At 40.6% G+C, this 72089-nt stretch overlaps 1 protein-coding gene across 1 annotated transcript; it reads right to left on the reverse strand.

The window, feature by feature from the left end:
• Window positions 1-26442: 26442 nt before the first annotated feature.
• On the reverse strand, window positions 26443-59881 carry LOC120861129 (protein mono-ADP-ribosyltransferase PARP8-like). Its single transcript, XM_040236768.1, is given in 4 exon segments — window positions 26443-27430; window positions 27433-28924; window positions 58366-58537; window positions 59697-59881. Coding segments are annotated over 4 exon segments (2829 nt in total). The 3' UTR covers window positions 26443-26450.
• Window positions 59882-72089: the final 12208 nt, after the last annotated feature.

Here is a 72089-nt window from a genome sequence, read left to right on the forward strand (position 1 = left end):
ATCATGAGGGTAAACTATCATATATTTACAACCCCTCTGCACCCATGCAATCATTCTGTTTTTCACTTTCATACAGTACTCAATAAGTTATGTGAGATAGTCAACATTTTATAATAAAACAGACTTTGTGTTAGATAATTTTGTCCAAATATAGGCTAACAAAAGTGTTCTGTGTTTAAGGTAGGTGAGGCTAAGCTACAATGTGCAGTAGGTTATGTGTATTTACACTTCAATTTAGGATATTTCCAGCTTACAGGGGGTTTATCAAGATGTAAAACCCATGGTAAGTGGAGGAAGATCAGTCATTCTATTCCTCCATCTTCAGCAAGGGAGAGTGAAATGCCCCAAGGCAACCAAAGTTTTTCTAACCACACTGTGCAGAATGGACTACCCAAGCTGCCTCTCACTATTGCTGCAATGATAAGTAATAATTTATAATTATTTTGGATCCCCAAACAATGTCTCTGTCAAATGAAAAAGGTGTGGTTTCTTCTTCTTGTTATTTTTTTCCCCTAACAGACTGAATTATATGTAAAGATTATACATTGTGACTTCTAAAAGTATTGAGTTTTGAGAATTAAATTGTAAAAATTCTTCACAACGTATAATCTTTATATAAAATTTAGTCTGCTGGGGGGGGGGGGAAACAAGAAGAAACCACACCTTTTTCATTTGACAGAGACATTGTTTGGGGATCAAAAATAATTATAGAGAAAAAAAGGACTCCCACAAAGGAACAGGAGTTAAGAAGCCCGTACAGCAGTTCAGGTTCGTATTGTGATTAACAAGGAGTTTACTGCCACCAAGTGGTTTGCTAAGTCCACTAACTTCTGTAACTGGTGTTTCTTAAATTCTCTCCAAATATCAATGCTTTTACAAAGTATCGACTTTCAGTTTAAATGAAAAAATCATGAAACCTCAGACAGGGAAAACTGAAAACTTCTCCAAAATTGACAAACAAGCAAGTCTTTAATTGCCAAAATAAACTATGAAAATCTTTATCTGTATCCTGTGAATGGGATCTAATTTCTAGTAAATGTTGCTCTTGTTACAGAAATTGGGATCTGGTTGCTCACCAGTCAAAAGTCAATGAAGAGGCCAGGCTGATGAAGAAGAATGTTTGCTTTCTTTTGGATGCCAACAACCAGAGTGAGGGGAGGATGGACACCTATCCAAAGGCTGACCCCCACCCACTGAAAATCAGGGGGCAAGACTTTTTATACATAAAGGGGGCTACATGCACAGACAGATCAGTCCGCTCTGACAGCCATCTTGAAATTGGTCATCAGTAGTCTGACCAGCATCATCTTGACTGTTTGAGGTATGATTAATCTTCGGTACCAACTTCAGACTCAGTTTGTTGCCATTTCTTTGAGTCCACTTCTAGAAATAGTGACAGCTTATGTCATGACTACAGTCTGGTCATCACATAGTTAACAACTCTACCTGGGGTTTCATTATCTATAAGACAGCTCACAGGATATGGCTCAGAATATTGTCATAGCCCTTGAGAGGTACCTAAAGATTCTTGGTGAGGCTTCATGAGTTTAGTTCAGTTCAGTTGCTGAGTCCTGTCCAGCTCTTTGCAACCCATGAACTGCAGCATGCCAGGCTTCCTGTCCATTACCAATTCCCGGAGCTTGATCAAACTCATGTCCATAGAGTTGGTGATGCCATCCAACCACCTCATCCTCTGCCATCCCCTTCTCCTCCTGCCTTCAATATTTCCCACCATCAGGGTCTTTTCCAGTGAGTCAGTTCTTCACATCAGGTGACCAAAGTGGTGGAGCTTCAGCTTCAGCATCAGTCCTTCCAATGAATATTCAGGACTGATTTTCTTTAAGATTGACCGGTTTGATCTCCTTGCAGCCCAAAGAACTCGCAAGAGTCTTCTCCAGCACCACAGTTCAAAAGCATCAATTCTTCAGCGCTCAGTCTTTATTATGGTCTGACTCTCACAACCATACATGACCACTGGAAAAACAATAGGTTTGACTAGACAGACCTTTGTTGGCTAAGTAATGTCTCTGCTTTTTATTATGCTATCTAGGTTGGACATAGCTTTTCTTCCAAGGAGGAAAGATTTCTTAATTTCATGGCTGCAGTCACCATCTGCAGTGATTTTGGAGCCCAAGAAAATAGTCTGTCACTGTTTCTACTGTTTCCCCATCTATTTGCCATGAAGTGATGGGACCAGATGCCATGAACTTCATTTTTTGAATGCTGAGTTTTAAACCAGCTTTTTCACTCTCCTCTTTCAGTTTCATTAAGACACTCTACAGTTCTTCTTAGCTTTCTGCCATAAGGCTGCATATCTGAGACTATTGATATATCTCAGGCAATCTTGATTCCAGCTTGTGCTTCATCCAGCCCAGCATTTCTCATGATGTACTCTGTATGCAAGCTAAATTATCAGGGTGACAATATGCTATGACCAGTGCATTCTCTTGGCAAAATGCTGTTAGCCTGCTTTATTTTGTACTCCAAAACCAAATTTGCCTGTTACTCCAGGTATCTCTTGACTTCCTACTTTTGCATTCCGGTCCCCTGTAATGAAAAGGACATACTTTTAGGGTGTTAGTTCTAGAAGGTCTTGTAGGTCTTCATAGAACTGTTCAATTTCAGTTTCTTCAGCATTACTGATTGGGGCATAGATTTGGTTTACTGTGACATTGAAAGATTTGCCTTGGAAACAAACAGAGATCATTCTGCTGTTTTTGAGATTGCCCCCAAGTACTGCATTTTGGACTCTTTTGTTGACTATGAGGACTACTCCATTTCTTGTAAGGGATTCTTGCCCACAGTAGTAGTCTGTGGGCATCTGAATTAAATTTGACCATTCCAGTCTATTTTAGTTCACTGATTCCTAAAATGATGTTCACTCTTGCTATCTCCTGTTTAACCACTTTTAATTTAATTTGATTCATGGACCTAACATTCCAGGCTCCTATGCAATATTGTCTTTTACTTCCATCACCAGTCACATCCACAAGGGGGCATTGTTTTTGCTTTGGCTCTGTCTCTTCATTCTTTCTGGAGTTATTTCTCCACTCTTCTCCAGTAGCATATTGGGCACCTACTTGCCTGGGGAGTTCATCTTTCAGTGTCCTATCTTTTTGCCTTTTCATACTGTTTGTGGGGTTCTCAAGGCAAGAATACTGGTTTGCCATTCCCTTCTCCAGTGGACCACGTTTGTGTCAGATGGTCCATGTGATCAGTTTTATTAGTTTTCTCTGATAGTGGTTTTCATTCTGCCTGCCCTCTGATGGAGAAGGATAAGAGGCTTATGGAAGCTTCCTGATGGGAGAGACTGACTGAGGGGGAAACTGGGTCTTGTTCTGATGGGCGGGGCCATGCTCAGTAAATCTTTAATCCAGTTTTCTATTGATGAACAGGGCTGTTCCCTCCCTGTTGTTTGACCTAAGACCAAACTATAGTGGAGGTAATGAAGATAAGGGCAACCTCCTTCAAAAGGTCCCATGCATGCATTGCCCCATGCAGTGCCCCTGATGCTGAAGCAGGCCACCGCCAACCCACGCCTCCACTGGAGACTTTTGGATACTCACAGGCAAGTCTGGGTCAGTCTCTTGTGGGGTCACTGCTCCTTTCTCCTAGGTCCTGGTGCACAGAAGGTTTTATTTGTGCCCTCCAAGGTTTGTTTCCCCAGTCCTGTGCAAGTTCTGTAATCAAATCCTACTGGCCTCCAAACTCAAATTCCCTGCGGGTTCTCAGTCCCTTTGTCAGATCCCCAGGTTGGGAAACGATTTGTGGGTCCTACAACTTTCCTAAAACAGTGCAATAATTTCCTTGGTACCACTTTTTCTGCAGTTTGTAGGTCATCTGCTCAGCAGCTCTATGGTGGGGTTAATGATGACCTCCCCCAAAAGGGCTTATGTCACAGGTCTGCTGCACCCAGAGCCCCTGTCCCTGTGGCAGGCCACTGCTGACTGGCACCTCCATAGGAGACTCAAACACAGATCTGGCTCAGTCTTTGTGTGGTCTCTGGGTCCTGGTGCACACAAGGTATTGTTTGAGCCCGCTGAGCATTTCTGGTGTGTGGGGGGCATGATTCTAAATGCAATTTTGCCCCTCCTACCATCTTGCTGGGGCTTCTCCTTTGTCCTTGGCATGGGGTATCTTCTTTTGGTGGGATTCAACAATTTCTTATCAATGCCTGTTCAGCAGCGAGTTGTAATTTTGGAGTTCTCGCAGGAGATTATGAGTGCATGTCCTTCTACTCCACTATCTTGTCAGTCTCTTTTTCTGTCAAGAGAACCCTATGGTCATAGCAAATACCTTCTTCCAAGAACACAAGAGAAGACTACACATGGACATCACCGTGATGGTCAATACAAAAATCAGATTGATTATATTCTTAGCAACCAAAGATGGAGAACCTCTATACAGTCAGCAAAAACAAGACCGGGAGCTGATTGTGGCTCAGATAATGAAGTCCTTATTGCCAAATTCAGACTTAAATTGAAGAACGTAGGGAAAACCACTAGACCATTCAGGTATGACTTAAATCAAACCCTTACAATTATACAGTGGAAGTGAGAAATAGATTCAAGGAATTAGATTTGATAAGCAGAGCACCTGAAGAACTATGGACAGAGATTCGTGACATTACACAGGAGGCAGGGATCAAGGCCATCCCCAAAAAAAGAAATGCAAAAAAAGCAAGACGGTTGTCTGAGGAGGCCTTACAAATAGCTGAGAAAGGAAGAGAAGTGAAAGGCAAAGGAGAAAAGGAAAGATATACCCATTTGAATGCAGAGTTCCAAAGAATAGCCAGGAGAGATAAGAAAACCTTCCTCAGTGGTCAATACAAAGAAATAGAGAAAAAGAATAGAACGGGAAAGACTAGGGACCTCTTCAAGAAAATTAGAGATACCAAGGGAACATTTCATGCAAAGATGGGCACAAGAAAGGACAGAAATGGCATGGATCTAACAGAATCAGAAGATATTAAGAAGAGGTGGCAAGAATACACAGAAGAATATACAAAAAAGATCTTCATGACCCAGATCACCAAAATGATGTGATAACTCATGTAGAGCCAGACATCCTGGAATGGAAAGTTAAGTGCGCCTTAAGAAGCATCACTATGAACAAAACTAGTGGGGGTGATGGAATCCCAGTAGAGCTATTTCTAATCCTAACAGATGATGCTGTGAAAGTGCTGCACTCAATATGCCAGCAAATTGGAAAACTCTGCAGTGGCCACTGGACTGCAAAGGTCAGTTTTCATTCCAATTCCAAAGAAAGGCAATGCCAAAGAATGTTCAAACTACCACACAATTGCATTCATCTCACATGCTAGCAAAGTAATGCTCAAAATTCTCCAAGTCAGGCTTCAACAGTATGTGAACCGTGAATTTCCAGATGTTCAAGCTGGATTTAGAAAAGGCACAGGAACTAGAGAACAAATTGCCAACACCTGTTGGATCATAGAAAAAGCAAGAGAGTTCCAGAAAAACATCTAATTCTGCTTTATTGCCAAAGACTTTGTGTGGATCACAACAAACTGTGGAAAACTGTTCAAGAGATGGAAATGCCAGACCACCTTTCCTACCTCCTGAGAAATCTGTAGGCGGGTCAAGAAGCAACAGTTAGAACTGGACATGGAACAACAGACTTGTTCCAAATTGCAAAAGGAGTACATCAAGGCTGTATATTGTCACCCTGCTTATTTAACTTCTATGCAGAGCACATCATGCAAAATGCTGGGATGGATGAAGCAATCAAGATTGCTGGGAGAAATATCAATAACCTCAGATATGAAGATGACACCACCCTTATGGCAGAAAGTGAAGAGGAACTGAAGAACATCTTGATGAAAGTGAAAGAGGAGAGTGAAAAAGCTGTCTTAAAACTCAACATTCAAAAAAGAAGATCATGGCAGCCATCACTTTATGGCAAATAGATGGGGAAACAATGGAAACAGTAACAGACTTTATTTTCTTGGGCTTCAAAATCACTGCAGATAGTGACTGCAGCCATGAAATTAAAAGATGCTTGCTCCTTGGGAGAAAAGCTATGACCAACCTAGATAGCATATTAAGAAGCAGAGACATTACTTTGACCACAAATGTTGATCTAGCCAAAGCTATGGTTTTTCCAGTAGTCAGGTATGGATGTTAGAGTTGGAGTATAAAGAAAACTGAGCACTGAATAACTGATGCTTTTGAACTGTGGTGTTGGAGAAGACTCGAGAGTCCCTTGGACTGCAAGGAGATCCAACCGGTCCATCCTAAAGGAGATCAGTCCTGAATATTCATTGGAAGGACCAATGCTGAAGCTGAAACTCCAGTACTCTGGCCACCTGATGTGAAGAACTGACTCACTGGAAATGACTCTGATTCTGGGAAAGATTGAAGGCAGGAGAAGGTAATGACAGAGGATGAGGTTGTTTGATGACATCACCGACTCAATGGAAATGAGTTTGAGCAAGCTCCGGAAGTTGGTGATGGACAGAGAAGCCTGGCGTGCTGCAGTCCATGGGGTTGCAAAGAGTCGGACATGACTGAACAACTGAATTGAACTGAAAACATTTCAGAACATTCTTCAGGGTATAATAAGGCTGAATCCTTGAAAACTAATTATTCCCCAGAGACTCTCAAGCAAAATAGAATTATTGTCAAGTGTGGAGATAAGTCCTTTGCCTAAAGTCTTTTCATCTTTTAATACTCCCATATAAAAGTAAATTACTCAGCCAGGTATTTTTCCCAGGAGTATGTCATCACCTCAAGGGATTTTCAGAACTACTTTTAGAACTAGTTTCCCATAAAGGAGCAGAGTTCCCAGCCTATAATTTTGATGTTGATGGAAGGCCCTAAGTATTTAAATTATCCACCTCTCTTAAGTTCCAGTCACTACAAGACTTGCTATTGTCTTAAGAAGCTCTGTCTGAAATCAAAATGAAAAATTTTGAAAAAAAAATTTCTCTTCAAATTTTGAATAGCATCCAGGTTAAATTATGGAGACAACAACAGTGTGTCCCGAGAGACTTAATTTTCAGCATTTGTTTCCTGGGAGGAGTTCCAAGTTAACTCTATTGAGTTATAAAACCTCAGAGAGGGAGTCTGATAACCACGAAAGAGTAGCAAAATGACCATGATTTTTACAAGTCTTTCTTTAAAAAATATGTTTCCATTAAGGATTGCTTCAGGATATAATTTATGGAAACATAAATATGTATAAATAAAATGGACTTCATTGTATACTTAAATACAATAGACTTCATCAGTGAAAGATGATTGTTGTCTGAAAAAATATGTCATTTGACCTAATGAATGACTCAACAAGAAAGCATTAAGAGAAGTGCAGATGCAATTTAACTATAAACACGCAACTTTAAAACCAGGAATTGCCTGAATCATAGTAAGCCAGAAGTAGCGTGGACAGCTGTGTCCCATGGGAAATCACTAAGCCCTGCACCTCACTCAGTGCCTGGCAAACAACAGACAACAATAAATATTTGCAAAACAGAATCATTAAATGTAAAATCTGTGTGGAAAATTTTTTTTTTCATGTCTGTGGTAGGAAACTACCTTCCAGGTGAAATCGCCTCCTAATAAGCTGCTCTGGCACTAAAGAAGTAAGACTAATAGAGTCAAAATTAGTTTTCCTCTGCAGAATTTAATCCTGCAGAGACTGGAGCCAAAGGGTTCTATAGGAGGAGCTGCTCCCAGCAGGTTTTATGATTCATGCAGCAGTTCTGCTGAGATCTCAGTGTACGAACAGACTGCGTGGGGTCTTGTTAAAATACAAGATCTGCAGCAACCCCACCACTGGGCATATACCCTGAAAAAACCATAATTGAGAAAGCACATGTACTACAATGTTCACTGCAGCAATATTTACAATAGCCAGGACATGGAAGCAGCTTAGATGTCTATCGACATTTGAACGGATAAAGAAGTTGTGATACATTTATACAACGAAGTATTACTCAACCATAAAAAGGAATGAATTTGAATCAGTTATAGTAAGGTGGATGAACCTAGAGCCTGTTATACAGAGTGAAGTAAGTCAGAAAGACAAATATTATATGTTAAGTCATATATATGGAATCTAGAAGAATGGTACTGATGAACCTATTTGCAGGGCAGCAATAGAGACGCAACAATAGAGAACAGATTTGTGGAGACAGCGGGGGAAGAAAAGGGTGGGACACATTCAAAGAGTAGCATTGAAACATATACATTAGCATATGTAAAATGTGTAGCCACTGGAGACACAGGGAGCTCAACCCGGTGCTCTGTGACAATCTCGAGGGATGGGATAAAGTAGAGGTAGGAAGGAGGCTCAAGGAGGAGGGGACATATGTAAACCCATAGCTGATTCATGTTGTTGTATGGCAGAAACTGACAAAACATTGTAAATCAATTATCCTCTAATTAAAAATTAAAATAAAAACCAGCAACAGCAACAACAAAAATAAATAAATAAATAAGCAAATAAAAGGCAAGGTCTGAGTCAGCAGGTCTGGAAGAGGCCCGAGACTCAGCCTTTCTATCAAGCACCTAGTTGTTGCTTTTACCAAACACAGATTCATATGCCTGACACACAGTAAAACCAAACAAACTGAAACGTTGCAGCCTGAAGCAGAAAATGGTGTATTGCAGGGCCGAGGCAGGAGGACAGGTAACCTGTGCTAACCCAAATCCAAACTCCCTGAAGGGTTTCACCAAAGCATTTTTAAAGGCAAGGTAAGAGAGGGGCATCCCAGAGTATGCAATCAGCTCATGAATAATTCTCTGACTGGTTGATGGTGAGGTAATGGGGCTGTGTAACAGGGATTCACATTATCCCTAGGTGCCAGTCAGTCTGGGGGCCATGTGCTCAGGGTTATCGAGTAGTTCATTTCTCCCATTTGGTGGTGGTTTTAGCATCTGTAAAACAACTCAGGAAATGTGCATGAGAAACTATTATGTAAATACATCAGAGACGATCAAGCAGAAAATTTGGGGGAGGGATCTGTCCAGGGAAGGTCCCATAGAGTCTGTTCCGTTACAGTGCTAAGATGGGGTCTATGGGCCACACTGATGTAGCAAAGTCATAGAAGAAAATGGGATTCCTGAATAGCCAGGCAGAGTAAGCAGATATGGGGTGATGGAAGGCACTGAACCTGGAGCCAGAAGACTGGTTATATGACCCCAGAAGAATCATTTAACGTCTTTGTATCCAAATTGTCTCATGGGAAGAGGTCATCATCAAACTAATAGGGTGATAATCCTCACCTCACTGGAGAAGGCAATGGCACCCCACTCCAGTACTCTTGCCTGGCAAATCCCACGGACGGAGGAGCGTGGGAGGCTGCGGTCCGTGGGGTTGCTAAGAATCGGACACGACTGAACGACTTCACTTTCAATTTTCACTTTCCTGCATTGGAGAAGGAAATGGCAACCCACTCCAGTGTTCTTGCCTGGAGAATCCCAGGGATGGGGGAGCCTGGTGGGCTGCCATCTCTAGGGTCACACAGAGTCGGATACGACTGAAGTGACTTAGCAGCAGCAGCAGCCTCACCTCACTGGATCCTTATGAGAACTGGTGGATATCTTACTGTAAACATACAGGGGAATGCTCTATACACAGCCTGTGCTCAGTAACTGCTTACTAAGTGGATGGTAAACACAGGTTATTCGTGTTGTTCTGAGGGTTCTGCTCCTCACCCGCCCCATGTGCCCAGGACCGTCCTGGCAGCAAGCAGGAACACAGGTGGCACTTGGTCAGCTCAGGTAATAGCAGAGCAACGAGGGCCTGGAAAGACATGACAGCCTAGTTGATGGCTTCCTGTGGCACCAGTAGGAGAGCATCTTCACTGAGAGAGCAGCAACTTTGAGGCCTTGGGTAACTTCCAGGCTCCTCTGAACCAAAAGTGGGAGACAGAGGCAGCTTGTTACAATAAAAAGATGGTATTAGAAGAGCTGATCTTCCACATTCTTCAACATAAATTGCACATAAAATCACCTGCCTTTGATATATGACTTATTCAGATTCTAAATATAAGTGATGTCACAGAGTATTTGTCTTTCTCTATCTGGTTTATTTCACTTCATGTAATGCCCTCAAGATCCACCCATGTTGTCACAAACAGCAGAGTAACCTTTCTTATGGCTGAATAATATCCCATTGTTTGCATGTGTGTATGTACATATATTGCATGCACGCTCAGTTGCTCAGTCATGTCTGACTCTTTGCGACCCCATGGCTGTAGCCATCCTGTGAGCTTCCTCCATTCACGGAATTTTCCCAGGCAAGAATACTGGAGTAGGTGGCCATTTCCTTCCTCCAGGGGGTCTTCCAATCCAGGAATCAAACCCGAACCTCCTGTGGGTCCTGTATTAGCAGATGGATTCTTTACCTGCTGACCCACCTGGGAAGCCTGTGCATATATTACATATATATAATATAAATGCATATTATACCTATTGTGTCACTTTTTTTATCCATCCATCTATTGGCAGACACTTATGTTGTTTCCATATTTTGGTTATTATGAATAATGCTGCAATAAACATGGGAATACAGGTGTCTGTTCAAGATGCTGATTTCATTTCTTTTGGATGTATATCCAGAAGCAGGATTGCTGCATTATATGGTAGCTCTAGCAGAAAGACATTTGAATGAGTTTTTCCATGGCTGTGATGAGTGGATGTAATGCATGTTTCAATAAAGAGTTGAAATAATTTTGGCTGTGTCATATGGTGTATATTGCCAGTCTTCACCATCCATTCGTATATTGAAGTTAAAACAGGTTTTCTCAGGAAAATATTGTCTCTACTCAGACATATCTCTTAGCTTAGCTGGTTCTGCCTCCTTAATTGTCACAAGTTGACCCTCCCCTTCCCCTCTCAGCTGGTTGTCAACTGTGAACTCTTGTTAATTTGCAGTCAAGCACAGGACCCCTGTACATACTCACAAGTTCTGTGAGCTGAAATGTCTCCTGATTCATTCTCACACAAGTTGTCTTAAGTGATAAAGAGTATGAAGACTATGTTATCCAGCATTCCTGCACATGTTCTAGCATTCCTTCTCATGACAGATCACTAGCAAGCTACACAGAGGCACCTCTCTGCTTTGCACCTTCATAGAACTGCTTAATGGATTCTGCTTTGTTTGGACTGTTACACATTCAAGCTTGTCTCCCAGCTAAGCAACTGTTTCTTTAAGAAAAGAGGAAGGTTTTCTTTGTATATCCAGTCCTGCCAGGGCTTAATGCAGCATTATATAAATCAGGTGTTCAATACCATATCTCAATAATTCACTTTGTTTTTCAGTTCCCTGTGGTGTGTTATAAAACAGCAGTTGACTGTGAATTGGGCAGACCCTTGTTCCAAATTTCACCCTCCAGCAACCAGCAGTGCAGGCTTGGGCTCTGTCCTCTTCTGTGTCTGTTTCAAAATCTGAAAAATGAGCATTATGCTAACATTTTAGTTGGATATTTTTAAGTTTCACCAACATCAACTGGAAAAGGTCAGTTTTCATTCCAGTCCCAAAGAAGGGCAGTGCCAGAGAATGTTGAAACTACTGTACAGTTGTACTCATTTCACAAGGTTATGTTCAAAATCTTTCACGTTAGGCTTCAACAGTACATGAACTGAGAACTTGCAAATGTACAAGCTAGATTTAGAAAAGGCAGGAACCAGAGATAAAATTGCCAACAAATTGCCATCTGTTGGATCATAGAGAAAGCAAGGGAATTCCAGAAAAACATTCACTTCTGCTTTATTGACTACGCTAAAGCCTTTGACTGTATGGATCACAACAAATTGTGGGAAATTCTTAAAGAGATGGGAATACCAGACCACCATATCTGTCTCCTGGGAAACCTGTATGAGATCAGAAGCAACAGTTAGAACTGGACGAAAAATAACAAAATATTCAAAATTGGGAAACGAGTATGACAAGGCTGTATATTTCACCCTGCTTAGTTAACTTCTATGCAGAGTACTTCATGCAAAATGCCAGCTGGATGAACCACAAGCTGGAATCAAGATTGCTCAAGAGAAATATGAACAACCTCAGATATGTAGATGATACCACTCTGATGGCAGAAAGTAAAGAACTAAAGAGTCTCTTGATGAGGGTGAAAGAGGAAAAAGAAAAAGCTGGCTTAAAATTCAACATTTAAAAACTAAGATCATGGCATCCAGTCCCATAACTTCATGGCAGGTAGAAGGGGGAAAAGTGGAAACAGTGACAGATTTTATTTCCTTCAGGTCCAAAATCACTAAGGACAGTGATTGCAGCCATGATATTTAAAGGCACTTGATCCTTGGAGGAAAGTTATGACAAACCTAGACAGCATATTAAAAAAAAAGCACAGACATCACTTTTCTGACAAGGGTCCCAATAGTCAAAGCTACGCTTTTTACAGTAGTAATATATGGATGTGAGAGTTGTTCCATAAACAAGGCTGAGCACCAAAGAACTGATGCTCTCAAATGGCAGTGCTGGAGAAGACTCTTGAGAGTCCCTTGGACTACAGGGAGATCAAACCAGTAAATCCTAAAGGAGATCAACTCTGATCATTGGAAGGACTATTGCTAAAGCTGAATCTCCAATACTTTGGCCACCTGATGTAAACAGCCAACTCATTGGAAAAGACTTTAATGCTGGGAAAGATTGATGGCAAAAGGAGAAGAGGGCAGTTAGATAGCATCACTGACTCAATGGACATGAATTTGAGCAAACTCCAGGAGACAGTGAAGGACAGGGAAGACCGGAGTGCTGCAGTCCACGGAGTCACAAAGAGCTGGGCACAACTTAGCAACTGAACATCAACTAACCACCAGTCAATATTTTAATAACTTAAATCTCTATTGTTCTTAGTATAATTAGTATTATAATTTCTCTACAAATAACAAAGTTAATATTAATTTTTGGAAAAAAGCTTACCTTCTTAATAATTCCCTGAAATTCTAATTGTATTTGTTTTATGGAGGACAGGGCTGAATGTTAGCCTTGAAAATGTTTAGTAATTTAAAATTAATAAGCTCTAAGGTGGCACTAGTGGTAAAGAACCTGCCTGCCAACACAGAAGACATTAGAGACATGGGTTAGATCCCTGGGTTGGCAAGATCCCCTGGAGGAGGAAATGGCAACTCACTCCAGTATTCTTGCCAGGAAAATCTTATGGACAGAGGAGCCTGATGGACTACAGTCCATTGGGTTGCAAAGAGTCCAACATGACTGCAGCAACTTAGTAGTATGCAAGTTCATGAAAAGTTATCATTTGAAAACTACTGAGATGGCTAGTAATTTTGAAGTTGGTTTTGGTCTAGTTCTGCTGTGCTTCTACACTCATTCTTCCTCTTGACAACTTCTTACTGTCGGTGGAACTTTAAAATGGATGAAAATGAATTTTTATCTCATTTATGTTTCAGTTCAGTTCAGTTCAGTTTAGTTCAGTCGCTCAGTCGTGTCCGATTCTGCGACCCCATGAATCGCAGCACGCCAAGCCTCCCTGTCCATCACCAAATCCCGGAGTTCACTCAGATTCATGTCCCTCGAGTCAGTGATGCCATCCAGCCATCTCATCCTCGGTCATACCCTTCTCCTCCTGCCCCCAATCCTTCCCAGCATCAGTCTTTTCCAATGAGTCAACTCTTCGCATGAGGTGGCCAAAGTACTGGAGTTTCAGCTTTAGCATCATTCCCTCCAAAGAAATCTCAGGGCTGATCTCCTTCAGAATGGACTGGTTGGATCTCCTTGCAGTCCAAGGGACTCTCAAGAGTCTTCTCCAACACCACACTTCAAAAGCATCAATTCTTTGGCACTCAGCTTTCTTCACAGTCCAACTCTCACATCCATACATGACCACTGGAAAAACCATAGCCTTGACTAGACAGACTTTTGTTGGCAAAATAATGTCTCTGCTTTTCAATATGCTATCTAGGTTGGTCATAACTTTTCTTCCAAAGAGTAAGCATCTTTTAATGGCTGCAGTCACCATCTGCAGTGATTTGACAAGGTTTTCCATTTCACTAGTTGATATTGTGAGCAATTATAAGAAATGCAGTATATTAATAAAACTAAATCTTTTCCTGAATTGAAAAGTCACACATGCTTTGCCAGTCTTTGATATCTTAAATATGATTCTAAAATGCTATGACATCGGTGAATATAGTTGAAAGATTGAAAAGTTTTGATTTTGCCTCCACAGACTATTTATTTTCATATCAAAGACACAGAACAGCCCTCCCTCTCTCCAACTTTCATTATTTCACCATCATGTGTTGACTTCTGTAGAATTCTCTAGATGCTTATGCCAGGCACCACGAAACTATTAAACAAAAAATTAATATGACCCATTCTTTGGCAGCAAGAAAATTCATTTCATAGTGACATCACTGCATTCAGCATCCCAGCTTCTCAGGTCCCAGCAGTACATTAAAGCTTTGTTTTCAAACGTTGGTCCCTCTGTGAGACCTTACTTTCTATTTCCACCTGAGAGTCAGTTTTTGGGTTTTATTTTAATTTGTTGATTTGGCTATGACAGATTTTAGTTGTTGCACATCGGATCTTCAATCTTCCTTGCAGCACACGGGATCTTTAGTTGTGGCACATGAATTCTTAGACGTAGCATGTGGGATCTAGTTCCCTGACCAAGGGTTGAACCTGGGCCCCCTGCATTGGGAGAACAGAGACTTAGCCACTGGATTATCAGGGAAGTCCCAAGAATCATTTATGCATCTGAGCAGAGTTGTCATGGCATTTCTTGTGTGATCTCTTGTAAGCTAAATACCCCATTTACCTCTTCTTCATTTATCCTAATTTCCTTACATTTCTCTTTCTGCTGTTTCTATTACCTCTGAATTGTCTGCTTCCTCCTTTAAAATAAGGCACCCCAAATTAAACTATTTTTTCAGATGCAGTAAATTCAGGGTAAAATTAAAATATGTTCTTCCATTGTTCTGGATGCCATATTATTTTCTTACCTCAAAATGGCTTGTTTGTTTGTTTTCCCTCCATACGACTTTGGCTCATGGTGGGGATAATGTCAACTGAAACCTCTGGGAATTTGTTTTCACATGAACTTTTGTCAAGTAAAGTCTCACTCATTCTCAATTGTTCAGCCAATTTCTTAAACCTGAATTGAAGGCTTCATATTTATCTGTACTTTATTTCATCTTCCTGACATTAGTCTGAAATTTTAGACTTTGGAGGACTTTCTTTTTCTCTCTTTTTTTTTCCCTAACATTCATTGTATAAACAATATCATCTAGCTATTTTAATTGGGCAAATTTGCTGTGAATATTTTCTGATTATTCATTAAATCATTGATAAAAAATGCTGAAGAGATCAAAGTCAGATAGCTTAGTTGATCTTTCCAAGCTGATCTCTGTCTTAATCAAGATTCTTGGAGTAACTTTTCAGCTGGCTATAAATTTACTCAAGTAATTATCCTCCAGCTCACATTTCTTAGTCTTGTCCATAAGGCTGTCAAAAAGATTTTGTCAAATACTGTGCTGAAAGCATTCCTCTGATCGAAGCTAATGAACTCAAATTATCAAAGTAATTCTAGAATGCCTTGTTCTTATTGCTTCTACTGACTGCCATATCTTGTCCTCAGTGACAACAAAAGCATGGCTGTCATAAACCATCCTAGTATTTTTCTGTGACTGATATTATAGTAACCTGTCTGTTATTTCTAGGTCCAATTTTTTAATTTTTTAAATTAGAAAAAAAATTAGCCATTAATTATAACACTTTAAGGATTATGCCATACTGCAACAATATAATATAATATCTAATATTTGTATACCACATTTCAAATATTTTATCACACTTGGATACTTAAAAAGTCCATGTTAGTAAGGACTGAGGATACGTGGAGTAACATATCCCCAAATGTGGAGAGGATATATAATACACAATTGAGAGTGAATTTTGAAGCAAGAAGTAAAAAGATTGATGGATACAAAATATGAAAATGGAACTCAGACAGCTTTCTGGCCAAAGCAGAGAATTTGAGATAGGGATATTCGTAAAACCAATGTTAAGAAGTTAAACAGAGATTATATGGGAAAAGGTAATAAGATCAACACTGGAGTCCAATTATGATATTGTAAATAGTAGGGAGCAAAAAGTAGGTTTGTGAGGAGAGGAACTACATAAGGTAGCGTGCGTGTGTGTGTATGTGTGCGTGCGTGCGTGTGCATGCATGTACGTTCATGCTTGTGCGTGCACGCACACACACACACACACACAAATTTAGTCATGTCCAACTCTTTGAGATCCCATGAGGGGCTGTTAAATACATATTGGCTACAGAGGCTGAGAGTTTGGATTTGGGTAGAAGGTGGTAATTAACAAAATCTGTTTTTGAAGAAGATTCTATGGCCCTTGGTTATAATTTGAGATATGAGAAGTAAAAGGAGAGAATTACAAAATTCAAAACTCCAGAGCTGAACACCTAGAGAACTCGAGAAGACACACTGGTAGCCATTGGGAAAAGACTTTAGGAAGAAAAGAAATAAGATCAATTTTCAACATTGATTATTTTTTCCAATAGCAAGAGGGGTAAAAAACATAATTGCAAGCTTGGAAAAAGAGAAAACAAAATAAAGATTCACAATTGATCTGCCGTCTGAACACACAGTTATTATCATTTTCATATATTTCCTGCCAGAACTTTGTAAGGGGTTCAGTTCACATGTGTTATATTATATTACATTATATATAATATTACTCACATTTCATTGTGGCTAAAAGGAAGTAAGCCCTTCTAATAGATTCTTAGTATTTATCAGGTTGATGTATCATAACTCACTTAATCCCTTTTTATTGTTTATTCAGATTCCTTTCAATTTGGAGAAGGAGGAACAATGAACATACTTTCCAAAAATATGTCTTGAACTATTTCTTATTGTGGATTCCTAGAAGTAGAATTCCTGGGTTATATATATACATGACTCTTAAGGCATGCTATTAATTTTCTTAAAGAGGAAATTTCATTTCAACAAGCAGAGTTCAATACTTAAGCCTTGAATTCTAGTGAGACATATATATATCGTAAAAGCATACAGATAATTGGGAGTGAGAGAAACTGAGGCTGGGAATATCGATTTAGGACTTTTTCATATATAGATAATAAATAAAATTAAACAGAAATTCTCCAGGGGAGTGAATAAAAATGGAGAATAATTGGAAATGAACTTTAAAGGAATATTTTTAACTTATTTTATAGATGAGATGCACAGAACTAAACAGCTTGCTCAAGGTCATATAATAACAAGTAATGAGGTTCGTGGGGTGCAGGAAGGGAAGAGAAAGGGAGGCCATAAAAGAGACTAATGAAAGTACATTGCCTTAGAAATTAAAGACTAAAACTCCCAAACAGAAAGCATCACTGCTTCAAAAAGCAACTAAGAAATTTTAAAAACCAAGAAACATAGATAAAGTTTTGAATTTAGAAAGGGAGTGGTCCCCAACTGACAGATTCTTCTCTGATCCTCCATCAGCACTGAGAACAGGCAGTCACCCTGCTTCACAGACAAACTTTTAAACATACATAAGCCCACAAACATTATGAGCTGCCTAGTGCTGCCCCAGATAATACTCACCAGCAGTAAAACAAAAAGAAATCAACATTTTTTTATGATTCTAAACATCTATAAATTACTCACCTCAAGTTTGTGAACTATTTTTTTAAAAAAAACTAAGCTAATTAACTTAATAGTACATCCAATCAATTATTTTCCTTTCTTGAGTTTTATTGTATGACTTCACCCAGCACAAGAATAAAGTGAAAACTGGACCAATAAAATCTAAGTCAGCAGTACAGACCTAAAGTATCCAGTGTCAATTTCTCTTCTCCTACAAGTACAACCCCTTGGGCATTTTCAGACAATCCTGCTGCTCTCTGAGTGGGCAAGTCAAAACAAAGTGTGTTTGGCCTTAAGGATTCCAGGAACAGAAAGACGGTCAGTGTTCCTGGAAGTATAGAAAATGAAAGCATACATGTCTGAGATGAATGTGGGTCTGGAAAAATAGGAAGCTGCAATTACTTACCACATGGTTTATTTTTCTTTTTATTCTTCCCATCCCACCCATTCCATTTCCACGGTCTCCTGACAGGGGTATACCTCTGTGTCTGTGGCTCCTCACTTATGTCACACTTTTTTAAACTTTCTTTTACAATTCTCAGCATTTCCTCTTTAAAGTGATATTTCTTTCTTGCTTAAATTATCACTGTATTATGTTGATTACACTCTTCTGGTTTCTGAGAAAACCTCAGATAAGGAAAAACACATTTGCTGGGTAGATGGGTGGGGAGAATGCCAGTCTAAATTATTCATTCCAACTGTATGTAAAAGATGAACTAGTAAGCAAATACTGAAAAGTGTTTCTCATAAAATGTCCATGTTGGTGACAGATGAGTGGGAGGACTGTTTTGTAGAGAGCATAAAAGAAGATGTAACTCCTGCTGTATTGTTTTAATTAGTATGACTTGAATGGCATGTTTGTTAAAAAAAAAATAGCATAAACCTAAACTCCCTGATCCTCAACTTCCTACTGGTGTAGTACCTTAGAAAGTCAGTTGGCTGTGGGGCTGATGACTCAGGACTCACTTAGAGTGGAAGGATCTCCAGAAGTGGTTCAGCCACATGGCAGTGATGTGGGCACACGTGTTAAGTTTCCAGGGGTGACACGTGACAAGTTTCCGGGGTGATGGCCCACAAACACATCTCCCCTTCATTAGCTTGGAATCTCACACCCAAGGGCTTCTGTGCTATGCTATAGGTTTATGTTATTATACACCATCCATTAAGTAAATGCCCATTTCTCCTCCAAGCTCTTGCTACTCAAATCATAAGGGAAGTTTTCCAACTGTACCAGTTATACCAAGAAAGAAAATAGTTTTCAAGAGTCCTTTACCTTCTTCAGAAGATTTACTTTTCTTTTTTTTTTTTCCCCTCGAGATAAAAAGCATGCCAGAGTGGGTGACTACAACATAAGAAGAGCATGTGTCGCATGTTCTGCTCCCTCCCCGTGGCTCGCTTTCACCTTTGTGCCACCACAATAGTTTCTCGTCCCTGGAGAGGAGCCACAGCAGAATGCTGCCCCTTGACTTGCTATCCACAAGTCTGACTTGTGTGAAGTGGTGACAGATCGGTGACTCTGGTGAATAGCAGATGGTAAGCCTGTCAACACTGTTGTTGAGGTCACGTGTGTTTTTAATTCAAGATATCCTGGGAATACTTTCTTTTCCTCCTGAACTCAGAATGCCAGGAGAATACAAATGATCAGGCTTGATTCAGAAACTTCTAATTTGATGAATTAAATGGGAGATGAACTGCTTGAAATTGACTACTTAAAAATTACTTTAAAATGCTTAAAAACTGGACTACTTAGACTACTAAAAGTAATGCACTGCCTTCCCAGAGAGTGCAAAAAATAGACTCTAAGATGCACATGAAGCATTTCCCTTCTACAATGACTCCCCTTCATAGTTTACGTGTAAAGCTTTCATCACTCCCTGAAATTTAGAATCACGAGAGAAAGAGAAAGCAAGCAGGCTACTGAAAACACTTTGTTGAACCAGAACTTTGAAGCTAAAGAGATTCTTTCCTCTTATTGCAAATGATTACCTGGGATCTCTTGTTACCTTTCAGGACTTCAAAATTGAAATCCAGCTCAGAAATCCAGAAAACAAGCAAAACATTTTAGGTGAAAATATGATGCTTTGCCTATTTTAATCAGCAAAAAAGTGGGAGTAAAGAAAATTAAAGCCTGTAATTGTCATTGGAAACTGTTGTTTACTGTTATATATGCAAGTTATAATGTGAAAAAATTTATTTTAATGTAGCTTTTCAGGAACCAGAGTTTGACCTAATGATGCTCTTGAAATCCAAGGTTTCCACAGAATTTTTAAAGCACATCTTATAGGATCGTGTGTTGCTAGAGTTAGTGATACCAGGTATATAAGATGAGGTAACATCATCATCACAGCATTTGAGGAGAATTTCAAACACATTTTATTCACAAGATAAAGGTGTTATTCTGCAAAATTGTTAATTTAATTATCACTCTGCATTCCATTTTCATCTTTCTGGTTGAATACTCAATAGTAGCAGGTTAGCATAAAGTTATGAAAAATGTCGATACTCAGATCATCTTAAAGAAACTATTGCTTTGGGCTTTATGCTGGGTCACCTGCTATTATCTGCCCTTCAGAGCTATACTATGAAGTCGTTTCATGGTGGTTGAGCCTCAGTAGTTTTAGTTAATTCAATTAATTCAGCTATCACACAGAGGTAAAAAAAAATGTGATGATATGATCTTAGTTGTGAAAAATAAGTAGTTTGAAACTGAAAAACTTATACGTTAAGTGTTCTTATGTTTAACCACTGTATATGGGTGGGGCATGGCCCAGAGTGAGAAGCTGCACCCCATCCCCACAGAGCATAATTTTCTTTGAAGAAAAACTAATGTTGATCTTTCTAGGAACCTGTCTCCACCCTGACCTGGGTTGCAGTGTGTGGTGGAAGTGCAAGTCATATTGGTGGTGCTCTGGACACACATGGAGCCCTGGCTTAGTGGCCCTGGTCTGTTGCCAGCACCTGGCCCTGTCCTGCCACAGGTTAGCTGTGTGTGTGAGAGACTGCCTTGCACTTGGTTAAACCAGGATTATTTTAAATGCTTCACTTTAATGCACTCAAAACTTTCTCACAAAAGTGAATTAATGAGCAGAGAGAAACCCTGAGGCTGTGGTTAAAAATGACTGTGAAAGTTAATAGGCTGCTGTTGATCCCAGCAGGACTGTGACCATAAACAAATTAGCAGCAGGAAACATGTACTCTGATGTGTGAGGGTCTACACAAATGAATTGAATGAGGAGGGAAAGAGATTTAGTGCTGACTAACATTTATTCAGCCTGCTCAAAAGCCCTACACCATGGGAGAGATACTGAAAGAGAACTTGGCGCCTTGGGAAAGGAGAAGATGAGTTTGCTTTGCTGTTTGTTTAATGTAAAGCTGTCTGAGCAAGGACTCACACAATGTAACGCCTGCAGGCAGGAGCTTTAAGTCAAATGAAGGGCTTATGCCTCATTCAGTGGAGAGTCAGCTTCTCTGAGTGTGTCTGTTTTAAAGGGATGGGAGTTTTGAGATGTCAGATCTTCCACTTTTTCAAAAGAAATCAAAAGGTTCGAATTTTATGTAAAATTTCTCAGTCTTTGCAACTCATGTTAAAATATCCATTCACTTTGTGGGCCAAATTAAGCTTACTCTTTTGTGTGTGGTGTGCACTCACTTGCCTAGGCAGTGTGGGGCATGATTCTATCTTCAACAGACAGAACATCAATACCTGTTATACGAACTACATACTGATCATACCCAGAGCCCATAAAGGTGCCAGAGACCAGCAGGGGGCCACCAGGAAACAGTGCCCAGGGGAGGAGGCACCAATCCGGGCCCTGAAGGTGAGATTGAGTGGTGGGTCAGAAGGGATGTGGGTCCTGCCCAGAGCAGGGAAGCATAGGCTGGTTATTGTGAGTTGTTGGTTCACATGCCACCTGCCTCAAGCTGCAGAAATGTCCCAGTAACAAATGGGCAAGAGCCCCTTACACACACAACACCTTCCAGAGGAATTGTGCAGGCAGTTAAAAGGGAATTTGAAACTTTGAAACTCTGAAAAAGTAGCTTTAGGCACTGCTGAGCCTTAAAACGCCTAGTGGAGCTGCTACTGTTTCAAAAGCAGGTGCCCATCTGTGTTCAGGAGCCACTGGGTTATAAAGAAAAACCTCACATATCTTTAAGGGTAGTCTCTGCAGTCGAATACATTGAGCCCTTTCCTATTATTTTTTTTAATTTATTGAAGTATAGTTGATGTACCATGTTGTGTTAGTTTCAGGTATACAGGCTCCACAGAAAGAGAGAGGCAGTGGAACTTCCCTCAGCAAAGCCGAGGGGTCCCGAGGAGAGGTGAGCCTGCTGTCCGCCAACCCAGCCCCTCGGCGAGCGAGACAATCAGACGCGACAGGGGTTCCGTCTAAGCAGTTCCGCTTTATTGTTGTAAGCTCTTGGTTTATAAAGGCAAGCAGGGAGGGGTTTGCGAGGGACTTTCCATAGTTGCACCAATCACATTAAAGGTCAAATCATCACGTGCCATCATTATAACAGGAGTCTATGGCGATCACGCGCTATCTACATGCACAGAAATCAAGACAGCCAATCAAGAGTTTTGACAGACAACTTAGGCTGCGCCCTCATCTCTTCCACCAGGCGCCATCTTAGCTCTAAACCACAAAGCTAGCCCTTCTTTTTTAAGGTTTCCCATTTAGGGCCCCACATGTATGGGGCTTCACTGGTGGCTCAGTGGTAAAGAACCCACCTGCCAATACAAGAGACAGGGTTAGATCCTTTGGTCTGGAAAATCTCCTGGAGAAGGATAACCAACCCACTCCAGCATTCTTGCCTGGGAAATCCCATAGACAGAGGAGCCTGGTAGGTTACAATACAGTCCATGGGATTGCAAACAGTAGGACACAACTGAGTGGCTAAGCAACAGCAATATGTGTGTGTGTGTATGTGTGTGTGTGTGTGTGTGTGTATACACATAGTTACACATATTCTTTCTCAGATTATTTTCCATTATAGGTTATTACAAGATATTGAACATAGTTTCCTGTGTTTTAAATAGGTCCTGTTGTTCATCTATTTTATATAGAGAGTGTTTATCTGTCAATCCTAACTCATAATTTACTCCTCTTCCAAGAAATCTGAGATATCAAGGGAATATTTCATGCAAGGATGGACACAATAAAGGACAGAACAGTAAGGACCTAACAGAAGCAGAAGAGATTAAGAAAAGGTGACAAGAATACATGAAAGAACTATGAAAAAGATCTTAATGACCTGGATAACCATGATGGCATGTTCACTCACCTAGAGTCAGACATCTTAGAGTGGGAAGTCAAGTGGACCTTAAGAAGCATTACTACAAACAGAGCTAGTAGAGGTGATGGAAGTCCAACTGAGCTATTTCAAATCCTAAAATATGATGCTGCTAAAGTGTGGTACTCAATATGTCAGCAAATTTGGAAAATTCAGCAGTGGCCACGAAAAGGGTCAGTTTTCATTCCAATCCCAAAAAAGGGCAATGCCAAAGAATGTTCGAACTACCATTCAATGGCATTCGTTTCACATGCGAGTAAGATTATGCTCAAAATCATTAAGGTAGGCTTCAGCAGTATGTGAATCAAGAACTTCCAGATGTACAAGCTGGATTTAGAAAAGGCAAAGGAAGCAGAGATTAAATTGCCAATATCTGCTGGATCATAGAGAAAGCAAGGGAATTGCACAAAACATCTATTTCTGCTTCATTGTCTATGCTAAAGCCTTTGACTGTGTGGATCACTACAAACTGTGGAAAATTCTTAAAGAGATGGGAATATCAGACCAACTTACCTGTCTCCTGAGAAACCTGTATGCAGATCAAGAAGCAAAAGAACCAGACATGAAAAAATGGACCAGTTCAAAACTGGGAAATGAGTATGACAAGACTGTATATTGTCACCCTGCTTATTTAACTTATATGCAAAGTACATCATGGGAAATTTTGGGCGGTCTGAATCAGAAGCTGGGATCAAGATTGCTGGGAAAAATATCAACAACCTCTGATATGCAGATGATACCATTCTAATAGTAGAAAGCAAAAAGAAACTAAAGAGCCTCTTGATGAAACTGAAAGAGGAGAGTGAAAAAAACTTGAAACTTTAAAAGCTTAAAACTCAACATTCAAAAAACAAAGATCATGGCATCTGGTCTCATCACTTCATGGCAAATAGGAGGAGGGAAAATGGAAATAGTGACAGAATTTATTTTCTTGGGCTCCAAAATCACTGGGGATGACGACTTCAGCCATGAAATTAAAAGATGTTTGCTTCTTGGAAAGAAAGCTATGAAAAATCTAGACAGTGTATTAAAAAGCAGAGACATCATTTTGCTAACAAAGGTACATATAGTTAAAGCTGTGTTCTTTCCAGTAGCCATGTGCAGGTGTGAGAGTTGGATCATAAAGAAGGCTGAGCACTGAGGAACTGATATTTTTGAATTGTGCGCTGGAAAATACTCTTGAGAATCCCTTGGCCAGCAAGGATGTCAAATCAGTCAATCCTAAGGGAAATCAACTCTGAATATTCTTTGGAAGGACTGATGCTGAGGCTAAAGTTCCAATACTTTGTCCACCTGTTGTGAAGAGCTGACTCATTGGAAAAGACCCTGATGCTGGGAAAGATTGAAGGCAAAAGGAGAAGGGGGCTACAAAGGATGAGATGGTTAGATTGCATCACTGACTCAAAGAATATGAAATTGAGCAAACTCCTAGAAATAGTGAAGGACAGGAGAGCCTGGCATGCTGCAGTCTATGGGGCTGCAAGGAGTCAGACACGACTTGGTGACTAAACAACAACAATAATCGTAAAGGTGCACTCACTGAGGTCCAAATCTTTCAGAGACCCAGGAGTCTTGTGCACTAAACTGCAGCTTGTTGGCCTCATTCTCTGAGCACATTACTCTGAGGGCTACTTTAGGACATATGGACCAGGTCCTCTCCAAGATTTCAGTTGTGTATTTGCAAGGCCAGGTAAATCTTCGTGACACAAAGCATGTAATGGACTTGCATTTTATGCTATGCTAAGTCGCTTCAGTCATGTCCGACTCTCTGCAACCGCATGGACAGCAGCCCACCAGGCTCCTCTGTCCACAGGTTTCTCCAGGCAAGAATACTGGAGTGGGTTCCATTTCCTTCTCCAGTACATTTTATAGAGTTTAAGAAAAAAATATGGCAGCCTTTGGGGAGAGAGTCCCAATAAACTCACAGTGGGGGAGCAAAATTTGCCACCCCAAAATGTCTCTGGCATGTGGATTGTTTTTTTTTTTTAGTTGGAGGATAATTGTTTACTATGTTGCATTGGTTTCTGTCCTACAACAATGTGAATCCACCTTACCTATACATATATCCCCTCCCTCTGGAGCCTCACTCCCAACCCCTCCATCCCACCCCTCTCAGTTGTCACAAAGTACCAAGCTGAGTTCCCTGTGTTATATAGCATCTTCCCACTAGCTATCTGTTTTACACATGGTAATGTATATATTTCAATGCAACTCCTTCAATTTGTCCCAACCTCTCCTTCCCTCACTGTGCCCATAAGTCCATTCTCTACCTCTGTGTCTCTATTCCTGCCCTGAAAATAGGTTCATCAGTAACATGTTTCTAGATTCCATGTATATATGTTAACATACAAAATTTGTTTTTTCTTTCTGACTTACTTCACTCTGTATAACAGGCTCTAGGTTCATCCACCTCAGTTTAATTGACTCAAAATCATTCATTTTTATAACTGAGTGACATTCCACTGTATATATCTACCACAACTTCTTTATCCTTTCATCTGTTGATGGCCACCTAGGTTGCTTCCATGTCCTGATATTGTAAACAGTGCTACAATGAATATTGGTGTACATGTGTCTGTTATTTTTTTTTAACATGTGCCCTTTGTTTTTTGTTTTTTTAATTCAAGGTCTTTCTTTTAAACATATGATCATTCGAACACAGATTTAGTCCACCAGGGGTGTCTACATACCCCAGATTGCAACATTAAAACATTATAAAGAGTTTAACTGAAGGAAAAATTCTTTAAACAAATAGAAAATTTGCTTGCAAATATTTTCAGTGAATGACTGGTGATGAATTTGGCTCATATCTTGCTTTATGTCCAGAGAGAATATGATTTTCTTACTGAATATTATTTTCTTTCCATTGAATGAGAACAGAACTGTGGAGCTATGCCATCTTTGTTGTTCAAATACATATATGTGTAGATACACACATATATGCACAATCAGACATTTGATGCATGAATCTATAGATACGTATATTACATACTTTTAGGCAAAGCACTACATCTAAAGACCTAATTGTTTCTATATAAGGAAAAATAACAGATTAGGAAACATCCCTCCCCAAAACATTTGAACTTTCATACTGCTAATTATATAGCACATCAGAATGGGCAAACATTATACTTATTGCAAAGTCTCTTATATATTTAGACGCCATTATAAAATGCTTTCAATTCTCTTCTGGTACCCTAAGATGTCGGTATATAATATTAAATTTCCAATTAGAGAGTTTAATATAAAAATATCAGCACAAAACTGTTTTTTCAATCTGTTTATTGTGTGAGGAACCCAAACTTCAGTTTAAGTGCTGTTGTAATTTTATTACTAGATTCCATAACCCTACAATTGATAAATTATATACCATTTTAGGTATTTAATGATATACTTAGAAATACTAAGAAAAAAATCAGTATTCAAAGGATTAATTTTGTTTATAATTAACAATAAATTATTCTATCATTTTCTTCAGTTCAAAATCCAGCTTTGAACCCAAGAAAGGCTCTCAAATCATGTTAATTAAATGGTGGTCCTTTAACCAGTAGCAGTTTGATTACCAGTTACTCGAAGGATCTCTTTGTGAATGCCTCCTTCTTGTGTGTTAATATTTGCATCTCCCACTTGGCCATCTTCATAGACAAAAAAGAATCTTGTGCAGACATGATCAGTATTTGGGACAACCCATATCTCTCCATGTTTGTGCAGGTCAGGTGAGGTGATCACTTCACATAAAGCTATGCATTTTAAGTTACAGCTTTGCAGGAACTGGGATTGCTGTCCTTTCTTCTGTGACTGTGATGCATTGCTGTTTTTACTGCTTGAAGCTGGCTCATCCTTGGCTGACACCTTCTGCTTCTTGTCCATCCCTGAGTAACCAAATGATATGCTTGACATTGGACTAAGATAGATTCCACTTCCATACATTGCACCGTGGAGCTGCAGTCGTGTATTAGAAGCAACAACCAGACCATTCCTCAAGATGGAGTGCCAGTTTTCAATGTGTGAGCCATGAAATGCAAAGGTGCTTCCAAAGAGTTTTTTAGCAGCTCTAAAATTGGATTCTTTGGCTGGTGGACTGCTGAGAAGAAGGAACTGATAGGGTATATGCATGAACTTCAGTTGCCTGTTAACTGGCAGTTTCACAATATGTGACCTATTACTTGAAATAACCCATTGCAGTAAGGGATGAGCAAGGGGGTCTTGTTTATCCAGCTGCTTCTTGATTTCCAGATATGGTGCTTGTGTCATTTCTCTAATAGAAGTTATGCTATCCAATGCTTTCATTACTCGATCATAGTTCTTCTTCCTGGGGTTGAAGGCCAGCATATGAGGATCGTTAGGATCTACCACAGAAGGATATGGCTTGAAAATGACAACTTTTCTAGGAGATTCCAATGCAGACCTACCCATGGATACTAGTAGATCTACCACCTGAGCTCCAGTTGCTATTTCATCACCAGCTTCATTCATTACTCCCAGGGTTTGAAAAGCAAATACACACAGCTCTCGTTCACCGTAGACCTAAGTATGGGGCCATTCTGAAACACATGTGGTTCATCACAAACCACACAGTACTCATTCAACACAGGGATCCGCTGTTCAGCAAACTCCGTTGTCTGCACTAGGAAGCCACGGTCTCCTATTGGAATGCATTTGGCACCATTTGGAGCAGGCTGGGAAGATGAAGATGATGATGGTGTTAAGATACCAATGAGTCTTGAGGTAAGAGAGAGCCTCCTGCCCTCTGCATTGGGTTCCTTGAAAAGCTCCGTTTTGGATTACTTGGGGGCACTGGCGTAAGCCTTGCTGAGCAACTTGTGATTCTTGAGTCCGTATAATTCTTCCATTCTGAGGTTACTGGAGTAAGACCTGCTTAACAGTTTGTGAGGCTTCAGGCTGGCATTGTGCTCACAGCGCGGGTCTCCAGAACAAGAGCGGGTCAAGAGTTTGTGCAACTTGAGAGCAAGGCAGTCCTCCTGCTTGACGGCTGCAGGGCAGGGACGATTCAAGAGTTTGTGCAACTTAATGGTTGTCATTGCCTGCTCAGCCCGGGGGTCGGTGGATAGCGAGCAACTGAAGGTCCTGTGTGGTTTCGGGGCGCACACGTCCTCCGTCTTGACGGTGCTGGAACAAGTCCTCCGCAGTAGCTTGTGCGTCTTGGAGATTCCGTCCTGCTCCGATTTCAGTTTAGATTTGCTTTTTCCACAACCAGGGGAAGGATAACTTGGCGACCTGTGCAAGGTTGAAAATAAATGCAGGGGAGACTTGACTTTCTTATCTGACAGCTTCTTATTGTGCAGGCAATTGGATTTTTCTTTGCTCTGCTTCCACTGCTGTGTAACAAACATCTGCACAATTTTTTTCAGCTGATGTCCCAGACCAAATCTCCCTTTTGTGGAAATCTGAAAGACATCAACAGTGGGCACCGGGCCATTCAAATATTGTGTAAGAGAACAGTGTAATCAGACAATTATAGGCTCTGTTCGAATCACTTCCCATGCCACAGCAATCTCCTCATCAAGAAAGCTAACATCAATATGCAGATCAATATCTACATCATCAATGGCTGCATGTGGCCCATATATCTCTCTCACTGCTGACAGGTCAGCTTCAAGCTGAGGGTGTTTGTGCAGCTCCCGGTCATAGTTAACCTGTCCTCCATAATAAAATTCTTCCGAATCATTATCTCCTTCAGAGTCTTCCTCCACTGTGCTATTCTGTCTCGACTCCTCACCATTTTCCTTCTGTAATTTGGATTTTATGGATAAGCAACAGTTAATGTCATTTGTCTTTCTTAATTCTGTTGCTAGTCGATGAAAAATTACAGGAATTGGCTCTGTAGTAACTAATACATCTTCATCATTTTCTGAACTTGACACGTATGTATTATCTGGGTAATCTTCAGATACATGTACTGAATAGGATACACTTTTGGGGCCGCCAACGTAGGTGAAAGTAAAGGTGGAGTCTGAGTATCTGAAATCTGAAACGAACAGTCTTGTTAAAAGCTACCCCCCGGAGTGGAATTTTAACCCTGGTCCTCACTCGGACCCCTTATTTATTTGATAGAGCCAAGGGGAGGTCTGGCTGGGCGGGAAGCGAAAGCTGGAGAACCCCGAGTTCCCCTCTCCCAGCGGTGCCGGAGGGGATGCTGTGCACCCCGAGCCGGGTGCCGCGTGCTAACATGTGTCCTTTGAATTATGGTATGTGCTCAGTAGTGGGATTGCTGTGATATATGGTAGTTTTATTCCTAGCTTTTTAAAGAATCTCTATACTGCTCTCTATAGTGGCTGTATCAATTTATGTTCCCACCAACAATGCAAGAGGGTTCCCTTGTCTCCACATCCTCTCCAGCATTTATTGTTTGTTGATTTTTTTATGACAATCCTTCTGACCAGGGTGAGATGATGGTGATAGAGTAACAGGTAGGAAGGCCAGAGGTCCCCAAGTGGCAGGAGGAAACAAACTGCAAGTGGCAGGCACTTTTTTTCCTTCTCTACACAAAATTAAAGGAAGCTCCTTTTGATTCTGTGTTGACAACACCTGGTTCTGCCTTGAGCTAACCAATGCATTTTTCTTATGGAAATGTTTTTCTTAAACTATACTGATGAAATGAAGTATTTGCTTTGGAATTTAACTTTCTTCAAAATGGTACTGTCTAAGACTAACTCTTTTTCTTTTCTCAAACCTTGGGCTGATAATGGCTCAAGAAACCAGTGTTCATGTCAATTGTTTTATGGCCAGGGATGACACACCTTGTGCCTTCCTATCTCAAAAATGCATATTGTGGGAAAGGGGCCTGGTGAAACTCCCTCAGCCTTGAGATGTTTCTTTTATTTGATTAGAAGCTCCCTAACAGACATATAATCAGATTGGTTATATTCTTTGCAGTCAAAGATGGAGAAGCTCTATACAGTCAGCAAAAACAAGACTGGGAGCTGACTATGGCTCAGATCATGAACTCCTTATTGCCAAATTCAGACTTAAATTGAAGAAAGTAGGGAAAACCACTAGACCATTCAGATATGACCTGAGTCAAATCCCTAACGTTTGTGGAATCCCTTCCTAAGAGGAAGTGAGAAATAGATTTAAGAAACTAGATCTGATAGACAGAATGCCTGATGAACTATGGACAGAGGTTCATGACATTGTACAGGAGACAGGAGCAAGATCACCCCAAGGAAAAGAAATGCAAAAAAGCAAAATGGTTGTCTGAGGAGGGCTTACAAATAGCTGTGAAAGAAGAGAAGCCAAAAGGAAAGGAGAAAAGGAAAGGTATACCCATTTGAATGCCAAGTTCCAAAGAATAGCAAGGAGAGATAAGAAAGCCTTCCTCAGTGATCAGTGCAAAGAAATAGAGGAAAACAATAGAATGGGAAAGACTAGAGATCTCTTCAAGAAAATTAGAGATACCAAGGGAACATTTCATGCAAAGATGGGCTCAATAAAGGACAGAAATTGTATGGACCTAACAGAAGCAGAAGATATTAAGAGGTGGCAAGAATACACAGAAGAACTGTACAAAAAATATCTTCATGACCCAGATAATCACAATGGTGTGATCACTCACCTAGAGCCAGACATCCTGGAATGTGAAGTCAAGTGGGCATTAGGAAGGATCACTGTGAACAAAGCAAGTGGAGGTGATGGAATTCCAGTTGAGCTATTTCAAATTCTAAAAGATGACGCTGTAAAAGTGCTGCACTCAATATGCCAGCAAATTTGGAAAACTCAGCAGTGGCCACAGGACTGGAAAAGGTCAATATCATCCCAATCCCTACGAAAAACAATGCCAAAAATTGCTCAAACTACTGCACAATTGCAATCATCTCACATGCTAGCAAAGTAATGCTCAAAATTCTCTAAGCCAGCCTTCAACAATATGTGAACCATGAAACTGCAGATGTTCAAGCTGGACTTAGAAACGGCACAGGAACCAGAGATCAAATTGCCAACATCCACTGGATCATCAAAAAAGCAAGAGAGTTCCAGAAAAACATCTATTTCTGCTTTATTGACTATGCCAAAGCCTTTGACTATGTGGATCACAATAAACTGTGAACATTATTCAAGAGATGGGAATACCAGACCACTTGACCTGCCTCTTGAGAAACCTGTATGCAGGTCAGGAAGCAAAAGTTAGAATAGGACATGGAACAACAGACTGGTTCCAAATAGGAAAAGGAGTACGTCAAGGCTGTATATTGTCACCCTGCTTATTTAACTTATATGCAGAGTATGTCATGAGAAATGCTGGGCTGGATGAAGCACAAGGTAGAATCAAGATTGCTGGGAGAAATATCAATAACCTCAGATATGCAGATGACACCACCCTTATGGCAGAAAGTGAAGAACTAAAGAGCCTCTTGATGAGGGTGAAAGTGGAGAGTGAAAAAGTTGGCTTAAAGCTCAACATTCAGAAAACAAAGATCATGGCATCCAGTCCCATGACTTCATGGCAAATAGATGGAGAAACAGTGGTAACAGTGCCAGACTTTATTTTTGAGGGGACTCCAAAATCACTGCAGATGGTGACTGCAACCATGAAATAAGAAGATGCTTAGTCCCTGGAAGAAAAGTTATGACCAACCTAGACAGCATTTTAAAAAGCAGAGACATTACTTTGTCAACAAAGCTCCATCTCGTCAAGGCTATGGTTTTTCCAGTAGTCATGTATGGGTGTGAGAGTTGGAGTATAAAGAAAGCTGAGCATCAAAGAATTGATGCTTTTGAACTGTGGTGTTGGAGAAGACTCTTGAGAGTCCCTTGAACTGCAAGGAGTTCCAACCAGTCCATCCTAAAGGAAATCAGTCTGAATGTTCATTGGAAGGACTGATGTTGAAGCTGAAACTCCAATACTTTGGCCACCTCATGCGAAGAGCTGACTCATTTGAAAAGACCCTGATGTTGGGAAAGATTGAAGGCAGGAGGAGAAGGGGACGACAAAGGATGAGATGATTGGATGGCATCACCGACTCAATGGACATGAGTTTGAGTAAACTCCCGGAGTTGGTGATGGACAGGAGGCCTGGTGTGCTGCAGTCCGCGGGGTCACAAAGAGTCAGACATGACTGAATGACTGAACTAAACTGAACTGAACAGACATAAAATGACTTGCTAAAAACTAGGAATTGGGCATTCTTTCTGCCCCCTTCTAATGTCTATGTCAGAAGCTTTCTCCTATACTTTAATAAAACCTTGCTACACCAAAAGTTCCAAGTAGTCAAGTCTCGTCTCTGACCCCGGATCAAAATCCTTTCCTCCAGAGATCATGAATCCTGGTGTAACACATGGCTCACAGCAGCAACCTTTCAATGGCATGTGGATTATTAGGAGCTGAGAATAATCCACATCCAAAAGACACAAGAAAAAACTTTGATTTACCTACTAATTGCTTAAGAAATGTAGATTGAGGACCTATTCCAGGAAGGGAGCCATCACCATACATAACTACAGTATGAACCAGGTGTGTGAATAAGGAGGAACTTAGCAGTTTCTGTTTGCTAAAATTCCTCTCTGTGTGCCCCTGTCTCCAGCATGGCCCAGCAAACATTTGTTTAGAAACATTTGCTTTTCCGTCTCCATGTAAATTGGTTTCTTCCTCTTTGAAGTCCCAAACCACTACTCTCAATATCCTCTTTGTCTTTAGCTGAAGGGGAAGGTGTTGTTAAAGATGAAGGTTTTGGCCAATTTGGTGAATTACTCAGATTACTCAGTTTTCCTGGGTCTCTCTCATGTGAATATGTTATTGGATTTTTGAGTGATTTTCTCCTGTTAATCTGTCTCGTGTCAACTTAATTCTTAGACAGCCAGAGGAATGTAGAAGGGCAGAGGACATTTTCTTTCTTGCAAACATCACTAAAGTGCAGAGGCATTCGCCCAGGCATTACAATCTCTTGCTTCTTCCCTTCCTGATACTATATAAGATTGTTTGATGAGGGAGGTCACAACCTCTACAGAAATGATTCTGTACCAATGTCAATGAGAAATTCGTTCTGTGCTGCTATTTTTCTTCTGGTTTTGCAATGAAACAGATGTACATGAGAAAAAAAGATAACTGGTAAGTAATTCATTTTGCACATGCAATAAACTATCCAGTCTTAAGATTTTTGTTGGAAAATAAGGCTAAAATTTTCAATAACTGAATTTAAAGTTAGTAAACATGAGTAAGAACTGTAGATGCTTTTATGGTTAATGTTAATATAAATGCAACCAACGCATATAAAGTGATTATCACAGAACCTGAGATACAGTAGGTATTCAGTAAAGGTTGGTTCTTTTCCCATTTGATCTTCCCCTCAACTAGTAGAATTGATTTTATTCTTGAGTTTTTAACCCCTCTTGTATTTTCTCTGTTATTATATTTTAAAGAGCACGTTTAGGAAATTGAGGTAATTTATCAAGCTGGAAGAAAGAACTGAAAGCTCAGATTTACACAACACCACAGAGTTTTGCTAGTGGAAGTGATGGAATTCCAGTGGAGCTATTTCAAATCCTGAAAGATGATGCTGTGAAAATGCTGCACTAAATATGCCAGCAAATTTGGAAAACTCAGCAGTGGCCACAGGACCAGAAAAGGTCAGTTTTCATTCCAATCCCAAAGAAAGGCAATGCCAAAGAATGCTCAAACTACCACACAATTGCACTCATCTCACATGCTAGTAAAGTAATGCTCAAAATTCTCCAAAGCCAGGCTTCAGCAATACATGAACCATGAAATCCCTGATGTTCAAGCTGCTTTTAGAAAAGGCAGAGGAACTAGAGATCAAATTGCCAACATCCGCTGGATCATGGAAAAAGCAAGAGAGTTCCAGAAAAACATCTATTTCTGCTTTATTGACTATGCCAAAGCCTTTGACTGTGTGGATCACAATGAACTGTGGAAAATTCTGAAAGAGATGGGAATACCAGACCACCTGACCTGCCTCTTGAGAAATCTGTATGCAGGTCAGGAAGCAACAGTTAGAACTGGACATGGAACAACAGACTAGTTCTAAATAGGAAAAGGAGTGCATCAAGGCTGTATACTGTCACCCTGCTTATTTAACTTCTATGCAGAGTACATCATGAGAAACGCTGGACTGGAAGAAACAAGCTGGAATCAAGATTGCCAGAAGAAATATCAATAACCTCAGATATGCAGATGACACCACCCTTATGGCAGAAAGTGAAGAGGAGCTAAAAAGTCTCTTGATGAAAGTGAAAGAGGAGAGTGAAAAAGTTGGCTTAAAGCTCAACATTCAGAAAACGAAGATCATGGCATCTGGTCCCATCACTTCATGGAAAATAGATGGGGAAACAGTGGAAACAGTGTCAGACTTTATTTTTGGGGCTCCAAAATCACTGCAGATGGTGACTGCAGCCATGAAATTAAAAGACGCTTACTCCTTGGAAGAAAAGTTATGACCAACCTAGATAGTATATTCGAAAGCAGAGACATTACTTTGCCGACTAAGGTCCATCTAGTCAAGGCTATGGTTTTTCCTGTGGTCATGTATGGATGTGAGAGTTGGACTGTGAAGAAGGCTGAGCACCGAAGAATTGATGCTTTTGAGGTGTGAAGTTGGAGAAGACTCTTGAGAGTCCCTTGGACTGCAAGGAGATCCAACCAGTCCATTCTGAAGGAGATCAACCCTGGGATTTCTTTGGAAGGAATGATGCTAAAGCTGAAGCTCCAGTACTTTGGCCACCTCATGTGAAGAGTCGACTCATTGGAAAAGACTCTGATGCTGGGAGGGATTGGGGGCAGGAGGAGAAGGGGACGACAGAGGATGAGATGGCTGGATGGCAACACGGACTCGATGGACGTGAGTCTGAGTGAACTCGGGGACAGGGAGGCGTGGCATGCTGCGATTCATGGGGTCGCCAAGAGTCGGACACGACTGAGCAACTGAGTTGAACTGAACTGAACAGAGTTTTGTTAGCCAAGTCTGAAAAATAAGAATGAGGAGCAGCTTTTCTGTTGAGATGAGATAAGGCTGACTAGGTTTTTCTACCAAGAAAAGGGCAGTGATCCAAACAGTGTCCCAGAAAGAAATCTCACTGTGCTGGGCAGTAACAGTGAGCACTCTTGACAGTCACATTGTACCTTTGGACTGTGACTGCTCTAAATCCTCAAGTTCAGCCTAGCCAAATGAGCCCAGCTCTTCTAATCATATCTTTAAGCAAAACTCTGCAAGGTGTGGGGAGTGGTCTTCATGATTTAGGAAGCAGTGATCTGCTCTTAGCAATCTACAATCTTGAAATGCACCTCAACAGTGCTGTCCAACTTGCATTTAAATCTAGTCCCAGCACAATGTAGACGCAAGTTTTCCATAGACAATACAAACCTTCAGTACTTTTTCTCTTACCTTTTAATGTACTTTATAGAAGCAATATGATAATTGATACTGTGCTCTTATATGGCAGGTGCTATAAAATACACTAACTGCATCTTATTTAATGTAAAATATAATTGGGCAAGAATTCTATTTTTTATGGTCTGTGCAGAGCTTCATAAACTGTTGGCATATAATGAATACTAATAAATAATGAAAAGAAAGATGCTGGATTTAATACAAGAATATTATTTCATTCTCATTAACTAATAGACTGGCTGCCTGCAGTAAAATTCAGCATTAATTATTTTTTCAACAAGACAAGTTCAAAGAAGTTTTTATTTTCTGGTACCTCTGAAGCTTTTCTGTTTTCTAGAACATAAATTATATTATGAATAAATTTAAAACTGACCTTCCCAATAAATCTGCTTTTATTCTTGTGTATAAAATTGCTAGATATTCTTCAGTTCAGTTCAGTTCAGTCGCTCAGTCATGTCCAAAGCTGTGACCTCAAGGACTGCGGTACATCAGGCTTTCCTGTCCTTCACCAACTCCCAGACCTTACTCAAACTCATGCCCATTGAGTCAGTGATGCCATCCAACTATCTCATCCTCTGTCCTCCCCTTCTCCTGCCTTCACTCTTTACTTGCATGAGAGTCTTTTTCAAGGAATCAGTTCTTCACATCAGGTGGTCAAAGTATTGGAGTTTCAGCTTCAGCATCAGTCCTTCCAATGAGTATTCAGGACTGATTTTCTTTAGGATGGACTTGTTAGACTTCCTTGCAGTCCAAGGGACTCTCGAGTCTTCTCCAACACCACAGTTCAAAAGCATCAATTCTTGGGCGCTCAGCTTTCTTTACAGTCCAACTCTCACATCCATACATGACTTCTGGAAAAACCATAGCTTTGACTAGACAGACTTTCGTTGGCAAAGTAATTCTACTTTTTAATATGCTGTCTAGGTTGATCATAACTTTCCTTCCAAGGAGCAAGCATCTTTGAATTTCATGGCTGCAGTCACCATCTGCAGTGATTTTGGAGCCCAAAAAAATAAAGTCTGACACTGTTTCCACTGTTTCCTCATCTATTTCCCATGAAGTGATGGGGCCGGATGCCATGATCTTCGTTTTCTGAATGTTGAGCTTTAAGCCAACTTTTTCACTCTCCTCTTTCACATTCATCAAGAGGCTTTTTAGTTCCTCTTCACTTTCTGCCATAAGGGTGGTGTCATCTGCATATCTGAGGTTATTGATATTTCTTTTGGCAATCTTGATTCCAGCTTGTGCTTCTTCCAGCCCAGAGTTTCTCATGATGTACTCTGCATAGAAGTTAAATAAGCAGGGTGACAGTATACAGCTTTGACATACTCCTTTTCCTATTTGGAACAAATCTGTTGTTCCATGTCCAATTCTATTTTTCCTGACCTGCATATAGGTTTCTCAAGAGGCAGGTCAGGTAGTCTGGTATTCCCATCTATTTCAGACTTTTCCACAGTTCCTTGTGATCCACACAGTCAAAGGCTTTGGCATAGTCAATAAAGCAGAAATAGATGTTTTTCTGGAACTCTCTTGCTTTTTCCATGATCCAGCAGATGTTGGCAATTTGATCTCTGGTTCCTCTGCCTTTTCTAAATCCAGCTTGAACATCTGGAAGTTCACAGTTCATGTATTGCTGAAGCCTGGCTTGGAGAATTTTGAGCATTACTTTACTAGCATGTGAGATGAGTGCAATTGTGTGGTAGTTTGAGCATTCTTTGGCATTGCCTTTCTTTGGGATTGGAATGAAAACTGACCTTTTCTGGTCCTGTGGCCACTGCTGAGTTTTCCAAATTTGCTGGCATATTGAGTGCAGCACTTTCACAGCCTCATCTTTCAGCATTTGAAATAGCTCCACTGGAATTCCATCACCTCCACTAGCTTTGTTCTAGTGATGCTTTCTAAGGCCCACTTGACTTCACATTCCAGGATGTCTGGCTCTAGCTGAGTGATCATACCATCGTGATTATCCAGGTTGTGAAGATCTTTTTTGCACAGTTTTTCTGTGTCTTCTTGCCACCTCTTCTTAATATCTTCTGCTTCTGTTAGGTCCATATCATTTCGACCCCATGTCTGAGGTCGGGGCAGAGGCCAAGAGTGCCAGGCTGCGACAGCGCAGGAACAGCCAAGTGGAGCTACCCCACTCCAAGGTCAGGGGCAGCGTCTGAGAAGAACTACCTCACATCCGATACCAGGGGCGGTGGCTGGGAGGAGCTACCCCACACCCGAGATCAGGGATGGCAGCCAAGAGGAGCAACCCCAGGTCCAGGGAGCAGTGGCTGCGCGGGAGCAGGAGGGCCTAGAGGAGCTACTCCACGTTCAAGGTCAGGAGGGGCAGCGGTGAGGAGATAGCCCTCATCCAAGGTAAGGAGCAGTGGCTGTGCTTTGCTGGAGCAGCCGTGAAGAGATACCCCACGTCCCGGTAAGAGAAACCCAAGTAAGATGGTAGGTGTTGCAAGAGGGCATCAGAGGGCAGACACACTAAAACCATACCCACAGAAAGCTAGTAAATCTAATCACACTAGGACCACAGCCTTGTCTAACTCAATGAAACTAAGCCATGTCCTGTGGGGCCACCCAAGACAGGCAGGTCATGGTGGAGAGGTCAGACAGAATGTGGTCCACTGGAGAAGGGAATGGCAAACCACTTCAGTACTCTTGCCTTGAGAACCTCATGAACAGTATGAAAAGGCAAAATGATAGGATACTGAAAGAGGTACTCCCCAGGTCAGTAGGTGCCCAATATGCTACTGGAGATCAGTGGAGAAATAACTCCAGAAAGAATGAAGGGATGGAGCCAAAGCAAAAACAATACCCAGCTGTGGATGTGACTGGTGATAGAAGTAAGGTCCAATGCTGTAAAGAGCAATATTGCATAGGAACCTGGAATGTCAGGTCCATGAATCAAGGCAAACTGGAAGTGGTCAAACAGGAGATGGCAAGAGTGAACGTCGACATTCTAGGAATCAGCAAACTAAAATGGACTGGAATGGGTGAATTTAACTCAGATGACCATTATATCTACTACTATGGGCAGGAATCCCTTAGAAGAAATGGAGTAGCCATCATGGGCAACAAAAGAGTCCGAAATGCAGTACTTGGATGCAATCTCAAAAACGACAGAATGATCTCTGTTCATTTCCAAGGCAAACCATTCAATATCACAGTAATCCAAGTCTATGCCCCATCCAGTAACACTGAAGAAGCTGAAGTTGAATCGTTCTATGAAACCTACAAGACCTTTTAGAACTAACACCAAAAAAAGATGTCCTTTTCATTATAGGGGACTAGAATGCAAAAGTAGGAAGTCAAGAAACACCTGGAGTAACAGGCAAATTTGGCCTTGAAATATGGAATGAAGCAGGGCAAAGGCTAATAGAGTTTTGCTGGGAGAACGCACTGGTCATAGCAAACACCTTCTTCCCACAATACAAGAGAATAATCTACACATGGATATCACCAGATGGTCAACACTGAAATCAGATTGATGATATTCTTTGCAGTCAAAAATGGAGAAGCTCTATACAGTCAACAAAAACAAGACCAGGAGCTGACTGTGGCTCAGATCATGAACTCCTTATTACCAAATTCAGACTCAAATTGAAGAAAGTAGGGAAAACCGCTAGACCATTCAGGTATGACCTAAATCAAATCCCTTATGATTATACAGTGGAAGTGAGAAATAGATTTAAGGGACTAGATCTGATAGACAGAGTGCCTGATGAACTGTGGACGGAGGTTCGTGACACTGTACAGGAGACAGGGATCAAGACCATCCCCATGGAAAAGAAATGCAAAAAAGCAAAATGGCTGTCTGGGGAGACCTTACAAATAGCTGTGAAAAGAAGAGAAGTGAAAAGCAAAGGAAAAAAGGAAAGATATAAGCATCTGAATGCAGAGTTCCAAAGAATAGCAAGAAGAGATAAGAAAGCCTTCTTCAGCGATCAATGCAAAGAAATAGAGGAAAAGAACAGAATGGGAAAGACTAGAGATCTCTTCAAGAAAATTAGAGATACCAAGGGAACATTTCTAGAGTAATGGAAATAAAAACAAAAATAAACAAATGGGGTCTAATTAAACTTAAAATCTTTTGCACAGCAAAGGAAACTATAAGCAAGGTGAAAAGACAACCCTCGGAATGGCAGAAAATAATTGCAAATTAAGCAACTGACAAAGGATTAATCTCCAAAATATACAAGCAGCTCATACAGCTCAACATCAGAAAAACAAGCAATCTAATTAAAAATATTTGCAGAAGACCTAAATAGATATTTCTCTAAAGAAGACAGATGGCAAATAAACATATGAAAAAATGCTCAACATCACGTATTAGAGAAATGCAAATCAAAATTACAGTGAGATATCACCTCACACCAGTCAGAATGGTTCATCAAAAAATCTACACTATAAATGCTGGAGAGGGTATAGAGAAAAGGGAACCCTCTTGCACCACTGGTGGTTATGTAAATTGATATAGCCGCTACGGAGATCAATGTGGAGATTTCTTTCAAAACTAGGAATAAAACTACCATTTGACCTAGCAATCTCACTACCGGGCATATACCCTGAGAAAGCCATAATTGAAAAAGACACATGTAGCCCAGTGTTCATTACAGCTCTGTTTACAATTGCCAGGACATGGAAGCAACCTAGATGTCTGTCAATAGATGAATGGATAAAGAAGCTGTAGTACATATATACAGTGTAATATTAACTCAGTCATAAAAAGGAATGCATTTGACTCAGTAGTTTTAATAAGGTAGATTAACCTAGAGCCTGTTACAAACAGTGAAGTAAGTCAGAAAGAAAAAGACACATATTATATATTAACACATATATATATATAGAATCTAGAAAAATGGTACTGCTGAAGCTATTTGTAAGGCAGGAGTAGAGGCTCAGACATAGAGAACAGACATGGACAAAGTGGGGGAAGGAGAGGATGGGACTAATTGGTTTAAATATATATATTACCATATGTAAAATAGATGGCCAATGAGACATTGCTGTATAGCACAGGGAGCTCAACCTGGTGCTCTGTGACAACCTAGTGTGGGATGGGGTGGGAGTTGGGAGGGAAGCTCAAGAACGTGGGGACATGTGTATAACTATGGTTGATTCATGTTGATGTATGGCAGAAATCAACACAATATCATAAAATAATTATCCTCAACTACAAATAAATACAGTTTTAAAAAAGAAAAAAGAGTGACAAATAAATACATATAAAATATTAATTGGATAAGATGTGCTCTTAGGATATTAGCTAATTTCATCGATTTCAGTTCAGTTCATTTCAGTTGCTCAGTCGTGTCCAACTCTTTGCGACCCAATGGACTGCATCATGCCAGGCTTCCCTGTCCATCACCAACTCCCAGAGCTTACTCAAACTCATGTTCATTGAATCATTGATGCCATCCAACAATCTCACCCTCTGTCGTCCTCTTCTCCTCCTGCCTTCAATCTTTCCTAGCATCAAAGTCTTTTCAAATGAGTCACTTCTTCGTATCAGGTGGCCAAAGTATTGGAGTTTCAGCTTCAACATCAGTCCTTCTAATGAATATTCAGGACTTATTTTCTTTAGGATGGACTGGTTGGGTCTCCTTATCCATTTGGATAGCATCAATTTTCTTTCTGAAGAATAATATACATGCATACTCTTGTTCATTGCAGCATCATTTAGAATAGCCAAGATATGGAAACAACCTAGTGTCCATCAATCAATGAATGGACAAAGATGTGGCATACAGACACAAGGGAAAACAATTCAGTCATAAAAATGAAGGAAGTTTTGTCATTTGCAATATGGTTAGACCTTAAAGGCATTATGCTAAGTGAAATAAGCCAAACGCCACATGACCTCACATACACGTGAAATCTTAAAAATAAAACAAACAAATGAAAAAACAAGTTCTTAGATATAGAAAACTGATTAGTAGTTGCTGGGGAGTGGGGGTGGGGATGCTAAATTTAGTGAAGGAAGTCAAACCTCCAGCTATAAAATAAATAAGTTACGGAGATGTAATGTACCATATGCAGTGGTACTATATACAGGAGTGGATTGCCACGCCCTCCTCTAGGGGATCTTCTCAACCAGGGATCAAACCTGGGCTCTCCTGCATTGCAGGCAGATTCTTTACTGCTGAGCCACTGGAGAAGCCCAGGTCATATTTATTTTGTATAATGTATAGTTAATAATACTACATAATACTGTATTGCATATTTGAAATTGCTAAAAGAGTAAATGCAGATGACACCACCCTTATGGCAGAAAGTGAAGAGGAACTAAAAAGGATCTTGAGGAAAGTGAAAGAGGAGAGTGAAAAAGTCGGCTTAAAGCTCAACATTCAGAAAACGAAGATCATGGCATCTGGTCCCATCTCTTCATGGGAAATAGATGGGGAAACAGTCAGACTTTATTTTGGGGGGCTCCAAAATCACTGCAGATGGTGACTGCAGCCATGAAATTAAAAGACGCTTACTCCTTGGAAGAAAAGTTATGACCAACCTAGATAGTATATTCAAAAGCAGAGACATTACTTTGCCAGCAAAGGTCCATCTAGTTAAGGCTATGGTTTTTCCAGTGGTTATGTATGGATGTGAGAGTTGGACTGTGAAGAAAGCTGAGCACCGAAGAATTGATGCTTTTGAACTGTGGTATTGGAGAAGACTCTTGAGAGTCCCTTGGACTGCAAGGAGATCCAACCAGTCCATTCTGAAGGAGATCAGCCCTTGGATTTCTTTGGAAGGAATGATGCTAAAGCTGAAACTCCAGAACTTTGGCCACCTCATGAGAAGAGTCAACTCATTGGAAAAGACTCTGATGCTGGGAGGGATTGGGGGCAGGAGGAGAAGGGGACGACAGAGGATGAGATGGCTGGATGGTATCACTGACTCGATGGACGTGAGTTTGAGTGAACTCCGGGAGTTGGTGATGGACAGGGAGGCCTGGCGTGCTACAATTCATGGGGTCTCAAAGAGTTGGACATGACTGAGTGACTGAACTGAACTGAAGAGAGTAAATCTTAAAAGTTCTCATCCACACACAAAAAAAATTTGTAACTATATATAATGAGGGAGGTCAAATAGACTTATTACAGTGATCATTTCACAATATATATAAATATTGGACCTGTGAAAGTAATGTTATATTTCAACTTTACCACAAAATACAAACAGACAAATAATATGCAAAATATTATTTTTAATATAAATTTTATATTTTAATTGGAGGCTAATTACAATATTGCATTGGTTTTGCCGTACATCAACATGAATCTGCCACGGGTGTACACGTGTTCCCCATCCTGAAATCCCCTCCCACCTCCCTCCCATACCATCCCTCTGGGTCATCCCAGTGCACCAGCCCCAAGCATCCTGTATCCTGCATCAAATCTGGATTGGTGGTTCATTTCACATATGATATTATACATGTTTCAATCCCATTCTCCCAAATCATCCAATCTTTGCCCTCTCCCACAGAGTCCAAAAGACTGTTCTATACATCTGTGTCTCTTTTGCTGTCTCGCATACAAGGTTATCATTACCATCTTTCTAAATTCCATATATATGCGTTAGTATGCTGTAATGGTGTTTTTCTTTCTGGCTTATTTCACTCAGTATAATCAGCTCCAGTTTCATCCACCTCATTAGAACTGATTCAAATGTATTCTTTTTAATGGAGGAGTAATAATACTCCATTGTGTATATGTACCACAGCTTTCTTATCCATTCATCTGCTGATAGACATCTAGGTTGCTTCCATGTCCTGGCTATTATAAACAGTGCTGCGATGAACATTAGGGTACACGTGTCTCTTTCAATTCTGGTTTCCTCGGTGTGTATGCCCAGCAGTGGGATTGCGGGGTCATAAGGCAGTTCTATTTCCAGTTTTTTAAGGAATCTCCACACTGTTCTGTACCACTAGGACTTTCCTGGTGGCTCAGACGGTAAAGTGTCTGCCTACAATGTGGGAGACCCAGGTTCAATCCCTGGGTTGGGAAGATGCTCTGGAGAAGGAAATGGCAACCCACTCCAGTATTCTTGCCTGGGGAATCCCATGGACGGAGGAGTGTGGTAGGCATAGGGTCTCCAAGAGTCGGACACGACTGAGCAACTTCACTTCCACTCTATTCTCCATAGTGGCTGTACTAGTTTGCATTACCACCAATAGTGTAAGAAGGTTCCCTTTTCTCCACATCCTCTCCAGCATTTATTACTTGTAGACTTTTGGATAGCAGCCATTCTGACTGGCTTGTAATGGTACCTCATTGTGGTTTTGATTTACATTTCTCAGATAATGAGTGATGTTGAGCATCTTTTCATGTGTTTGTTAGCCTTCTATGTCTTCTTTGGAGAAATGTCTGTTTAGTTTTCTTTTCTTTTAATTTTTATTTTTACTTTATTTTGCTTTACAATACTGTATTGGTTTGCCATACATTGACATGAATCAGCCATGGGTGTACATGAGTTCCCACTCCTGAACCCCCTCCCACCTCCCACCCCATATCATCTCTCTGGATCATCCCAGTGCACCAGCCCCAAGCATCCTGTATCCTATATCGAACATAGACTGGTGATTTGTTTCTTATCTGATAGTATACATGTTTCAATGCCATTCTCCCAAATCATCCCACCCTCTCCCTCTCCAACAGAGTCTAAAAGTCTGTTCTATACATCTGTGTCTCTTTTGCTATCTTGCATAGAAGGTTATCATTACCATCTTTCTAAATTACATATATATGTGTTAGTATACTGTATTGGTGTTTTTCTTTCTGGCTTACTTCACTCTGTATAATCGGCTCCAGTTTCATCCACCTCATTAGAACTGATTCAAATGTATTCTTTTTAATGGCTGAGTGATACTCCATTGTGTATATGTACCACAGCTTTCTTATCCATTCATCTACTGATGGACATCTAGGTTGATTCCATGTCCTGGCTATTATAAACAGTGCTGTGATGAACATTGGGGTACACGTGTATCTTTCCATTCTGGTTTCCTTGGTGTGTATGCCCAGCAGTGGGATTGCGGGGTCATAAGGCAGTTCTATTTGCAGTTTTTTAAGGAATCTCCACACTGTTCTCCATAGTGGCTGTACTAGTTTGCACTCCCACCAACCGTGTAAGAGGGTTCCCTTTTCTCCACACCCTCTCCAGCATTTATTGCTTGTAGACTTTTGGATAGCTGCCATTCTGACTGGTGTGAAATGGTACCTCATTGTGGTTTTGATTTGCATTTCTCTGATAATGAGTGATGTTGAGCATCTTTTCATGTGTTCGTTAGCCATCCATATGTCTTCTTTGGAGAAATGTCTATTTAGTTCTTTGGCCCATGTTTTGATTGGGTCGTTTGTTTTTCTGGAATTGAGCTTCAGTAGTTGCTTGTATATTTTTGAGATTAGTTGTTTGTCAGTTGCTTCATTTGCTATTATTTTCTCCCATTGTGAAGGCTGTCTTTTCACCTTGCTTATAGTTTCCTTTGTTATGCAGAAGCTTTTAATTTTAATTAGGTCCCATTTGTTTATTTTTGTTTTTATTTCCAATGTTCTGGGAGGTGGGTCATAGAGGATCCTGCTATGGTTTATGTTGGAGAGTGTTTTGCCTATGTTCTCCTCTAGGAGTTTTATAGTTTCTGGCCTTATGTTTAGATCTTTAATCCATTTTGAGTTTATTTTTGTGTATGGTGTTAGAAAGTGTTCTAGTTTCATTCTTTTACAAGTGGTTGACCAGTTTTCCCAGCATCACTTGTTAAAGAGATTGTCTTTTCTCCATTGTATATTCCTGCCTCCTTTGTCAAAGAAAAGGTGTCCATAGGTGTGTGGATTTATCTCTGGGCTTTCTATTTTGTTCCATTGATCTATATTTCTGTCTTTGTGCCAGTACCATACTGTTTTGATGACTGTGGCTTTGTAGTAGAGCCTGAAGTCAGGAAGATTGATTCCTCCAGTTCCATTCTTCTTTCTCAAGACTTCTTTGACTATTCGAGGTTTTTGTATTCCCATACAAATTGTGAAATTATTTGTTCTAGCACTGTGAAAAATACCGTTAGTAGCTTGATAGGGATTGCATTGAATCTATAGATTGCTTTGGGTAGTATACTCATTTTCACTATATTGATTCTTCCAATCCATGAACATGGTATATTTCTCCATCTATTAGTGTCCCCTTTGATTTCTTTCACCAGTGTTTTATAGTTTTCTATATATAGGTCTTTAGTTTATTTAGGTAGATATATTCCTAAGTATTTTATTCTTTTCATTGCAATGGTGAATGGGATTGTTTCCCTAATTTCTCTTTTATTTTCACATTTTAGTGTATAGGACTGCAAGGGATTTCTGTGTGTTGATTTTATATCCTGAAACTTTACTATATTCATTGATTAGCTCTAGTAATTTTCTAGTGGAGTCTTTAGGGTTTTCTATGTAGTGGATCATGTCATCTGCAAACAGTGAGAGTTTTGTTTCTTCTTTTCCAATTTGGATTCCTTTTATTTCTTTTTCTGCTCTGATTGCTGTGGCCAAAGCTTCCAAAACTATGTTGAATAGTAGCGGTTAAAGTGGGCACCCTTGTCTTGTTCCTGACTTTAGGGGAAATGCTTTCAAGTTTTCACCATTGAGGATGTTTGCTGTGGGTTTGTCATATATAGCTTTTATTATATTGAGGTATATTCCTTCTATTCCTGCTTTCTGGAGAGTTTTTATCATAAATAGATGTTGAATTTTGTCAAAGGCTTTCTCTGCATCTATTGAGATAATCCTATGGCTTTTATTTTTCAATTTGTTAATGTGGTGTATTACATTGATTTGTGGATATTGAAGAATCCTTGCATCCTTGGGATAAAGCTCACTTGGTCATGGTGTATGGTCTTTTTAATGTGTTGCTGGATTCTGATTGCTAGAATTTTGTTAAGGATTCTTGCGTCTATGTTCATCAGTGATATTGGCTTGTAGTTTCCTTTTTTTGTGGCATCTTTGTCAGGTTTTGGTATTAGGGTGATGGCGGCCTCATAGAATGAGTTTGGAAGTTTACCTTCCTCTCCAATTTTCCGGAAGAGTTTGAGTAGGATAGGTGTTAGCTCTTCTCGAAATTTTTGGTAGAATTCAGCTGTGAAGCCGTCTGGACCTGGGCTTTTGTTTGCTGGAAGATTTCTGATTACAGTTTCAATTTTGTGCTTGTGATGGGTCTGTTAAGATTTTCTATTTCTTCCTGGCTCAGTTTTGGAAAGTTGTACTTTTCTAAGAATTTGTCCATTTCTTCCACGTTGTCCATTTTATTGGCATATAATTGCTGGTAGTAGTCTCTTATGATCCTTTATATTTCTGTGTTGTCTGTTGTGCTCTCTCCTTTTTCATTTCTAATTTTATTGATTTGATTTTTCTCACTTTTTTTCTTGATGATTCTGGCTAACGCTTTGTCAATATTATTTATCCTCTTAAAGAACCAGCTTTTGGTTTGTTGATTTTTGCTATGGTCTCTTTTGTTTCTTTTGCATTTATTTCTGCCCTAATTTTTAAGATTTCTTTCCTTCTGCTAACCCTGGGGTTCTTAATTTCTTCCTTTTCTAGTTGCTTTAGGTGTAGAGTTAGGTTATATATTTGACTTTTTTCTTGTTTCTTGAGGATGCCTGTATTGCTATGAACCTTCCCCTTAGCACTGCTTTTACAGTGTCCCACAGGTTTGGGGTTGTTGTATTTTCATTTTCATTCATTTCTATGCATGTTTTGATTTCTTTTTTGATTTCTTCTGTGATTTGTTGGTATTCCGCAACCTGTTGTTCATCCTCCATATGTTGGAATTTTTAATAGTTTTTCTCCATTAATTGAGATCTAATGTTACTGCATTGTTGTCAGAAAAGATGCTTGGAATGATTTCAATTTTTTTGAATTTACCAAGGCTAGATTTATGGCCCAGGATGTGATCTATCCTAGAGAAAGTTCCGTGTGCACTTGAGAAAAAGGTGAAATTCATTGTTTTGTGGTGAAATGTCCTATAGATATCAATTAGGTCTAACTGGCCTATTGTATCATTTTAGTTTGTGTTTTCTTTTTAACTTTATGTTTAGTTGATCTATCCATAGGTGTGAGTGGATATTAAAGTCTTCCACTCTTATTGTGTTATTGTTAATTTCCCCTTTCATACTTTTTAGCATTTGTCTTACATATTGTGGTGCTCCTATGTTAGGGAAAGGGAAGTCGTTCAGTCTTGTCCGACTCTTCGTGACCCCATGGACTGCAGCCTACCAGGCACCTCCATCCATGGGATTTTCCAGGCAAGAGTACTGGAGTGGGGTGCCATCACTTTCTCCAATGAATGAGTCTACCTATTTGTAAAAATGTGACTGATGAAAACAGTGCAACCACTAGGTTATCATACTGTGCAAGTTCAGTTGTCAAGAGGGAGCAACTCGAAGGACATCACAATTGGGTGCATATATATTTTTAATTATTATATATTCTTCTTGGATTGATCCTTTGATCATAATGTAGTGTCCTTCTTTGTCTCTTTTCTCAGCCTTTGTTTTAAAGTCTATTTTATCTGATATGAGTATTGCTACTCCTGCTTTCTTTTGGTCTCTATTTGTGTGGAATATCTTTTCCAGCCCTTCACTTTCAGTCTGTATGTGTCCCTTGTCTTGAGGTGGGTCTCTTGTAGACAACATATATAGAAGCCTTGTTTTTGTATCCATTCAGCCAGTCTTTGTCTTTTGATTGGGGCATTCAACCCATTTACGTTTAAGGTAATTATTGATAAGTATGATCCCGTTGCCATTTACTTTATTGTTTGGGGTTCAAGTTTATACACCCTTGTTGTGTTTCCTGTCTAGAGAAGATCCTTTAGCATTGGTTGGAGAGCTGGTTTGGTGGTGCTGAATTCTCTCAGCTTTTGCTTGTCTGGAAAGCTTTTGATTTCTCCTTCATATTTGAATGAGATCCTTGCTGGGTACAGTAATCTGGGCTGTAGGTTATTTTCTTTCATCACTTTAAGTATGTCCTTCCATTCCCTCCTGCCCTGAAAAGTTTCTATTTGAAAGATCAGCTATTATCCTTAGCGAATCCCCTTGTGTGTTATTTGTTGTTTTTCCCTTACTGCTTTTAATATTTGTTCTTTGTGTTTGATCTTTGTTAATTTGATTAATATGTGACTCAGGGGGTGTTTTGCCTTGGGTTTATCCTGTTTGAGACTCTCTGGGTTTCTTCGACTTGGGTGATTATTTCCTTCCCCATTTTAGGGAAGTTTTCAACTGTTATCTCCTCAAGTATTTTCTCGTGGTCTTTCTTTTTGTCTTCTTCTGGGACTCCTATGAATCGAATGTTGGGGCGTTTAACATTGTCCTGGAGGTCTCTGAGATTGTCCTCATTTCTTTTAAATTGTTTTTCTTTTTTTCCTCTCTGATTCATTTATTTCTACCATTCTATCTTCTACGTCACTAATCCTATATTCTGCCTCCATTATTCTACTATTTGTTCCCTCCAGAGTGTTTTTGATCTCATTTATTGCATTATTCATTATATATTGACTCTTTTTTATTTCTTCAAGGTCTTTGTTCAACCTTTCTTGCATCTTCTCAGTCCTTGTCTCCAGGCTATTTATCTGTGATTCCATTTTTATTTCAAGATTTTGGATCATTTTCACTATCATTATTCAGAATTCTTTATCAGGTAGATTCCCTATCTCTTCCTCTTTTGTTTGGTTTGGTGGGCATTTATCCTGTTCCTTTACCTGTTGGGTATTCCTCTGTCTCTTCATCTTGTTTATATTGCTGTGTTTGGGGTGGCCTTTCTGTATTCTGGCAGTTTGTGGAGTTCTCTTTATTGTGGAGTTTCCTCACTCTGGGTGGGATTGTACAGGTGGCTTGTCAAGGTTTCTTGGTTAGGGAAGCTTGTGTCGGTGTTCTAGTGGGTGGAGCTGGATTTCTTCTCTCTGGAGTGAAATGAGGTGTCCAGTAATGAGTTATGAGATGTCAGTGGTTTTGGAGTGACTTTGGGCAGCCTGTATATTGAAGTTCCTGTGTTGCTGGAGAATTTGCGTGGTATGTCTTGCTCTGGAACTTGTTGGCTCTCGGGTGGTGCTTGGTTTCATTGTAGGTATGGAGGCATTTGATGAGCTCCTGTCGATTAATGTTCCCTGGAGTCAGGAGTTCTCTGGTGTTCTCAGGATTTGGACTTAAGCTTCCTATTTCTGGTTTTCAATCTTATTTTTACAGTAGCCTCAAGACTTCTCCTTCTATACAGCACCACTGATAAAACATCTAGGTTAAAGATGAAAAGTTTCTCCACAATGAGGGATACTCAGAGAGGTTCACCAAGTTACATGGAGAAGAGAAGAGGGAGGAGGGAGACAGAGGTGACCTGACTGTGATGAGGTGGAATCAAAAGAGGAGAGAGCAAGCTAGCCAGTAATTTCTTTCTTATGTGCGCTCCACAGTCTGGACCTCTCAGAGATGTTCATGGAGTTATACAGAGAAGAGAAGAGGGAAGAAGGAGACAGAGGTGGCCAGGAGGATAAAGGGGGGAATGAAAAGGAGAGACAGATCCAGCCAGTAATCATTTCCCTGAGTGTTCTCCACCGTCTGGAACACACAGAGATTCACAGAGTTGTGTAGAGAAGAGAAGGGGAAGGGAGGAAACAGAGGCTACCTAGTGGAGAAAAAGGAGAATCCAAAGGGGGAGAGAGCAGTCAAGCCAGTAATCTCCCTCCCAAGTAAAAATGGGTACTGAAGATCAGGTTCTTAAAGGTACAAAATTGATAACAATACCAAAAAGCAAAGATTAAAAATCTAGAGTAGAGGTTGGATTTTCAAAAATACAATATTAAAGAAAAGGAAAAAAAAGTTGCAAAATTTTATATATATATATATATATATGTTTGCTTAAAAAAAATAGGGTATCTCTTTTTTTGCAAAGTAATAGTAAGTTATAAAAATGAAAATTAAAGGAGTAATAGAGGACTAAAAATTTTTTTAATTAAAAAATAATGACAGTAAAAATAGTAAAAACATATCTAGGACTTTCTCTGGTGTTGTGGGCAGTGTGGGGTCAGTTCATTTTCGGATAGTTCCTTGATCTGGCTTATATTTCTCAAGATCTATAGGCCCCTTCTTATGTAGTCGGTACTAACTACAGGGTTTTAATCTATTGCACCTGTCACTTCCAAGGAGGTTTCCTCTGTTTTAGCTTCTGTTTGCGGGTCTCTTCAGTGTCTAATTTCCACCCTGACACAAGGGGGTGGTGGTGGACACTTTTTTAGGTTTATTTGTTCAGTCGTGCTGTGGGGAGGGAGGGATGCTGCAAACAAATAACACTGGCGTGTGCTCGCAGTATCTCAGCCACACTGGGTTTGCCTCCACTCACGACGTGTGTGCCCTCCCTGCCCACATTGCTCAGGCTCTAAGTTGCTCTGCTGGGAACAGACCGAGGCCAGCCCTGGGTTGTACGCACTTCCCAGGTCTAAGACGCTCAGGTTCAGGTACTCAGGTAGTCCTCAGAGGCGCAGACTCTGTTGGGCGTGCATTTTGTGCCCTTCCCAGGTCCAAGCAGCTCAGGTGATCAGGTGTTTGGCGAGTGCAGTCACTGTGACTTATCGCCTCCCCCATGCTCGGTTTTCTGAGTATACAACCGGTGCACCTTCTCAGGTGGATGTTGACCGTCCAGAATCCCAAGAAGTCTTAGTTAGCAACAAAGCCTGCTTGCAGTTTGGTAGATAATGCCTCTCTGGGGCCGCGATTGCCCACTTCTGGCTCTGGCTGCCTGTCATCAGAGGGGGATGGTCTGCAGCGGGCTAGCTCTGCTCAGTACTTTGTTCTGTGAACAGGCCTGACGGTGTCTTCAGTTCAGTTCAGTTCAGTCGCTCAGTCATGTCCAACTCTTTGCCACCCCATGAATCGCAGCACGCCATGCCTCCCTGTCCATCACCATCTCCCAGAGTTCACTCAAACTCACATCCATCGAGTCGGTGATGCCATCCAGCCATCTCATCCTCGGTCGTCCCCTTCTCCTCCTGCCCCTAATCTCTCCAAGCATCAGAGTCTTTTCCAATGAGTCGACTCTTCGCATGAGGTGGCCAAAGTTCTGGAGTTTCAGCTTTAGCATCATTCCTTCCAAAGAAATCCCAGGGTTGATCTCCTTTAGAATGGACTGGTTGGATCTCCTTGCAGTCCAAGGGACTCTCGAGAGTCTTCTCCAACACCACACTTCAAAAGCATCAATTCTGCACTCAGCTTTCTTCACAGTCCAACTCTCACATCCATACATGACCAATGGAAAAACCATATCCTTGACTAGATGGACCTTTGTTGGCAAAGTAATGTCTCTGCTTTTGAATATGCTATCTAGGTTGGTCATAACTTTCCTTCCAAAGAGTAAACGTCTTTTAATTTCAAGTCTGTGGTCACCATCTGCAGTGATTTTGGAGCCCAAAGAAATAAAGTCTGACACTGTTTCCACTGTTTCCCCATCTATTTCCCATGAAGTGATGGGACCAGATGCCATGATCTTCGTTTTCTGAATGTTGAGCTTTAAGCTAACTTTTTCACTCACCTCTTTCACTTTCACACTCACCTCTTTCACTTTCATCAAGACACTTTTTAGTTCCTCTTCACTTTCTGCCATAAGGGTGGTATCATCTGCATATCTGAGGTTATTGATATTTCTCCTGGCAATCTTGATTCCAGCTTGTGCTTCTTCCAGCCCAGCGTTTTTCATGATGTACTCTGCATATAAGTTAAATAAGCAGGTGACAGTATACAGCCTTGACATACTCCTTTTCCTATTTGGAACCAGTCCTAGGGCTTTTCAAGTAGCTCTAGTCAGTCCTTTGTTCTGTGAGCAGGCCTGGCGGTGTTTTAGGTTAGGGCTTTTCGCGTGGTAGGTATCCCATAGTCTGGTTAGCTAGCCCAAGTTAGTTCCCTCAGATTGCCCTTGGGGCATTCAGGCCCGCTCCTTACTCTAAGCAATGCAGCCCGCGCCTCCCTGCCCAGCCCCTGCTTGTTAGTGGCGGGTGAGGGCATCTGCGCTGCTTCTCCACTGGGGGAGTTACCACTGGGCACGTAATCTGTGGGCTTTAATTATTTGTTTATTTTTCCTCCCAGTTATGTTGCCCTCTGTGGTTCCAAGGTTCGCCACAGACTAAGCAGTGGGAGTGTTTCCTGGTGTTTGGAAACCTCTCTTTTTTAAGACTCCCTTCCTGGGACAGAGCTCCATTCCTACCTCTTTTGTCTCTCTTTTTGTCTTTTATATTTTTCCTACCTCCTTTAGAAGACAATGGCCTCTTTTCTGGGCACCTGATGTCCTCTGCCGGCATTCAGAAGTTGTTTTGTGGAATTTACTCAGCGTTTAAATGTTCTTTTCATGAATTTGTGGGGGAGAAAGTGGTCTATCCTTCCTACTCCTCTGCCATCTTAGGACCGCCTCTGCAAAATATTCTAAGTGACATCCTAACTAATGACTGGTAAGAACATGGGGTTAATGAAGCCAAAGCTGGAATTAATTCCATGATGGGAATTAGCAACTTTAACAATGGCAATAGAGGAAAGATTGCACAGAGAGCAGAATCCATCCATCCTCTTTGATAGGAACATCCTCTATTCATAGCTCAGTAGAGAGAGACATCCTTCTCTACACAAAGGGAGACATTATGACTGTATTACTTTAACCTTTTTCTTCACATAATCTCAAAGGCCATGTTGGTATAAGACTCAGTCCATGGACAGTCCTCCCTAATGCTAAACTTAGACCTTTCAGAAATGTATCTTTATAAAAAGTTAATGTGATGCTTTATGTTACAGGTGGTATCCGGGGAGGTGACTCTACCCACCTGGGGAGCACCGTGTCACCACCTTAGTGGGTGAAGAGGCCATGTAAGTTCACAGGAAGCTGCAGCTCTTCCACTCCTCACAGGGAACTCCGTCTCCACTGGTGAGTAAAGACCACCAAAGAAGGAACAAAAGGGAAAAGGGAACTGGAACTGGGGAGGTGAGTATGACATGTAACATCAGCAGATTTTGTTAATCCTCAAAATGGAACCAGAATATCTGAAGCATATCTATTTTATAAATATTAGTATGCCACTCATATCAGATCCATTGCCAAGTCACAAAAAAATGTTTTATTTCATGAAAAATCTCTTTAAATAAGCTCTTCCTTCTCATTCAGTTCAGTTCAGTCATTCAGTCATGTCCGACTCTTTGTGACCCCATGGACTGAAACATGCCAGTCCTTTCTGTCCATCACCAACTCCCAGAGTTTACACAAACTCATGTACATTGAGTCGGTGATACCATCCAACCATCTCATCCTGTCGTCCCCTTCTTCTCCTGCCTTCCATCTTTCCCAGCATCAGAGTCTTTTACAGTGAGTCAGTTCTTCACACCAGGTGGCCAAAGTATTGGAGTTTCAGCTTCAGCATCAGTCCTTCCAATGACTATTCAGGACCAATTTCCTTTAGGATGGACTAGTTGGATCTCCTTGCAGTCCAGAGAACTCTCAAGAGTCTTCTTCAACACTACAGTTCAAAAGCATTAATGAACTTTTCTGACAAACACACTGCTGTGTGAAAAAATATAAAAAATTATTTGGCATTGTGGCTCTGGGTCATGATTTGACATAGTCAACTTTTCATTTAAAAGTTCAAGACATTTTTGTAGGTTTTTGTTTTTGCTTTGGCCATCCTTGCTAGTCACACACTCTTAAAGATACACAACTATAAACTGTGGTACATACAGCCCTATATGTTGCTCAATAGATACTGCAAATTTTTGTCAGGAGAACAAATACAATGTTATATATATATATATGCACTTAGGGGCATGCTCAATGGTGTCTGACTCTGCAACCCCGTGGACTGTAGCCCACCAAGTTCCTCTGTCCATGGGATTCTCCAGGCAAGCATATTGGAATGGGTTGCATTTCTTTCTCCAGGGGATCTTCCCAACCCAGGATCAAACTTACATCTCCTGCGCCTTCATTGGCGGCAGATTCTTTACCACTTGAGCCACATGGGAAGCCCTTGTTTTATATATATGTATTTAATACATATAATATGTATATTATATTTTTTAGAAAAGTATTTTTCGAGTGCTGCTATTCAGGGATGCCTTATTTGATAATCTAATAACCGAATGTCTTCTAAGCCAAAGCCAGTGTGGTTTTGCAGGCTCAGGTTTTGGCTGTGATAAAAGAAGCTGAAAAGACAGCAATCACATTGTGTCAGAGGAGACTGGCTGCCTTGAATGCTGTCACCTGTTGTATGTCACCCATAGCAAGCAGGAGCAGCATGACAAGAAAGCCACTCTTTAAAATTCTATTTGGACTCAAAGGTAGAAAAGGAAGTGACATAAATAATTCATAAATTTGCATGTTGGAAAGGATGAGCAGTCTCAAATATTGTCAGTTGGCATATTACTGTCTTGTGGAAGCTTTTCACAGATTACTATCCATCTTAGATTTCCCTTTGAAAAGGTATGATTTTATAGCTCACCTCTGAGCTAAAGATTTTCTGTGGAATCATCTCTTCTCGTCCTCAGTGATCTCTATAATAAATACAAACCGGCATTTGTGTACCATGTGGTTTGTCACTCCCATGAGAATACATTTAATCTTGATAACAAAACCTTCAAAGCAGGTAAACCACCTTCCGCAGAAGCTGTTATTATGTATCTCTATTTCCACCAGGGAAGCCCTATTTTAAAAGTCACACAACCATAAATTCATGAATGAACTCAATAAATATTTTTGAATGTTAGGTACTAGACCCTCTATGGACATCAGGAATTGATCAGTGACAAGAAAAAAGACACTGCCTTTACCCTCATAGAGCTCACAGTCCAAAGGAGGAGATAGGTATTAAACATGTAATCACAAAACCAATGTAGGATCATAGCCATGCTCTCTGACATCAGAAAGAGCTGCAGAGTCCCTACAGAGCATATAATCAGTGGACCTGAGTGGCCTGGAAAGTCAGATTTTCCTGCAAAGTGATGTGGAAGTGAGGACTGGGTGATGAAGTTTCAGAAAAAAGAAGGTAGCAAAATAGAACATACAAAGGCCCTGTGTTCACTATTCTGCCTTAAAAGGAAGAGAATTCTGACACATGCTGCAACATGGATGAACTTTGAGGACATTATGCTAAGTAAAATAAGCCAGTCACAAAAAGACAAATACTATATAATTCCACTTATATGAGTTACCTAGCATAGTCAGAAAATATGAAAAGATGGGGAGAGGGGAAATGGGAATTTTTGTTCAATGGGTACAGAGTTTCAGTTTTTCAACATGAAAGTAATTATGGAGATGGATAAGGCTGATGGCTACATAAAAATGTAAATATACTTAAAGCCACATTCAGTGTATAGTTCATATATACTTTAAAATGGTTAAGACCGTGTATTTTATGTACCACAATTTTTAAAAGGGAGGGGAAAAAATTTACCAACTCCATTTTAAGTAGTTTTTAGAACAGCTGAAAATCACCCTTTTTTTTTTTTTATAGGTCAAGGCTATCAGAAGGTGATGCAGTAGAATGCACCTCACCTGGATTCCCTGCAGGCATCTCCAGTCTCTTCAAGTCCACAAAATTCTCTCAGCAGGGAAATTACACGTTCCAGTTTCCTTCTCTTTAGAACCAACACCTTGTGCTGTGTGTGACATTTTGCAAAATGATAGTGAATGGTTTTAGAAAATAACTTCAGTTCAGTTCAATTCAGTTGCTCAGTCATGTCCAACTCTTTGCAACCCCATGAACCACAGCACACCAGGCCTCCCTGTCCATCACCAACTCCCAGAGTCCACCCAAACCCATGTCCATTGAGTCGGTAATGCCATCCAACCATCTCATTCTCTGTCATCCCCTTCTCCTCCTGCCCTCAATCTTTCCCAGCATCAGGGTCTTTTCCAATGAGTCAGCTCTTTGCATCAGGTGGCCAAAGTATTGTAGTTTCAGCTTCAACATCAGTCCTTCCAATGAACAGCCAGGACTGATCTCCTTTAGGATGGACTGGTTGGATCTCCTTGCAGTCCAAGGGATTCTCAAGAATCTTCCCCAACATCATAGTTTAAAAGTATCAATTCTTCTGCACTCAGCTTTCTTTATAGTCCAACTCTCACATCCATACATGACCACCAGAGAAGGAAATGGCAACCCACTCCAGTATTCTTGCCTGGAAAATCCCATGGATGGAGGAGCTACAGTCCATGGGGTTGCAAAGAGTCAGACATGACTGAGCGACTTCACTTTCAAAATAACTGTGATATTAATCATTTAAATTTGTGTATGTGAAGAAAATGGTTTCCACAACCCTGTAGTGTTAAAGATGCATTCTCTTTAACACTATTTATTTAGATGACAAAGCAGCCATGGAACAAAACCAGATGAAACACATGCCAGGATGAGCATGAATAGATAGAAAAAATGTGCATGTGGGCTGGAATTTCCCTTTTGTGTTTTTTTCTTTCTTCCCTTTTAAATGATTAAAAACCTGTATCTTCACTGAATTCTTTGAATACTAAAAACATGCATATTAAATGTGAAATTAACAGTTTACACTCTGCTTTATGTATCTGAATGCTGAATATCACAAATCCCTTGTTCTTTTTTAAAAAATGTATTAATGAAGCACCATGACTTTACTGATCATGACTAGAATCACATGTATCAGGAAGTATTACACAGCAGTTACAAAGTAATTCATGTGAACTCAATAGAAGCCTACTGGCTGATTTTTACCATAGTTTTACTCTAATGTCAAGACTAAAGAGTTACTTTAAAATATTATTTTCCTGTATCTATCTCTTTTTTTCCTTCCTGACATTTTACTGGTAAATAATCTTGCTTTTTCTACCCCATCCTTTTTTTTTTTTTTTTTCAAGACAACATCTACACTTGATGAATCTTGCTGCAAAAAAGGTTTGCAAATTATTTAGGATCTTTCTAACAAAAGTGAAAATTTACCATCTTTTCTCCATTTTTCTCACCCTAACTCTATACTCAACAGCTGTCCACTCCCAACTCTTCCCCTTCTCCCCAAATGCCCCCCCATTATATGGTGGTAAATTTTCATTGGGGCTACCTCAGCAGGAAGGTCTGAGGATCCACCTGCCCCTCCACCAGCACACCTTTCCATGAGGAAAATAGAACAAGGAAGACTAGGCACTTTCCCTGGCTTAGCTTCCTACTTATACTAACACAGCAAATGTTTTAGGTTTGTTCCTTTTATGTAGGCATGTCATCTCAGTCAGCTACTCCCACACCTGGGAACCCAGCTCCCTCCAGCTCAGTTGAGCTCTTGAGAATTAGACAGAGGGAACCAGAGGAATCTAGACAGAGGGTGGAGGAGGAAGCACCAGGAATGGGCTCCCCAAATAGACAGCAGTTGCACAGGCAGAATCTGTCTTATGGGACAGTGCCAGTGCCTCCAGAAGAGAAAACAGGAATGAAGGCCTTGCTTGCACACCAGCAAGGACACAGTCAACAAAACTTCTCTCTAACTCTGAAGTCACAGTGGCACATTCAAGGACATATGTTGTTAACCCTGGTGCTGAGAGACTTGCACTTCTGTGGCAGAAAACATACAGAGCAACTAGGACAGGAAAGCGGAGGGAGGCAACAGTGTTTTATCCATTTCTGCTTGGTTTCACATAATGTTCTACTCATACATTTTTCTACACTTGCAATCTGGAGACCTAATTCCATCTCTCAGCCTTTAATTTCCAAAAATACAAGAGCTCAGATGCTATGAAAGCAGAGCACTTATTCTTGAAGGAGTGAGATATTTTGAAGTGGTCAAGTCTTCCAGGGGTAAGCCAACTGAGGAATGCTAGCAAGAGAAGGTTCATTGGAGTCTCAAGAGACATGCAGTATTTAGGACATTCATATACTGAAAAAAAAATTGGTCATTCTTTATCTGAAATTCAAATATAACAAGGTATCTGCTTTTCATTTGTTTGTTGTATATCTGGCAATTCTCCTTCATCTGGGAACACTCACTGACATATTTGTCACTTTTGACCCATATCATAGATTGACTAGATGGAGAATAGTCAAGTCAGTATTCACATTCCTACTGGAAATCTGGCTCCAGGGATGATATGAAAGTAAGTTACATCCTGGAGGACTTGGTATCCAGAGAACTTGCCCAACACCTTGCACATGGAAATCACTTCCGAAATCCTTGTAGATGGTTGAGGAAATGAACAATACTGTGGGGCTTTCATATGATTGCTACAGCAGGTCATGTAGAAAGCATAGATACAGATCACAGTGGTTTCAAACTGTCTTTAGGGAACAGGATGATGCTGGTAGTAAAGTTTTTATTGGAAAAAAAGATAATCTGCAGAGAGATAGGAATTCCATTTTGAGGGAAATAAATCTGATTGAACCAAACCAAAAACCATTACTAGTTTGGTGTGTGTTTTCCCACTGCAATTTGATGGATTAGAAGCTGCAGTTGTTGGCCCATTGTTCTTTTTCTTTCTTTTTTTTTTTTTTTGGTTGAAATTTGCCACTTCTTCATAGGTGGTATTTAAATGGAAGATTTTTGAATTAAGGCTGAAAGTGCTGATCTTAGTATTTATCAGGTATGAGGCCTGCATCAGATTTAGAGCTGAGGACATCAACTGAATTGGGTTTCAGGCCCTGAAACATTGTACTGCTATTCACCAGTCTTTTTGAAAATATGTTCAACTCCAGTAGGTGGCTTAGAGGGTAAAGCATCTGCTTGCAATGCAGGAGACCTGGGTTCAATCCCTGGGTTGGGAAGATCCCCTGGAGAAGGAAATGGCACCCCACTCCAGTACTCTTGCCTGGAAAATCCCATGGATGGAGGAGCCTGGTAGGCTACAGTCCATGGTGTCACAAAGAGTCGGACATGACTGAGTGATGACACCAGTAAATTCGACTATCATTTATGGAGAAACAAGTGTTGTGGGCAATGTTGTATGGACAGAGATTTGTTAGAGTCTCCCCATAAGAAGCCTGTCGAGAAAGAGACCACTCATTCCTGCCCCTCTAGGAGATCACTCCAGCAACACCCCTGACAGGAGCATTGTAACCAGGCAGGACCCTGTAGGACCTTCCTAGAACAGGACCCCCTCTCCATGTCTTCAACCTGCCTTTTGTCTGCAGAAAAACTCTAGTCAAAGAATAAATTTAATCAGAGAAGTAAGAAAATGCAGAAAGGAAAACAATCAAGCAAGACAAAATAATGATTGTTTAGCCATTAAACAAAGTCAAGGACCTTTGGTTCCTCCTTAAAGGCTATAGATAATATTCTGAGCCATGCCCTTTGAGCTGCTTTACAGATTTGCCCACAAGCATGTTGACCCCAGAATGGTTGGAACCAGGTTGATGATGCTGACTCCCAATTACCTCGCCACCAACTGATCAGAAGAATATATACAAGCTGATCACACACCCCACAACCCTCCCTCCTCACCCTGTCCTTAAAGACTTTCCCCAAAAGCCTTCAGAGAGTCCAGGTCTTTTAAGCACTAGATGCCTTGGATTGCTTGCTTGGTGCCCTGCAATAAACACTTCACTTTGCTTCACCACAACTGGTGTCAGTAGTTTGGCTTTATGCACAGATGAGTGGGCCCAAGTTTCATCTGGTAACAGCGCCATCACTTCTCTTCTAGGCTGCCCCATCACCATGCAAACATGCTGCTATTTCTTCCATCTTAAATTTAAAACAAAACATTCTTTAGACCATACTTTTCCTTCTCTACTTCTTTTCACCAAAACTCCTAACAAGATTTTCTAAACTCATTGTCTCCAATGCCTCATCTCCCATTCTCTCTCAGATCTGCTCTAATCATAGTTTCTACTCACTCATCCCCAAGTCCCTGACACTGATTTCTTGTTAAGTTCACTGATAGCTCCTTGTTGCTAAATTCAGTGTCCATTCTCAGCCCACAAAGTATCAATAACAGAGTTAATAGCAATATTTGAAACCATTCATTGCTACCCCTCCTTGAAGCACTTTCTTAACTTCCAAAAATTTTCCCAGGTGGCTTAAAGCTCAACATTCAGAAAACTAAGATCATGGCATCTGGTCCCATTACTTCATGGGAATTAGATGGGGAAACAGTGGAAACAGTGTCAGGCTTTATATTTTGGAGCTCCAAAATCACTGCAGATGGTGATTGCAGCCATGAAATTAAAAGACGCTTCCCTGGTGGCTCAGACGGTAAAGCGTCTGCCTGCAATGTGGGAGACTCGGGTTCAATTCCTGGGTCGGGAAGATCCCCTGGAGAAGGAAATAGCAATCCACTCCAGCACTCTTGCCTGGAAAATCCCATGAACGGAGGAGTCTGATAGACTACAGTCCATGGGGTCGCAAAGAGTCGGACATGACTGAGCGACTTCAATTTCACTTTCACTTTCACTTTCACTTTACTCCTTGGAAGGAAAGTTATGACCAACCGAGACAGCATATTGGAGAAGGCAATGGCACCCCACTCCAGTGCTCTTGCCTGGAAGATCCCATGGACGGAGGAGCCTGGTAGGCTGCCGTCCATGGGGTCACGAAGAGTTGGACACAACTAAGCGACTTCACTTTCACTTTTCATTTTCATGCATTGGAGAAGGAAATGACAACCCACTCCAGTGTTCTTGTCTGGAGAATCCCAGGGATGGGGGAGTCTGGAGGGCTGCCGTCTATGGGGTCGCACAGAGTCAGACACGACTGAAGCGACTTAGCAGCAGCAGCAGCAGCAGATAGCATATTCAAAAGCAGACACATTACTTTGCTAACAAAGGTCCATCTAGTCAAGGCTATGGTTTTTTCAGTAGTCATGTATGGATGTGAGAGTTGGACTATGAAGAAAGCTGTGCACAGAAGAATTGATGCTTTTGAAGTGTGGTGTTGAAGAAGACTCTTGAGAGTCCCTGGGACTGCAAGGAGATCCAACCAGTCCATTCTAAAGGAGATCAGTCCTGGGTGTTCTTTGGAAGGAATGATGCTAAAGCTAAAGCTCCAGTACTTTAGCCACCTCATGTGAAGAGTTGACTCATTGGAAAAGACTGATGCTGGGAGGGATTGGGGGCAGGAGGAGAAAGGGACAACAAAGGATGAGAAGGCTGGATGGCATCACCGACTCAATGGACATGAGTTTGAGTGAACTCCGGGAGTTGGTGATGGACAGGGAGACCGAGCATGCTGCAATACATGGGGTCGCAAAGAGTCAGACACAACTGAGTGACTGAACTGAACTGAACTGAACTGAACAGTATACCTACCAATGCAGGAGACACAAGAGACACGGATTCCATCCCTGGGTCAGGAAGGTCCCCTGGAGAAGGAAACGGCAACCCACTCCAGTGTTCTTGCCTGGAAAATCCCCTGGACAGAGGAGCCTGGCAGTCTGCAGTACATGGGGTTGCAAAGACTCAGCACCCACACACACAACATAACTTTCAAACCGACATACTCTTTAGGCTTTCCTTCTTATTCCTCAGATTTTGGCTGCAACAACACTGCACAACAATCTCAAAATCTCAGTAGCATGGAAAAAAACACTGTTTTATTTCTCACTTGCAGTTCTGAAGGTGGGCTGGGCTGTGGCTTAGTTGTTCTACGTTGGGCTCAGCCGGGCCAGACTTCTGGTTCAGCTCTATGAAACTTTTTAAAGGGTTCTTTTATTGAGTATAATGTGTTGGAAATTTAACCATGTTGTTGCCTGTATAAGTAATTCTGAACTGATCATTTTAAAAAATACATATCGTATCTCTATTTAATGAATCTAAAAACAAAAACATCCTGACAGCAATGAATACAAACAGTACTCAGACTTGATTTCCAAATACCGTCCCCACTAAAGGGAACCAAAGCTCATGGGAAACACAGCTGATTCCAAGATTGATCCAAGGAAAAGGAAAGTGATTCTTTTTTTTTTTTTTTTAATTCGGGATGTTTTATTTTTTATTTTACTTTACAATACTGTATTGGTTTTGCCATACATCAACAAGAATCCACCACGGGGGTACACGTGTTCCCAATTCTGAACCGCCCTCCCACTTTCTTCCCCATACCATCTCTCTGGGTCATCCCAGTGCACCAGCCCCAAGCATCCTGTATCCTGCATCGAACCTAGACTGGCAATTCGTTTCTTATATGATATTATACATGTTTCAATGCCATTCTCCAAAATCATCCAACCCTCTCTCTCTCCCACAGAGTTCAAAAGACTGTTCTATACATCTGTGTCTCTTTTGCTGTCTCACATACAGGGTTATTTTACCATCTTTCTAAATTCCATATATATGTATTAGTATACTGTATTGGTGTTTTTCTTTCTGGCTTACTTCACTCTGTATAATCAGCTCCAGTTTCATCCACCTCATTAGAACTGATTCAAATGTATTCTTTTTTAATGGATGAGTAATACTTCATTGTGTATATGTACCACAGCTTTCTTATCCATTCATCTGCTGATGGACGTCTAGGTCACTTCCATGTCTTGGCTATTATAAACAGTGCCACGATAAACATTGGGGTACTCTTGTCTCTTTTAATTCTGGTTTCCTCATTGTGTATGCCCAGCAGTGGGATTGCTGCATCATAAGGCAGTTCTATTTGCAGTTTTTTAAGGAATCTCCACACTGTTCTGCATAGTGGCTGTACTAGTTTGCTTTCCCACCAACCGTATAAGAGAGTTCCCTTTTCTCCACACCCTCTCCAGCATTTATTGCTTGTAGACTTTTGGATAGCTGCCATTCTGACTGGTGTGAAATGCTACCTCATTGTTGTCTTGATTTGCATTTCTCAGATAATGAGTGATGTTGAGCACCTTTTCATGTGTTTGTTAGCCATCTGTATGTCTTCTTTGGAGAAATGTCTGTTTAGTTCTTTGGCCTATTTTTTGATTGGGTCATTAATTTTTCTGGAACTGAGCTGCAGGAGTTGCTTGTATATTTTTGAGATTAGTTGTCAGTTGCTTCATTTGCTATTATTTTTTCCCATTCCAAAGCTGTCTTTTCACCTTGCTTATAGTTTCCTTTGTTATGCAGAAGCTTTTAATTTTAATTAGATCCTATTTGTTTATTTTTGCTTTTATTTCCAATGTTCTGGGAGGTGGGTCATAGAGGATCCTGCTATGTTTATGTCGGAGAGTGTTTTGCCTATGTTCTCCTCTAGGAGTTTTATAGTTTCTGGTCTTACATTTAGATCTTTAATCCATTTTGAGTTTATTTTTGTGTGTGGTGTTAGAAAGCGTTCTAGTTTCATTCTTTTACAAGTGGTTGACCAGTTTTCCAAGCATCACTTGTTAAAGAGATTGTCTTTTCTCCATTGTATATTCTTGCCTCCTTTGTCGAAGATAAGGTGTCCATAGGTGCATGGGTTTATCTCTGGGCTTTCTACTTTGTTCCATTGATCTATATTTCTGTCTTTGTGCCAGTACCATACTGTTTTGATGACTGTGGCTTTGTAGTAGAGCCTGAAGTCAGGCAGGTTGATTCCTCCAGTTCCATTCTTCTTTCTCAAGATTGCTTTGGCTATTCGAGGTTTTTTGTATTTCCATAGAAATCTTGAAATTATTTGTTCCAGCTCTGTGAAAAATACTGTTGGTAGCATGATAGGAATTGCATTGAATCTATCTATAGATTGCCTTGGGTAGTATACTCATTTTCACTATATTGATTCTTCCAATCCATGAATATGGTATATTACTCCATCTATTAGTGTTCTCTTTGATTTATTTCACCAGTGTTTTATAGTTTCCTATATATAGGTCTTTAGTTTCTTTAGGTAGATATATTCCTAAGTATTTTATTCTTTTCTTTGCAATGGTGAATGGGATTGTTTCCTTAATTTCTTTTTCTACTTTCTCATTATTATTGTAAAGGAATGCAAGGGATTTCTGTGTGTTGATTTTATATCCTGCAACTTTACTATATTCATTGATTAGCTCTAGTAATTTTCTGGTGGAGTCTTTAGGGTTTTCTATGTAGAGGATGATGTCATCTGCAACAGTGAGAGTTTTACTTCTTCTTTTCCAATTTGGATTCCTTTTATTTCTTTTTCTGCTCTGATTGCTGTGGCCAAAACTTCCAGAACTATGTTGAATAGTAGTGGTGAAAGTGAGCACCCTTGTCTTGTTCCTGATTTTAGGGGAAATGCTTTCAATTTTTCACCATTGAGGATAATGTTTGCTGTGGGTTTGTCATATATAGCTTTTATTATGTTGAGGTATATTCCTTCTATTCCTGCTTTCTGGAGAGTTTTTATCATGAATGGTTGTTGAATTTTGTCAAAGGCTTTCTCTGCATCTAATGAGATAATCATATGGCTTTTATTTTTCAATTTGTAAATGTGGTGTATTATTGATTGATTTGTGGATATTGAAGAATCCTTACATCCCTGGGTAAAGCCTACTTGGTCATGGTGTATGATCTTTTTAATGTGTTGTTGGATTCTGATTGCTAGAATTTTGTTAAGGATTTTTGCATCTATGTTCATCAGTGATATTTTCCTGTAGTTTTCTTTTTTTGTGGCATTTTTCTCAGGTTTTGGTATTAGGGTGATGATGGCCTCATAGAATGAGTTTGGAAGTTTACCTTCCTCTCCAATTTTCTGGAAGAGTTTGAGTAGGATAGGTGTTAGCTCTTCTCTAAAGTTTTGGTAGAATTCAGCTGTGAAGCCGTCTGGACCTGGGCTTTTGTTTGCTGGAAGATTTCTGATTACAGTTTCAATTTCCATGCTTGTGATGGGTCTGTTAAGATTTTCTATTTCTTCCTGGCTCAGTTTTGGAAAGTTGTACTTTTCTAAGAATTTGTCCATTTCTTCCACGTTGTCCATTTTATTGGCATATAATTGCTGATAGTAGTCTCTTATGATCCTTTGTATTTCTGTGTTGTCTGTTGTGCTCTCTCCTTTTTCATTTCTAATTTTATTGATTTGATTTTTGTCCCTTTGCTTCTTGATGATTCTGGCTAATGATTTGTCAATTTTATTTATCCTTTCAAAGAACCAGCTTTTGGCTTTGTTGATTTTTGCTATGGTCTCTTTTGTTTCTTTTGCATTTATTTCTGCCCTAATTTTTAAGATTTCTTTCCTTCTACTTACCCTGGGGTTCTCCTTTTTTTCCTTTCCTAGTTGCTTTAGGTGTGAAGTGAAGTCGCTCAGTCGTGTCCGACTCTTTGCGACCCCATGGACTATAGCCTATCAGGCTCATTCGTCCATGGGATTTTCCAGGCAAGAGTACTGGAGTGGGTTGCCATTTCCTTCTCCAGGGGATCTTCCTTACCCAGGGATCGAACCCAGGTCTCCAGCATTGTGGTCAGACGCTTTATCCTCTAAGTGTGTAGTTAGGTTATTTATTTGATTTTTTTTCTTGTTTCTTGAGGTATGCCTGTATTGCTATGAACTTTCCCCTTAGCACTGCTTTTATAGTGTCCCACAGGTTTTGGGTTATTGTGTTTTCATTTTCATTCGTTTCTATGCATATTTTGATTTCTTTTTTGATTTCTTCTGTGATTTGTTTGTTATTCAGCAGCGTGTTGTTCAGCCTTCATTTGTTGGAATTTTTAATAGTTTTTCTCCTGTAATTGAGATCTAATCTTACAGCATTATGGTCAGAAAAGATGCCTGGAATGACTTCAGTTTTTTCGAATTTACCAAGGCTAGATTTATGGCCCAGGATGTGATCTATCCTGGAGAAGGTTCCATGAACACTTGAGAAAAAAGGTGAACTTCATTGTTTTGGGGTGAAATGTTCTATAGATATCAATTAGGTCTAACTGGTCTATTGTATCATATAAAGTTTGTGTTTCTTTGTTAATGTTCTGTTTAGTTGATCTATCCATAGGTACGAGTGGGGTATTAAAGTCTCCCACTATTATTGTGTTATTGTTAATTTCCCCTTTCATACTTGTTAGCATTTGTCTTACATATTGCAGTGCTCCTATGTTGGGTGCATATATATTTTTAATTGTTATATATTCTTCTTGGATTGATCCTTTGATCATTATGTAGTATCCTTCTTTGTCTCTTTTCTCAGCCTTTGTTTTAAAGTCTATTTTATCTGATAAGAGTATTGCTACTCCTGCTTTCTTTTGGTCTCTATTTGAGTGGAATACCTTTTTCCAGCCCTTCACTTTCAGTCTGTATGTGTCCCTTGTCTTGAGGTGGGTCTCTTGTAGACAACATATATAGGGGTCTTGTTTTTGTATCCATTCAGCCAGTCTTTGTCTTTTGGTTGAGGCATTCAACCCATTTATGTAAGGTAATTATTGATAAGTATGATCCCATTGCCATTTTCTTTATTGTTTTGGGTTCAGGTTTATACACCCTTTTTGTGTTTCCTGTTTAGAGAAGATCCTTTAGCATTAGTTAGAGAGCTGGTTTGGTGGTGCTGAATTCTCTCAGCTTTTGCTTGCCTGGAAAGCCTTTGATTTCTCCTTCATATTTGAATGAGATCCTTGCTGGGTACAGTAATCTGGGCTGTAGGTTATTTTCTTTCATCACTTTCAGTATGTCTTGCCATTACCTCCTGGCCTGAAGTGTTTCTATTGAAGGATCAGCTGTTATCCTTATGGGAGTCCCCTTGTGTGTTATATGCTGTTTTTCCTTTGCTGCTTTTAATATTTGTTCTTTGTGTTGATCTTTGTTAATTTGATTATTTGTCTTGGGGTGTTTTGCCTTGGGTTTATCCTGTTTGGGATTCTCTGGGTTTCTTCGACTTGGGTGATTATTTCCTCCCCATTTTAGGGAAGTTTTCAACTATTATCTCCTCAAGGATTTTCTCGTGGTCTTTCTTTATGTCTTCTTCTTGTGGGACTCTATAATTGGAATGTTGGAGCGTTTCATATTGTCCTGGTGGTCTCTGAGATTGTCCTCATTTCTTTTAATTTGTTTTTCTTTTTTCTTCTCTGATTCATTTATTTCTACCATTCTATCTTATACTTCACTAATCCTATCTTCTGCCTCCACTATTCTACTATTTGTTCCCTCCAGAGTGTTTTTGATCTCATTTATTGCATTATTCATTATATATTGACTCTTTTTTTATTTCTTCTAGGTCCTTGTTGAACCCTCTTGCATCTTCTCAATCCTTGTCTCCAGGCTATTTATCTGTGATTCCATTTTTATTTCAAGATTTTGGATCATTTCACTATCATTATTTGGAATTCTTTATCAGGTAGATTCCCTATATCTTCCTCTTTTGTTTGGTTTGGTGGGCGTTTATCCTGTTCCTTTACCTGTTGGGTATTCCTCTGTCTCTTCATCTTGTTTATATTGCTGTGTTTGGGGTCGTCTTTCTGTATTCTGGCAGTTTGTGGAGTTCTCTTTATTGTGGAGTTTCCTTGCTGTGGGTGGGGTTGTATCAGTGGCTTGTCAAGGTTTCTTGGTTTGGGAAGCTTTTGTCGGTGTTTTGGTGGGTGGAGCTGGATTTCTTCTCTCTGGAGTGCAATAAAGTGTCCAGTAATGAGTTATGAGATGTCAGTGGTTTGGGAGTAACTTTGGGCAGCCTGTATATTGAAGATCAGGGCTATGTTCCTGTGTTGCTGGAGATATTTCGTGGTATGTCTCGCTCTGGAACTTGTTGGCCCTTGGATGGTGCTTGGTTTCAGTGTAGGTATGGAGGCATTTGATGAGCTCCTGTCAATTATTGTTCCCTGGAGTCAGGAGTTCTCTGATGTTCTCAGGATTTGGACTTAAGCCTCCTGCTTCTGGTTTTCAGTCTTATTTTTACAGTAGTCTCAAGACTTCTCCTTCTATACAGCACCACTGATAAAACATCTAGGTTAAAGATGAAAAGTTTCTCCACAGTGAGGGACACCCAGAGAGGTTCACAGAGTTACATGGAGAAGAGAAGAGGGAGGAGGGAGTTAGAGGTGACCCGATTGAGATGAGGTGGAATCAAAAGAGGAGAGAGCAAGCTAGCCAGTAATCACTTTCTTATGTGCGCTCCACAGTCTGGACCGCTCAGAGATGTTCATGGAGTTATACAGAGAAGAGAAGAGGGAAGAAGGAGCCAGAGGTGGCCAGGAGGATAAAAGGGGGAATGAAAAGGAGAGAGACAGATCCAGCCAGTAATCAGATCCCCAAGTGTTCTCCACCATCTGGAACACACAGAGATTCACAGAGTTGTGTAGAGAAGAGAAGGGGAAGGGAGGAAACAGAGGCGACCTGGTGGAGAAAAAGGAGAGTCCAAAGGGGGAGAGAGCAGTCAAGCCAGTAATCTCACTCTCAAGCAAAAATGGGTACTGAAGATTGGGTTTTTGAAGGTACAAAATTGGTAACAAATACCAAAGAGCAAAGATTAAAAATCTAGAGTAGAGGGTGGATTTTCAAAAATACAATATTAAAGAAAAGAAGAAGAAAAAAAAAGTCACAAGAATTATTTTAAAATATATATATATATGAAGTTTTTTTTTAAAGTAATAGTAGGTTATAAAAATGCAAATTAAAGGAGTAATAGAGGACTTAATAGCTCTACTGGATAGAATTCCAGTAGAGCCATTTCAAATCCTGAAAGATGATGCTGTGAAAGTGCTGCACTCAATATGCCAGCAAATTTGGAAAACTCAGCAGTGGCCACAGGACTGGAAAAGGTCAGTTTTCATTCCAATCCCAAAGAAAGGCAATGCCAAAGAATGCTCAAACTACCACACAATTGCACTCATCTCACACGCTAGCAAAGTAATGCTCAAAATTCTCCAAGCCAGGCTTCAGCAATATGTGAACCATGAACTCCCAGATGTTCAAGCTGGCTTTAGAAAACGCAGAGGAACCAGAGATCAAATTGCCAACATCTGCTGGATCATTGAAAAAGCAAGAGAGTTCCAGAAAAACATCTATTTCTGCTTTATTGACTATGCCAAAGCCTTTGACTGTGTGGATCACAATAAACTGTGGAAAATTCTGAAAGAGATGGGAATACCAGACCACCTGACATGCCTCTTGAGAAATCTGTATGCAGGTCAGGAAGCAACAGTTAGAACTGGACACGGAACAACAGACTGGTTCCAAATAGGAAAAGGAGTACGTCAAGGCTGTATATTGTCACCCCGCTTATTTAACTTCTATGCAGAGTACATCATGAGAAACGCTCGGCTGGAAGAAGCACAAGCTGGAATCAAGATTGCTGGGAGAAATATCAATAACCTCAGATATGCAGATGACACCACCCTTATGGCAGAAAGTGGAGAGGAACTAAAAAGCCTCTTGATGAAAGTAAAAGAGGAGAGTGAAAAAGTTAGCTTAAAGCTCAACATTCAGAAAACGAAGATCATGGCATCTGGTCCCATTACTCCATGGGAAATAGATGGGGAAACAGCGGAAACAGTGTCAGACTTTATTTTGGGGGGCTCCAAAATCACTGCAGATGGTGACTGCAGCCATGAAATTAAATGACGCTTACTCCTTGGAAGGAAAGTTATGACCAACCTAGATAGTATATTCAAAAGCAGAGACATTACTTTGCCGACTAAGGTCCGTCTAGTCAAGGCTATAGTTTTTCCAGTAGTCATGTTTGAATGTGAGAGTTGGACTGTGAAGAAGGCTGAGCGCCCAAGAATTGATGCTTTTGAACTGTGGTGTTGGAGAAGACTCTTGAGAGTCCCTTGGACTGCAAGGAGATCCAACCAATCCATTTTGAAGGAGATCAGCCCTGGGATTTCTTTGGAAGGAATGATGCTAAAGCTGAAACTCCAGTACTTTGGCCACCTCATGCGAAGAGTCGACTCATTGGAAAAGACTCTGATGCTGGGAGTGATTGGGGGCAGGAGGAGAAGGGGACAACAGAGGATGAGATGGCTGGATGGCATCACGGACTCGATGGACATGAGTCTGAGTGAACTCCGGGAGTTGGTGTTGGACAGGGAGGCCTGGCGTGCTGCAATTCATGGGATCGCAAAGAGTCGGACACGACTGAGCGACTGAACTGAGCTGAACTGAACTGAAGAGAACTTAAACATTAAAAAATATTTGACAAAGAAGAAAAAGAAAAAAAAAAGAATGATCATAAAAATAGTAAAGATATATCTAGGACTTTCTCTGGTGGTGTTGTGGGCAGTGTGGGGTCAGTTCGTTTTCAGATAGTTCCTTGGTCTGGCTTGTATTTCTCAAGATCTATAGGCCCCTTCCTATGTAGTTGGTACTGACAGGGATTTAATCTATTTCACCTGTCACTTCCAAGGTGGTTCCCTCTGTTTTAGCTGCTTCTGTTTACTGGTCTCTTCAGTGTCTGATTTCCGCCCTGACACAAGGGAGGTGGTGGTGGACACTTTTTTTAGGCTCACTTGTTCAGTCACGCTGTGGGGAGGGAGGGACGCTGCAAACAAATAACGATGGCGTGTGCTCGCCGTGTCTCAGCCACACCAGGCCTGCCCCTGCTCATGGCACACAAAGCTCAGGCTCTAGGTTCCTCCGCCGTGAACCATCTGAGGCCGGCCCTGGGCTGCATGCACCTCCCAGGTCTAAGCCACTCAGGCTCAGGCACTCAGTTGGACCTCAGAGGTGCAGACTCAGTTGGGCCTGCGTTTTGTGCCCTTCCCAGGTCCGAGTAGCTCAGGTGTTTGGTGAGTGCGGTCGGTGTGACTTATCACCTCTCCTGTCCCTGCTGCTCAGTTTTCTGTGTGTACAACTGGCGCACCTTCTCAGGTCCAGAACCCGAAGAAGTCTTAGTTAGCAAAGAAGCCTGTTTGCAGTTTGGTAGTTAATGTCTCTCTGGGGCTGCTATTGCCCCCTTCCGGCCCTTCAGGCTCTGGCTGCCTGTCACCAGAGGAGGATGGTTGCAACCGGCTAATTCTGTTCCGTCCTTTGTTCTGTGCATGGTCCTGGTGGTGTCTTATGTTAGGGCTTTTCGCATGGTAGCTATCCCACAGTCTGGTTTGCTAGCCCAAGTTAGTTCGCTCTGGTTACCCTTGGGGCATTCGGGCCGATCCTTAAGAAGCACTGCAGCCCGCGCCTCCCTGCCCAGCCCCCACTTGCTAGTGGTGGATGCAGGCGTCTGCGCTGCTTCTCCGCTGGGGTAGTTACCATTGGGCTCGTAATCTGTGGGTTTTAATTATTCATTTATTTTTCCTCCCTTTTATGTTGCCCTCTGTGCTTCCAAGGCTCGCCACAGACTCGGCAGTGAGAGTGCTTCCTGGTGTTTGGAAACCTCTCTCTTTTTAAGACTCCCTTCCCTGGATGGAGTTCCCTCCCTACCTCTTTTGTCTCTTTTTTTGTCTTTTATATTTTTTCCTACCTCTTTTCGAAGACAATGAGCTGCTTTTCTGGGTGCCTGATGTCCTCTGCCAGCATTCAGAAGTTGTTTTGTAGAATTTACTCAGCATTTAAATGTTCTTTTGATGAATTTGTGGGGGAGAAAGTGGTCTCCCTGTCCTATTCCTCCACCATCTTAGGACCGCCCCTCAGAAAGTGATTCTTGAATACTGTCTACCAGAAAGCAAGGAAATGCTTAAAGACTAATGGAAACATGTTAAAAGAACACAATAGCGCTTTTAAAAGGTTCTCATTTGCCCAATTAATTTATTGAATTGTTAAAAAGAAAAGAATCTATGAGTCTATAAAGAGAAATAGATGGAATGAAACAGGTGATATTATTCTTTAATACCTCCTGTGAATAAATGTAAAAGGAATAATCACCACTTTGCAGTCTCCAACATAATCATGATTTAGACAAAGATCATCAATGAAATGCTAAAACCATTTTGCAGAACAAAATACCCACACCATCTCCAAGCATGATTTCGCAGGTGATTATGTGTCAATTTCTAAGTGCTACTAATTTCAAAGGGAATTAGTACCTTTACTATCAAGAGATCATCAGGCAACCCTATAATCAAGTAATCAAACATAGAATTACCAATATTGGGACAA

This window comes from Oryx dammah, unplaced genomic scaffold, assembly GCF_014754425.2.
Source record: "Oryx dammah isolate SB20612 unplaced genomic scaffold, SCBI_Odam_1.1 HiC_scaffold_11229, whole genome shotgun sequence".
Lineage (NCBI taxonomy): Eukaryota > Metazoa > Chordata > Mammalia > Artiodactyla > Bovidae > Oryx > Oryx dammah.